General features: G+C 38.0%; 7 protein-coding genes across 7 annotated transcripts; 4 read left to right on the plus strand and 3 right to left on the minus strand.

The window, feature by feature from the left end:
• Positions 1-8,043: 8,043 nt before the first annotated feature.
• On the plus strand, positions 8,044-13,281 carry LOC143541846 (cryptochrome-1-like). Its single transcript, XM_077034555.1, has 4 exons — positions 8,044-8,607; positions 9,953-10,174; positions 10,703-11,409; positions 12,475-13,281. Exons 1-4 carry the CDS (start codon positions 8,301-8,303, stop codon positions 13,072-13,074), a joined length of 1,836 nt encoding a protein of 611 aa, XP_076890670.1. The 5' UTR covers positions 8,044-8,300; the 3' UTR covers positions 13,075-13,281.
• A 1,165-nt stretch (positions 13,282-14,446) lies between these two features.
• On the plus strand, positions 14,447-17,492 carry LOC143541820 (chromatin modification-related protein eaf6-like). Its single transcript, XM_077034538.1, has 7 exons — positions 14,447-14,537; positions 14,656-14,750; positions 16,135-16,235; positions 16,342-16,411; positions 16,981-17,008; positions 17,108-17,168; positions 17,266-17,492. The coding sequence occupies exons 1-7, from the start codon at positions 14,525-14,527 to the stop codon at positions 17,375-17,377; spliced, it is 480 nt and encodes a 159-aa protein (XP_076890653.1). The 5' UTR covers positions 14,447-14,524; the 3' UTR covers positions 17,378-17,492.
• A 2,419-nt stretch (positions 17,493-19,911) lies between these two features.
• LOC143541821 (transcription factor MYB15-like) lies at positions 19,912-22,078 on the plus strand. Its single transcript, XM_077034539.1, has 3 exons — positions 19,912-20,134; positions 20,274-20,403; positions 21,529-22,078. The coding sequence occupies exons 1-3, from the start codon at positions 20,002-20,004 to the stop codon at positions 22,076-22,078; spliced, it is 813 nt and encodes a 270-aa protein (XP_076890654.1). The 5' UTR covers positions 19,912-20,001.
• A 1,198-nt stretch (positions 22,079-23,276) lies between these two features.
• LOC143541847 (malate dehydrogenase-like) lies at positions 23,277-27,691 on the minus strand. Its single transcript, XM_077034556.1, has 7 exons — positions 27,520-27,691; positions 25,241-25,399; positions 24,973-25,148; positions 24,607-24,884; positions 24,392-24,527; positions 23,797-23,908; positions 23,277-23,707 (listed from the first exon to the last, which is right to left on the minus strand). Exons 1-7 carry the CDS (start codon positions 27,560-27,562, stop codon positions 23,613-23,615), a joined length of 999 nt encoding a protein of 332 aa, XP_076890671.1. The 5' UTR covers positions 27,563-27,691; the 3' UTR covers positions 23,277-23,612.
• Positions 27,692-29,587: 1,896 nt separating this feature from the next.
• LOC143541848 (uncharacterized) lies at positions 29,588-31,919 on the minus strand. Its single transcript, XM_077034557.1, has 7 exons — positions 31,818-31,919; positions 31,617-31,700; positions 31,316-31,476; positions 31,031-31,148; positions 30,756-30,891; positions 30,498-30,676; positions 29,588-29,858 (listed from the first exon to the last, which is right to left on the minus strand). Exons 1-7 carry the CDS (start codon positions 31,911-31,913, stop codon positions 29,619-29,621), a joined length of 1,014 nt encoding a protein of 337 aa, XP_076890672.1. The 5' UTR covers positions 31,914-31,919; the 3' UTR covers positions 29,588-29,618.
• A 6,102-nt stretch (positions 31,920-38,021) lies between these two features.
• LOC143541850 (putative E3 ubiquitin-protein ligase XBAT35) lies at positions 38,022-43,386 on the plus strand. Its single transcript, XM_077034560.1, has 10 exons — positions 38,022-38,278; positions 40,600-40,714; positions 40,826-40,906; positions 40,996-41,084; positions 41,164-41,255; positions 41,325-41,406; positions 41,490-41,589; positions 41,702-41,787; positions 42,381-43,112; positions 43,206-43,386. The coding sequence occupies exons 1-9, from the start codon at positions 38,177-38,179 to the stop codon at positions 43,074-43,076; spliced, it is 1,443 nt and encodes a 480-aa protein (XP_076890675.1). The 5' UTR covers positions 38,022-38,176; the 3' UTR covers positions 43,077-43,112; positions 43,206-43,386.
• Positions 43,387-55,126: 11,740 nt separating this feature from the next.
• LOC143541799 (uncharacterized) lies at positions 55,127-55,813 on the minus strand. Its single transcript, XM_077034527.1, has one exon. It carries the CDS (start codon positions 55,811-55,813, stop codon positions 55,127-55,129), a length of 687 nt encoding a protein of 228 aa, XP_076890642.1.
• Positions 55,814-71,607: the final 15,794 nt, after the last annotated feature.

Below are 71,607 nucleotides of genomic sequence, written 5' to 3' on the forward strand. Positions count from 1 at the left end.
AGACATTCGATTGAACTCTGTAGTGTACTCACGATGTGTCACCTCCCAGCTTTCAAGTTTAGGAACTTCATCTCCGCCCTTTCAACCTCGGCGTCAGCACAGAACTTCTTCATTACTAACTCCTTCAGATCGTCCCACCTCATCTCTTTGATCTCTTCTCGGGTCTTCCTCTGCTCCATACTCTCCCACCAATACATAGCCTCATCCTCGAATGATTGAGTAGCATAACCTACCGCTTGATCGGGACGGCACTCGCTAATGCGGATAACCTTATCCATGGCGGTTATCCACTGAAGAGTAGCGATTGCGTCTCCTAAACCAGTCAGCTTAGGCGGGTCACAACCTTTGAAGGACTTATAGTTGCAACCGCCTCGGCCCTTCTTCCTATCATCATCTTTCACAGACCTTACCTCACTTGAGTCACCCCTTTCCCTCTTGTCATCCTTCCTACCATTACCACCCGCCCCTTCAACAGTTCTTTCACGGCTTCCAGCAGACCTTCCCGGGGTAATATTTTTCACAGCAGTGGCTACAGCTTGAACAATAGCTGCTTGAATTGCAGGATCCAGTTGAACTCCTTCATTGTTTTCCGGGTTCCTTCCCGCTGCGCTTCCTTCAGCTTCAGTGTTGGAAGTGGTCTCAACCGAAGGTTGCTGGACACGACGAGGCCTGCCGCGTCGTCCAGTGCGACCTCCGGCTCCAACAATGTCTCCGGCTCCAGCCATTGTATTCTAAAAGGTAAAACACAGACATCATCATTCAAGCAACTATTTATTACAAGGATAGCAAGGCTAACAGGTAATAACAGTGGCCAGCTGTGACTAGCTGATCACATTGCTTTCCGTGTCCTATACACTTCCCTTTATGAGTCTATTTGTGCTGATTCTACTTAAGCAATTAGTCAAATCAACAATCAATTATTCCTATCCCTTTTTGTTCACATATATTTTCTTTCTCATTAACATATATCATTTAATCATACAATTTACCTTTACTGATCTTGCTTGAGCGACACATGGCATTCTTGGACTGGCATCTTCTTTCATTTCTTACTTATATCCCATACTCTTTTCGAGTCTAAGCATGTAGGATGCTTAAATCTCTCGAACTTTGCTCTGATACCAACTTGTAAGGCCCCGTTACCGGTAACCCTACTTTCGTGTTGGATTTACTCATAAACACAGTTCTAAATATCAGAGTTAATTAAAACATTTACGCGGAATATAAAACTTTCATAAAACATTACAATATTTCATAACTTGTCTCAAAACGTCCTTTGTCTTTCACATTAAAACATTAAAATTAAAACATCGTAAGTCTTCAGATGCCAGGCTCTTATTCTTCTGCCATGTGTCCCCGCTCAAGCCAGCTGTCTCATCCTACTCACCTGCGTGCATACTAAAAGTCAGCTACGCTGAGTGAGTTCTAGTTAATCACATAATCATACAATACATTCTTTACACTTCATACTTAACCTCTTAACTTTCTTTCATACACACTTAAGTGCTTTTACTTTCATTTTTACCTTCATACTTTCTTTACATACATAATCATACATTTTAAAAAGCCTTTCGCCCTATAACCTCACAGATATTATAAGGGTCTGGTCCCTAGTTTTCGAATATTAGAAGGGTTCGATTCCCTAACATCACAGATATTATAAGGGTCTGGTCCCTACCATCACAGATATTATAAGGGTCTGGTCCCTAGTTTCGAATATTAGAAGGGTTCGATTCCCTAACATCACAGATATTATAAGGGTCTGGTCCCTAACATCACAGATATTATAAGGGTCTGGTCCCTAGTTTTCGAATATTAGTAGGGTTCGATTCCCTCTTCGTTCCATACATTATACCCCGAGTATTTTTAGGGCTCGGTACCCTTTTCGTAACCATACAACCATACATCATACCTCGAGTATTATTAGGGCTCGGTACCCTTTTCGTAACCATACAACCATACATCATACCTCGAGTATTATTAGGGCTCGGTACCCCTTTTCGTAACCATACGACCATACATCATTATTTCCTTCTTTTATTATCTCTATCACGTTCATACGCATAAGCATTCATATTATACTTACCTTATACATAGCATTACAACCTGACAATACGTGCAATATCCGAAGATCGTTCACGTACCATCAAGCAATCATTCTTACATAACACATATATCACATAGGGCGTACACTTATCACTTAGGATAAATGTATTAACAACACATCAAGTATGCACACAGCCCCGAAAACATAACAAGGAATGGGGCTAAAAACTCACCTGAACACGGTTACGTTCACCGTTAATCGTAATTCCTTTCTTCAGTTGTGCACGGCTGACTGTATAACAAGTATACGTATCAATTAACTATCACTTCTCATAATGTATGTCTATCTTTATATGACCCACAACGAACGGGGGTCCGGGGGCAGCGCCCCTGGCAGCGGGGTCTAGGGGCGGCAGCCCCTAGCAGGGTCCAAGGGGCAGAGCCCCTGGCTGGGGTCGAGCTGCCATGTCAGCTTGGAAAAATTTTATTTCCATTAACTGTCTTAACACATTTTTCATTAGATTTTTAGTTTACTTCCTAATCGAACTTGGCTTTAGGCGAAGTTAAACCTTAGGCGAACTTAGCTTTAGGCGAAGTTAAACCTTAGGCGAACTTAGCTTTAGGCGAAGTTAAACCTTAGGCGAACTTAGCTTTAGGCGAAGTTGTCATCAGGCAAACTTGGCTTTAGGCGAAGTTGTCATCAGGCGAACTTGGCTTTAGGCGAAGTTGTCATCAGGCGAACTTGGCTTTAGGCGAAGTTGTCATCAGGCGAACTTGGCCTCAGGCAAAGTTGTCATCAGGCGAACTTAGCTTGCAGGCGAAGTTCATCAGGCGAACTTAGCTTGCAGGCGAAGTTCATCGCTTTGAAAGCGAAGTTGCCCAGATGCAGGCGAAGTTGCCCAGACAGCCGCTGTTCGGTTTCTTTCCAGCATTTTGAGCGATTTTAACACCCTTGCTATGGTTCAATATCACCCACTACGCTTCCCGACCATTTTCGGTCGCTTATACACTAAAAAAGCTTGGATCTTTAAACTTCAAAGATTAAGAATCATACCTTTTTGGGCTTGTTTGGATCTCGTTTACTTGCTAGTACACTAATCGCTCTCTCTCGGACCTGCCCGACTCTTCCCTTGGCTCGGCCGGCCGGCGGCGGTATGCGTGTGGTGTGTGTGTGTGTTTTGGGGTGTTAGGGAGTTTGGTGAAAATGAAGATATTTTGGGATTTTGGGGGTATTTATATCCCTGAAATCCCATTCTCATTTAACCCATCTCAATTAATCCACGTCCAAGACCCGCTCCCTACCCGATATTAATTAATTACGCGAAATCACTAAACATAACTTCCATTTATTCATCATTAAAATTTTTAGGATGTTACATAAGTACTATATCTCAACTTTGCCCCTGTTAACTTCTCACTAAAATAAGCAATTGGTCGACCCCCTTGACTGAGGACCCCGCCAATCCCAACCTTCGAGGCATCAGTATGAAGTTCAAAAACTAGTGAAAAGTTAGGCAATACCAGAATTGGTGCGGTAGTGAGTTTTTCCTTGATAACCTGAAAAGCTAACTGCTCCTTCTGTCCATACAAACGTCTTTCCCTTCATGCAATCTGTCATTGGGGCCATAATGGAACTAAAGTGTGGAATGAACCGCCTGTAAAAAGAAGCAAGTCCATGAAAACTTCGGACTTCAGTAATGGTGGTAGGAGTTGGCAGTTTTGAACAGCTGCAACTTTAGATTCATCCACCTATATCCCATCACCTGAAATAACATACCCTAAGAACAAAACTTTTGGGGTCATGAACACACATTTCTTTGTTGCTTCATAGAAATTGTCTCTGCGAAACAAGGCCAAAACCTCCTGGACATGCACGACATGCTCACTGAAAGAAGCACTATAAATAAGAATGTCATCAAAATATACCACCACAAACTTCCCAATAAAAGGCCTGAGCAACTGATTCATCACACGCATAAAAGTACTAGGCGCGTTTGATAAACCAAAAGGCATCACCAACCACTCATACAACCCTTCACGAGTCTTGAAGGCTGTTTTCCACTCATCCCCAGGTCTAAGACGAATCTGGTAATAACCACTCTTCAAATCCAACTTTGTGAAAACAGTGGCACCACTAATCTGGTCAAGTAAATCATCAAGTCGAGGAATAGGAAACCTGTACCTCACAGTAATCTTGTTAATGGCTCGACTATCAACACACATCCGCCAGGTACCATCCTTCTTTGGAGTTAACAAACAGGAACAGCACAAGGGCTCATACTTTCACGAACATGACCCTTAGAGATCAACTCCTTAACCTGTCTACGCAACTCTTCATGCTCTCTCGGGCTCATCCTGTAATGTGGCCTATTGGGCAATTGTGAACCAGGCTCCAAATCAATATGATGTTGGATGTCACGCAAAGGTGGCAGCCCATCAGGTAACTCATCAGGGAAAACATCGGAAAATTCCTCAAGTAAAGGAATCATAGCTTCAGGAATCTCAACTTCCTCGGCCACTGGCTTCCCTATCAAAACAAACACATTGTCTGCCTCCACCAACTCATCTTCAAACTGACTAATGGTCAATAGGTTACCCGACTGCTTTGTGGCTAGCTGCTTGGGCTTGCTTGGAACAAGCGTTATCTTTACCCCACCAAACATGAAGCTATAAGAATTTGACCGTCCGTCATGTTCTATACTTCGATCATACTCCCAAGGTCTACCCAGCAACAAGTGACACGCATCCATAGGAACCACATCACACACAACATCATCTTTATATGTGGTCCCAATTGAAAAAGAAACAAGGGCCTTTTTAGAGACCGTTACCTCTCCCCCCTTTTTAAGCCACTGAAGCTTGTAAGGCTTGTGGTGACTCTCTGTCTTCAAGGCCAACTTTTGGACTGCCTCTTCAGAAATCAGATTGTCACAACTCCCAGAATCGATAACAAACGTGCAAACCTTCCCCAAAATGGTACATGTGGAGTGGAAGATATTATGTTTAAGCCATCCGTCTCCATCAGCCTTTGGTGTATAGCAAGAACGCCTAACCACCAAATTCACCCCCACATCACCGGTCACAAACTCCTCCTCGTACTTAGGTTCTTCATCATACTCTGGGGCCTTTTCATATTCTTTATACTGTTCATCTTCGGATTCAACAAGCAGATGCCTCTTACCCGCTTGTTTACAGTCTACTTGCCGATGACCCGTCTCACCACATTTGAAACACTTCACCCCGCTACTACTAGCCCCCTTAGAAGTCGACCCAGTATTGTTGGGCCCCGACCTCTGTTGACTAGGCACGACACGAGGTCCTCCACTACCCGACCCCGAATTTCCTCCAGCAGGGGCTGGTGAATACGAACCGCCCACCCGACGGTTTTGTTTTTCAAAAGCCAAGGCCCTTTGGTATGCCTCGGTGACCGTTAACGGATCAAAAAGATTTACAGAGTCCATGATCTGAACCCTTAAACCTCCAATATACCGAGCAACGAGTTGTTCATCAGTTTCTTGAATATCATTACGAGAAATCAAATGATAAAACTCGGTCGTATATTCATCAACCGACTTGGATCCCTGTTTCAGATTCTACAAACGTTGATACATCAACCGTAGAAAGTTGTGAGGTAAAAAAGTGTCCCGCAAACACTTTTTCATCTTGGCCCATGTCACGATCCGTGACTTCCCGAGTCTATTTCGTGTCATCTTCAACTGTTGCCACCATGCTGACGCCCTCCCACGTAGCCTGGTAGCGATCAAAGAGACCCGCTTATTTTCAGGGACCTCTCGGAACTCAAACATCTCTTCTACAATAACCAACCAATCAATGAACCCTTCCGGATCCAAACTAGTCCCATCAAATTCTGGGATATCAGTTCGGATCCCCGCATCCCAACGCCGGTTGCCATCACCAGGTTCTTTCCTTGATCCCCTCTCGTACCCCTCTTCGGAAGACGAACCATCATAACCAAAAAATAGATTATCGAAGTCACGCCCCTCCCTGTTTTTAGGGACCTGTCTTCTACGATTCATCAAGTCAGCCATTCGATCAGTGAGTTGATCGATCACTTGATCCAATCGTTGCTCCACCCGCGCCATAAATCGTTGTTCCAACTCTCGTTCGTAAACCTCATCGAACGGCCTCTGTTGTCTCCTTGGAGCCATTTTCGAGCCAGGAATTCGGCTTTGATACCAACTGATGCAGCGGTATAAACAAAACGAAGATCGAATCACGTTGATTCAGTGAATACCCGTGATGAACTTCAAAACTCCCAAATCACACCCAAAGGTCTAGGGAAAATGAAGAGAAAAACGAAATTTATTAATATTCAAGTCTGATTGTTCATCTTACATCACCAACATATAAATAAGAGTTCTAATACGAAATGGGCCTAAAACGGGCCATGGGCCAAACACAAACCCAAAAATAAAAACATAAAAAGTGCTGAAAAAATAATAAAAGGCCCATAACTTTATTTAGGAGTCGTTTTTGGGCTTCAGACAGGGGCCAAACCGCCGTAGGTGTTTGCCACAATGTGCTCCTCGTATCAAGCTTCGATTCGATTGGTAATGGGCCTGAAACAGAGCTTCGTGGGCCAAGTTATGGCCGTTTTCGTGGGCCACCATTTGTTGCACGATCTTGGGCCTCGAGAAACATAATTGGCCCGGTCTTCAATACTTGGGCCCACGTCACTATAACAAAGAAATACACTAGAAACAAAAAAACGTAAAATAAAATCTCAGATGTGCACAAATCAAGGTTTTGGCACAAATCGGTTCGGATAGGAACATTGGGTCAAAGAAAATCAGACCCGATGTTTTATGAAACCGGTTCCTTCCCAATCCAGTTTTTGAGTGGAAGGGCTAGAGACCAATTTGAACCCGACTTTTAACCGGTTGGGGTCGATTTTGACCAAGTGCATACTGGTTTAAGGTTACAAATCGATTCCAACCCTATAGTTCAGTGAGGCTTCAAAGCGATTTCAATTAAACTGGTCTGAGAATCGGTCTTATTTCGGGTTCAAAACCGGGTATGATTCCAAACCGGGTCATTTTTTGTGTTTAATCTCAGCCCAAGGCTTCAGCTCAGTAACACAGACCAACTTAATCCTAAAAACCCAACCCAACCCAACCCAACCCAACCCAACCCAACCCAACCATTTTCTTTTCCTACCATGGGCCTAAGGCCCAACCCATTTTCCTTTTGTACAACTACTACTGGGCTACTGGCATCAACTCACGGTGGGCCCAAACTTTATACATTCAATGGAAACAAGATCAAATGTACCTACTACTCAAGATTAACTTAACATGACTTTTGTCACATGATACAATCTCATTCTAGAATACCTCCAAATATCTTTCCCATTTCTAAAAGGACAAATCTACCCATTTGCCCAAACATCTTCTTCACTCCCATGTGCCATCAATCAATGATCATCATCTTCATAATCTTCATCTTATTCTAGTACTTTCTTGAAACCAAATTCAACCCACCACCAATTCTCAAAAATTTTCAAGATTTCATGTGGGTCTTCCAAGATTTCACAAATTAACTCATTTGGATCAAAAAAAAAAATCCCAAAAACACCCATAAAGATCATCATCTAATTTCTTGAAACCAAACTCAACCCACTACCAATTCTCAAAATTTCTTCAAGATTTCATTTGGGTCTTCCAAGATTTCACATATTAATAAAAAAAAAAAATCCAAAAACACCCATAAAGATAGTTTCTTGAAACCCAATTCAACCTACTACCAATTCTCAAAATTTCTTCAAGATTTCACATATTAACCCATTTGGATCAAAAAAAGATCCAAAAAGACCCATAAAGATAGTTTCTTGAAACCCAATTCAACCAACTACCATTTCTCAAAATTTCTTCAAAATTTCATTTGGCTCTTCCAAGATTTCACATATTATTAAAAAAAAGATCCAAAAAGACCCATAAAGCTTGTTAATTTTAGTTTCTTGAAACCAAACACAAGCCACTACAAATTCTCAAATTTCTTCAAGATTTCATGTGGGTCTTCCAAGATTTCACATATTAATAAGAAAAATATCCAAAAAGACCCATAAAGCTTGTTAATTTTGGTTTCTTGAAACCCAATTCAACCCACAACAAATTCTCAAAAAAATTTCAAGATTTCATGTGGGTCTTCCAAGATTTTACATATTAATAAAAAAAAAAGATCCAAAAAGACCGATAAAGATTGTTAATTTAAGTGTTTTAAGGTGTAATTCAATCATGGGTTCAAAAACAGTTGTGTGGTTTAGGAGGGATTTAAGGATAGAGGATAATCCAGCACTGGCTGCAGCAGCAAGAGATGGGTCAGTGGTTGCTGTGTTTATTTGGTGTCCTAATGAAGAACAACAGTTTTATCCGGGTCGGGTATCCAGATGGTGGTTGAAGCAGTCTTTGATACAGTTAGGATCATCTTTGAAGTCACTTGGAGCTGATCTTGTGTTGATGAAAGCTGAGAGTACTTTTGCTGCACTTGTTGAGTGTGTTAGTGCTGTTGGTGCAACTAAAGTGGTGTTTAATCAGCTTTATGGTATGCATGTTTTTTTTATCTTTGTTGTTGGTAGTTACTGAATTTTGACTTTGTTGGTCAAACCGGGTGGCTAGAAATTAATATTTTGACAGTGGTTTATAATTATTGTCTGCGTAATGGACGAATTATAGGGGCGATTTTTATAGTGAACATCGCCCCTAGGCGATAAGGGGGGGGATGAATATTTGTCGTCGGAAGTGTTTTGAAGATTATTATTATTATTATTATATTGTGTTGTGTGTGGTATATATACATGTATATATATATTGGGCTACAATACCACCACACCCCATAACAAAAACCCACAATTTGCTGACTGGGCACCACATGGCACAAAACGGCCCATTTTGTAGCCCCTCCACTACACATAGCCTTAGGGGAAATTATCAAAATAGACAATGTTGAGTTGCTTATTTTTTTTTTCGGAATTGGACAATGGTTTTTAGCATGTAACTTTCCAGACGTCTCCTACTAGACCTATTAGGTTGCGTCACGAGGGACAGACCGGCTAAGCCGTAGCCGGTTTATTTTTGGCACTGAAATTCATAGAAAGCAAGGTCGGTTCATTTTCTGACCAACCAGTTGTTGACACGTGTCACATGTAGGATAAATATAGCCTACAAATGCTTTCAGGAGTCGGCTAAGACGAGACAAGTAAGCGTTTTTCCTTAGCCTACAAGACAAATGGCTAAGGGAAGGCATTTGTAGGCTAAGCTTAACCTTAATGTGAAATATGTCAACTTTTGTTACGTCGGAAAGTGGGTCCACTTACTTTTTTTTTAATATCAATTTCAGAGTCCAAAAAGGGCCGGCTAAGGCTTAGCCTCCGTAGCTGGCTAGTCCAGCGTTGCACAACCTAATTGGCCCAGAAGGCGAATGCCTAGAAAGTTAGACCATGTGTAGTGGAGGGGTTATTTTGGGGGGAAATATTCGACACGTGGCGTCACGTTAGGCAATTTTCATTTTAGAGTGTAGTGGTTTGTAGCCCAAAATTGCCCAATAATAATATAATATTATTATTTTTCCAAGTTGAACGACGACATGTATTTGTCGCCCCCCACAAAAAAAAAGCGCCCTAAATCACCCAAAATCGCCCCACTACACACAGCCTTATAGGCTAAATTTTTGTGTCTTTTTAAAAAAATGGTCATCATTGTTTATTTTGGTAATTTACCCTTTTTTAATGCTTATAGTTTTATAATTTTTTTTTATTGTAAGTGGTTTTGTTTCACCTAAGGTTGTATAGATCTTTGTTAATGTTGTATCCTTAAAGTACACGGTTTGACTGCAAAAGCGAAAAGGGGATTATAGTAAAATCACTCTATATGATTTGTTTTTGTTTCAGATCCTGTTTCACTTATCCGTGATCACAATATAAAACAAAGGCTTGTGGAACTCGGCATTCCGGTTCAAACATACAATGCTGATTTGTTATTCGAGCCATGGGAAGTATACAATGACGAAGGTTATGCTTTTACAACCTTTGATGCATATTGGGACAAATGTTTAAAAATGCAAAAAGATCCTACCGTGCGTCTTCCTCCAAGCCGATTAGTTAAAGCCACAGGTAATAAATATGAATATTGTAAAAAACATAATAATCTTTGAAAGAGTGAACTGTGGTTTCCGTCCATATGGTTTGTCTAAATATGCAGTTTTAGTCCAATAGTTTTAAATTTGCAATTTTCGTCCATGTGGTTTCGTTTCACTTGCAATTAAACTCGAATTCACTAATCCCGTTAAGTCTGGTCGTTCATTAGCGTGCCCTTCACGTGAGGGGCAGTTTTGTCCTTTTTTTTCCCAAATACACCCCAACCCCTCACGTGAGTGGGCTTGCGAATTAGGACGGGGGTTCATTTGCGAAGAAAAAGGACAAAACTGCCCCTCACATTAATGGGTTTAACGACCAGACTTAACCTTAACGGGTTTAGTGAATTCGGGTTTAATTGCAAGTGAAATGAATCCACGGGGACGAAAATCGCAAATTTGAAACTATTGGACTAAAACCGCTGATTTGGACAAACCAAAGGGACGAAAATCGCAGTTTACTCTCTTTGAAAACAATAGTAACCGTTAAAATGTTAAATATAAACAGGACTAATTAAAGACTGTACAATCGAAGAACTCGGTCTTGAAGACGAATCGGAAAAACCGAGTAATGCATTGTTAGGAAGAGGGTGGGCCCCAGGTTGGATAAATGCCGAAAAAGCTCTTAATACTTTTATAGAAAACCATCTTATTGATTATGCAAATAATAGACAAAAAGTGACCGAAAGCTCGACGTCAATTCTATCTCCATACATCCATTTTGGTGAAATTAGTATTCGCAAACTTTTTCACAATGCGATAATGAAGCAGATATTATGGGCACGAGAACCAAACCATCCTGGAGAAGCAAGTGTTACGTGTTTTCTTAAATCTATCGGGCTTCGAGAATATTCGCGTTATATATGTTTTAATTTCCCATTTACTCACGAAAAGTCACTTTTAAGCAGCTTGAAGCATTTCCCTTGGCAAGCTAGCCAAGCACATTTTAAGTCGTGGAGACAGGGTCGGACGGGTTATCCATTAGTTGATGCGGGAATGCGAGAACTTTGGGCGACCGGATGGCTTCATAATAAGATTAGAGTGATAACCGCGAGTTTTTTGGTCAAGTGTTTATTGTTGCCGTGGCAGTGGGGGATGAAGTATTTTTGGGATACGTTGTTGGATGCGGATCTTGAAAGTGATATTCTTGGTTGGCAATATATATCTGGGAGCTTGCCGGATGGGCATGAGCTTCATCGCCTTGATAGCCCCGAGGTACGCTATAAAAGTTGCTTTTTCAATTGTTTTCTTGTCTTTTCAAATTGTTTTTAGATTTGAAAAATTACGCAAAAATCTTGTTATGCGGAGAATATATATATATATATATATATAGGATCAGGATCATTTCAGTCTTTCAGAACTTTTAAATGTTTTAAGAACTCGTGACAACCAATCATATTATTTATTTTATATATATAGGATTGGAATCATGTGAGAACTATTTTGAAATTGAGAACTTTGAGAACCATTTTAGACCATAAAAAACAAAAAAAAAATCATAAAACAAAAAAAACGCAAAAATAAAAAAAGAAAAAAAACCAAAATTCTTATTTATCATCCCGGTTTCATAAAAAAAAGGTCTCGGTTTAGCTAAATTATACATATATGTATAATATGTACATACATGTCTTTTTTATACACATGTGTACAATTTAATGTAAATGATAAGGTACATATGTGTACATTACGTAACTAGAGATTAAATGAAATCATACACATGTGTATAATACGAAGTTTTTATTTTTATTTTTATTTTTTTATTATGAAACTGGAATGAAATACAAGAATTTTGGTTTTTTTACTTTTAAAAAATTTTTGTTTTATAACTTTTTTAGAGGTTTTTTTAGTGGTCCAAAATGGTTCTCTAAGTTCTCAGTTTTAAAATGGTTCTCTTAGGCTCCTTACCCTATATATATATATATATATATATTGGATCAGGATCATTTTAGAACTTCTAAATAAGTTAAGAACTCTTAGTAACCAATCATATTATTTATTTATTTATTTATTATATATATTTAATATTATTTGAAGGTGGTTTTGTCATTTATTTATTATATTATATGTAATTATGCATTACATATATGCAACCACAAGTTTAGATATGTGTAATAACCAGTTTACATATATGTAACCATAAAGTTACATAAAATAAATGACAAAAAAACCATCAAATAATGATAAATATATAAAATGATTGGTTGATCTTGCATAAAATTTTTATATATTCATGCTGTAGTGTAAAAATAACTAAAAGTATTAAAATTCTTGACGAATTAGGTTCAAGGCTTCAAATTTGACCCCGAGGGTGAGTACGTTCGACAATGGCTACCCGAGCTATCACGGGTGCCAACAGGATGGATTCATCATCCATGGAACGCCCCAGTTTCCGTTCTCCAAGCCGCAGGAGTCGAGTTAGGAATAAACTATCCAAAACCCATAATCGACATTGAAATCGCCAGAGACCGGTTAACGAGTGCCATACTCCAAATGAACGAAAAAGAATCCGCTTCAAAACAAGACAACAACTGCGAAGGCACAAATGAAGTTGTGGTCGATAACTGCCAGCCCGAAAACCTACCGGTCCCTAAAGTTTTTCTTAGAAAAGAAAAGAAACCGTGCCCGTCGTCGTCGTCTAACGATCAAAAGGTGCCTTCGATGCATGTAGACGTGTCGGTACGTGTACCAAATAATAATAATAATGATGGGAAAAGATTAAAGGGTATAGAAGGTGTAGAAGGACAAGAACCGGACGAGTATAACTTGCATGATTGCAAGACGGGAAGCGCATACATGGAAACCGACGATGATTTGTGTTCGACGGCTGTGTCATCGTCGGCTAGTAAGAAACGGAAACAGGCTGCAGTTATGTTTAAGTAAACCTGTTGTTTGTTATATGTAATGTATATTTGTTTTGTTTTTGGTAGTTATGCTTGGATTTTGAAACAGAGATGTTAACTATTTATATATTAAATAATTTAATGCTTGTTGTAGAACTATTAGATGAAGGTGAATCTGTACTATAAACTATTAATGCACTATTGTACTTCGTGCGCATCGATGATACATAAAATGGTTACGTAATTACGTCGTCTCTGTTTACCTCTTCTTAATAATGTCTACATGTATATTTTATTTGAAATGACACGCATAAAATGGTTATGTAACTACATAAAGTATTGGATTATTTAAATTTGGGGTGTAAACGAGATGATTCGAGCCTGATCCCGGCTTGTTCAACTCAGAAGAGTTTGAGTTAGGCTTGTATGGGGGTCTATTTTATAAAGCTCAAGTTCGAATCATGAGTAGTTTTTATATCTCGTGATTTACTCGGTTACTTTTTACTAATTGGTTCATTGAATTATTTATGTATTATAATTACTTTCATAAACCATAAATGATTATAATGCATGTATATAATATAACATATATTATTTAGTTCTTTGTCATAACTTCTTATATATGACAGATAATTATTATGTGAATATACACTTATAATTTTTTAAAATAAACATTACATAATAATAGACTCGTTTAGAATCACAAACATAATATCATGAATGTAAACAAGCTATACAACCAAACTTTGGGCTTGGGCTCCTTTATACTCAACTTTATTCGAATTTATAAAAGTATGTATGTGTGTGTTTGGGGGATGTTTTTCTCATGAACCAGAAAAACATCCAACCTCCGTTCTATACCCCATTTGAAGGTGAAGAACCCACCCCATGTACCGTCTTCCTCACACAAACAATCAACACCCTCTCTCTTCTCTTCTTTTAACGAATAAAAACACACGCAACAGGTACTTTTGTGAGACACCTTACCCGTGACCCCCCCCCCCCACACCTAACAAGTCAAATTTAAATAACTCGCATCCTTGCCTTTTTTACACCTTATAACCCAACCGTAATTCGAAATTCTTAAAACTGATAACATGAGACACTTAAAACTATGGCTGGAAATTCGTGTCTTAGCAAGTTAGAAACAATGCGCTTAACACAAGTTGAATACGACTCGTTAAACTGCTTCATATGTTATGACAATAAGACAGTTTTAAGTTTCATGTACCAACAAAGAAAAATGACGAAGTCTAGCCTACTAATTTCAACATATTTAAAAAAATAAAAAAAAATTACATATCGCATTTTTTTTAATTATCAGATCTTATCATGTCTTCAACAGGTACCAAATTGCCGACACTGTTAAAACTAATTGCAAAAGTATAAACTTGAGGGGTATATTCTACAACACTTCAATAACGTATAAAATCAAATAAAAGCTTTAAAAATAAAATTACCCCCAATTTGAAACCCTAATTCTCCAATTGATGGACTCCCAAGGTAAATCTGATTATAAATTTTGAACCTATTGATTCAATTCAAACTGTTTTCTTATTAAATTGATTAAATTTTACGTGTGAATAATAATAATAATAATAATAATAATGTTGAATTTTAGGGCAGAAAAGTACGAGCAATCCGAAGGCGGTGCTTTCGTCTCTTATGAGTAAGAGACAGAAGCTTCAGGAAGAGCTTCGGAATATCGAAAAACAGGTTAGGCTTGAGCTCGGCTCGTTTAGAGTTGTGTTACTTAAACTTGAGCTCGGCTTGTTTATTATTGGTTAATTGTTTTATTATTTGTATATGATTTTAATTATTTGCATGTATTAAATTAACGTGCTAAACGTGCAGTGTAATTATATATATACAAGTAGTGTAATTACGCCAAGGATAAAACAGTGCATACAAAACAACTACTTTACATCATTACACTATTTGTGTGTGTATGTATATATATATATATGTAATTACACTATTTGATAGCGGTGTGTGGTTCGATGGGGTTTCGGACTAAAACCAAACCGAAAACCAAAACTTCGGTTTTTGGATTTTTTTTTAAACTGCTTTGTTCTGGTTTTTTCGGTTTTTGTTTTGGTTTTGGTTTTGGTTTTGGTTTCGGTTCAGTTTTGGTTTTTGCCAATTGAGCTTGAAAATTTAGGCCGAAAAAAGGTTGGCAAAAAAGAATGAATTTAGGTATAAATAATTTTGTTAATTGTTAACTAATAAACTGTTATACATTTAAGTTACATATTTATTAAATATTTAAATTCTTATATATTACTTAAATTAAAATATTAAAAATAAACATTTTTTGGAATTCGGTTCGGTTTTTTCGATTTTTATTACATGCAAAACCAAAACCAAACTGTTGGTTCAGTTTTTAATAAAACATACAACCAAGCCGTCAACTTTTGTTTCGGTTCGGTTTTTCCGGTTTGGATTTTTCGGTTTTTTCGGTTTCGGGTCTGTTTTTGATTCACATGTTTGTAAATTATAGTTTTTTTATATGATAATATATTATTTGATTATTTTTAGAAAAGCAGGTTTGGTATATTGCATTGTGTTATTGGCATGCTTAAAACATATAATTTGAGTTTGTATTAGTCACAAAGATTAGAATTGAAGAAACGATATTAGCTTGATTATGCATTGTGGATTGTGACTGATAGATATGGCTGTAACGAACTGAATGTTTGGCGGAATGGTCGTTTATGTTTGTTCATTTAACAAATGAACGAACATGAACAAGGAATTTCGTTCGATTAACTAAATCAAATAAAACATTGGTGGTGTTCATTTGTGTTCATGAACCATTCACAAACAAGTTCATTTCGTTAATGAACGAACATGAACAGAATATTTTGTTCGGTTAAGTGTTCGTGAAATGTTCGCTTGTTTGATAAAAACTTAACAAATAAACATGAGCAAGGCCTTGTTTGGTTCGGGTCAGTTCCCTACTGATAGATATTTAATTATTTTCTTTCACAAATCACGCAATCTTCCTTGACGCAGATGCTTAATAAGCCTTCAATTTGTTAATATTTGCTATTTGTTTTGTTTTTTGAGCAAGTTTTTTATGTTGGTATGATTAAGATAGGTTTATGAATTAGAGACTAGTTACTTACAAGAATCAAGCAATTTTGGAAACGTGTGGAAAGGTTACGAAGGGTTTCTTTCTTCATCGAAGAACACCACAAAGTATGTTTCTTGGTCACTTTTCTCGTTCTCTTTATAAATCTTGTTAATATTTTTTTTAATTCATGTCAATTTATTTTGCAACATCGATTCTTGTATGGTATTGCAGCCTGAAAAGGTCAAGAAAGTTTCAGCATGAAGACAGGCTTTTTTCTTTATCATCAGTCACCTCACCAGCGGTATGTATGATATGTTCACTTTTGATCAATATTTTCTTCTGCGAAAATTACTAAAGTAGACCGTGTTGACCACTAAATTTCCGAAAGAGACATTCAGTTTTAGCCAAGTTTCTGATCATTCCCACTTTAGTCTAATCAGATAGTGCCAAGTCAGATCAGGCGGCTATTCGGCTAAGTCTTAGCCGGCATTTTTTTGCACTGAATCTTATAATAAGTACGATGGGACACACATTCTGACCAACCAGGAGTTGATACGTGTCACAAGTAGGCTAAATTAGCCGTCTGTGTCACATTATCTTGTAGGCTGTAAAAGGACACGTCGGCTTAGTCGTCTAGTCCGACATGGCGCAACCTGATTTGTTTAGAAGGGGAATGCCAAGAAAGTTGTAGGCTAAAATTTTGTGCCTATTTTTGAAAATAAAAATGTCAACATTGTTTATTTCGGTAAATTTCCATTTTATTCCCTTCGTTTTGTTGTTACGACATATATGAAAAGTTTTCGTTTTTTCTGTTGTAAGTATAAACTTATCATTTGAACATTGAATAATCATTTAATTATATATCTTTAGACGGAAGAGCTTAATGCTGGACGTGAAGGTGAACATCTCTAACAAGATTTCTTATTTTCTTCCGAACGAATTTACTTTTCAGTTTAAACATCTTCTCACATTCTTTTAAATTATGTGTTTTGATTAGAGGGAAGATCGGATATAGGCCCGGGCCGACCTAAAGGTGGAGGTTTAACCATTAATGGACAGTAAGTATACAATAACAATAATACTTTATAAAATACATGTTTTCATTTCTGTTTCTGTATGCAAGTTAATAAAATACGACTTGTTTGTTTCGTTTAGGGGAAAACCGAAGAAAGGAAGAACTGGTCCGAGAGACGGACGGAAAATCAGGCTGTCGAATGACATGGATCTCGATGATGACGACGATCATGATATGGGCGGCATGAGATAGGTGAGTGATGGTAGTGTTGTAATCAGTCTGTTGTAAGGAGTAGTAATAAATTTGTATGATCATCTGTTTAATTTTGTATTTTGCATTTAGCAAGCAAAATTGGTCATTTTGTGTACTTTGGTGCATTGATTCAGATTATGTTTTTTCTTTACATTTAAAACGGCAAAAGATAAAAATTTCGCTCGAAAGCGAAGACCAAAAGGCTTCCCGAATCCAATATTATAGAAGCGTCGAGCCTTGAGCTATATGAGCAATCCTGGAGCCTGTAATTTGTTTTCTTAATATCATTTTTAAACCATTAATTAGAAGGCTTGTGTTGAGAATCAACACACAGTCAATCTTTTTTGCTTTCGATGCATTTGGGTCTCTTGTCTCCGATGTTGCTATGTTTCTTAAAGGAGTTAAGCATGTCGTGCATGGTAGCTTATCGACGCAGAAGAGCTATAACTTTGTTTTTAGTAGGAGCAGATTTGTTATTTAAAAAGGGGTGATGGTGTAGCTTGTTGTCCGCTTAGCTACCTATCTGTTGTAATTAGATCCTTTTATGTTATTAATTCAAGATATTGAATTAATTTCATTTATGGTGGAGTTTTTGTAGTTGAATTATGTAGACTTAAATATACTTTAAAGAAAATATTTTATTTTTACCTTAGATTAAGTTGACCAAAATATAATTAAGCTTATGCAATATGACTTTTCTTGCATAAAAAAAAATATAAATATTCAACTTATCTTTTGTAAGTCACAATTTCTTGCACTAATAAAATGTGAATAATTACTTGCACTAATAAAATGTGTTTACAGTCCACTCGGTAAATGTTTGACTTGTAATAGTTAGTTTTCGGTTGAATACTTGAATGATTGACTCGTTAAATATTTATTTATTTTTGACTTAACGGCATGGTTGGTTCCTAGTTCCTGTGGTTTTCAGTTTTTACACGTTTGATCCTCAAGTTCACGTTGATCTTGGTGATTGGAAGATGTTCACAAATGGGCCTGACGGTTACGTTTTCATAACACGGATGGTCCTCGGTAGCTAACGTCGTTAAATTTTTCAGTTAAGTTCAAATAAAATTACTAAGCTACCCTTCCTATTAAAATTCAATAAAATAAGTATTAAAAGAAATAACTTTATATATTTCTTTTAGTACTTATTATATTGAGTTTTTATAATTGGGGTAGTTTTGTAATTTTATTTGTACTTAACTGGAAAAGTTAACGATGTTAGTCACCAAGGACCATCCATGTTATGAAAACGTAACCATCAGGCCCATTTGTGAATATTTTTCCAATCACCAGGATCATATGTAATTCGTGAACCTACATGGCCAACCATATAATTAAGTCTTTATCTTTTTTTGCTTTTTTATATGTAACTAATATGTTAACTATTTATTGAACTTACTAGTAATAATAATAATAATAATAATAATAATAATAATAATAATATACCAGTGTACTACATCACAGTTCTCAAACTTTGAACATAAGAAACACAAAAATACCATTAAGTCAAATGCCTTTTGATAACTTATATATGAAATACATGGATTTAAAAATAATTAGTATTAGTAATAACAAAAGACCCTAGCCAGATATTCTATTAACTCAAAGCAGTACTACTACTAGTTTTTTTTTTCTTTTTTTATTATTATTTTTCTAATTTTACCGACTTGACACTTGTGTGAGAATATTATTAAAAATTTGCAATGATATTTCCTGGAAGCTAGATGCCGAAAGCATTCTAATTTAAATTCATTTTGGTCTTAGTCTATAAAGTAAGTCTATTTGATATTTTATTTAAATTCAGATCCACCAAAATTTATCATGAAACTACTTTTTTTTATTTCTTACAAAAGTAAATGTACTTGAAATTTGTTAATTTTTAAAAATAGCAATTTATATTTTTTTAGAGACGACATAAAAATATAAATACAAAAAACTAACATGAAGAAGCCTTCCAAATAATAAAACTGGACCAACATATAATTTAGGAATAAACCCACATGTTAAATAGTTGGTTGACCAATTTATGTTACCAATTATGACTTGTTTTGGACTTCAAAAGCAGCAATAATGATAATAATAATTTATATATTATATCATATATAAATATAATATGCTACTAATTTTGGCCAAAATGTGAACCAAACCCATTTAAAAATTATGACGTGGGATTGCTAAAAATCTTAGCATCGAAAGGTAGGGAAATAAAATTATGGCTCTGTCACCGTTTATATGTATAACACTTTTTTAAAACATTAGTGAAAAAAAACTCATGAAAAAAGTACATCAAATCTAACTTCATATTTTCATTATTATATAAAAATTATTTTCACAAATGATATTTTTATACCTTCAAGAATCAAATCAATGTATTATAAATTGATTTAGATCCTTACAAGATTAAAAAATGATTAATTAACCAAATAGAAGTTAACTCACATGAGAGGTAGTAAGATGTCCAAATCCAAACATACTAAAGACAAACCTAAATGATGCTTGTATTCTTTTCAATATTATAGTTCTAAAATATAATAAAAAATTATATTGAGGATATAAAAAGGCACCTTTGGTCCAAAACTTGAGTCTTGTGGCTTGACATCTCTTTTTATAATAAGAGAATGGGGAGAGCACCATGTTGTAAAAAGATAGGTTTGAAGAAAGGATCATGGAGTGAAGAAGAGGATCAAATCTTGGTTTCATACATACAACAACATGGTCATCCTAATTGGCGTGCTCTACCTAAACACGCTGGTAAATATATATTCATCTTTCAAGAAGTGTTGAAACTAGAACGTATTATTAATCGGGGTTAATATAAAGTTCTCATTTCTATTGACTACTACTAGAGGTCTAACTCGTATTTTTTGTGACCTTTGTGATTGTTCTTTAGGTTTGTTAAGATGTGGAAAAAGTTGCAGGCTTCGATGGATCAATTATTTACGACCAGATATTAAACGAGGAAGCTTCACCAAAGAGGAAGAGGACACCATCATTCATCTACATGAAATGCTTGGAAATAGGTACCATAAGATCAATTTATCATATCCATGATCACTAATTTATGTAGTTACATATCATATTCTATTTTAAAATAAATTAGTTTCAAATAGTAAAACATATATATTACAATTTTACCTTTTTATACAAAACTAATTTTACATTTTACAATTTCCACCATGTAGTCGAAATGAAATGTTCTTAAAAATCACTTAAAACGTTTTTATCTAATTTCACTATCCATATTATTATTATGTAGTCAATTAAATATATGAATAATATATATCTCTTGATATTTAGTTCTGCATTAATTTCTTTACAAGAATTAACAAATATAGTATTTTATAAATCTATATCCTCTCCATTTTTTTTTTCTAAAAGAATACATTTTAGTTCTTGGTCCATCATTGTAGAGAACAAACATAATCCGGATTAACAAAACTAACCGTAAAAGATCCTAATAAAAAACGTGTATAATTGTCTATATACGAGACCTTAAAGGTTACAAGACATAAAGCTCTAGTTTTAACCGGTTTTCTTATACACCATCGCCTACAAACTAAAAGCTATGATCAACAAGTTATTTTTTCATCTTTTGGTATTGTTAGATTTTATATTACTCGAAAAACATGTTTCTTTACGACAAAGTTTACATGAACTTGTTAAAAGCCGTCGGCCCAACAGCACGCATACGAGTTCGTGTTAATTAATTACACTTAAAACACAAGTTAAGTTAGAATTTAATATTAAGAAAGAATTTTATTAAAGTCATGGCTGCTAACCAAAAGTATTCAAAATTTGTTGAATTCAAATAAAAATGTTTTACGTAAGTTTATATTATATAATTTGGTCTAATATATACTTTTTGGGGGCCCATATAATATTCCAATTTACCACGAATCTAAACCCAGTTTTAAGGCTTCATTAATTAATTAACTTAATAATTAATAATTACACATGTATACTTAATAACTTAATAACTAATCCTAAATCTCATATTGTCCCCCCAAGTGATGAGCATTCAAGTACTATTAATTAACAAGACAAAATATGTGGGCATGTGAAAAAAAAATTAACACAATTTCCTAGGCGGACAGAATAAAATTATTCACAATTGTATTGAAAAGTTACCGTGTTTGATTTTTCAGATGGTCTGTAATCGCAGCGAAATTACCTGGCCGAACCGACAACGAAATAAAGAATGTTTGGCATACTAATTTAAAGAAAAGAACTGAATGCCACCAATCAACCATCAATGTCTCCAAGAAACGTCACCAGAAACCAGAGTGTGATTCAACGGCTCCATGTCTTGAAGAATCAGACGTTTCTCAGTATCGGCATAAATCGCTTGACAATAAACAAACTGTCTCGAGTATTCAGTCATCGTCTAGTGAGTCTTCATCAATCACATACTCGATGACCAACTTAGTTAGTGAAGCTGAGCATGAGGAATTTAACCAAGAGATGTTTCTTGATGATAGTTTTTGGTTAGAAACGTTATCGGGTGAGGGAGACAACATCATGGAGTCTACATCGTTGACGAGCTCATCAAGTGTTGAGCTTCCGACAACTTCACTCGCGTGCTTTAAAAACATAGATACTAGAAATCCAATTATCGGTTGTAACACGAATGACATGGGCATATGGTACGACCTTTTCACACATGTTGACACATTACCAGAGTTACCTGAATTTTAAGTACATGTACAATAGTACCCTTGCTGGCCAAGACAAAATGATTAGAATAAGAGTTGTGTCTTGTCTTATATAAGATTGTTAAAAAAATATTAATTTATTTATTATGAACAAGAAGTCCAATGTGACGCTTAATGGAATGTGATTTAAGACTCTTTTGTTTAACGACAAGTTAATATACTCCTAATCCTAAATCACATCATATTGTTGTTAAACGTGTCACCAAACCAGATTAAAGACTCCTAGAATCTTGAAGAATATTTAATATAATAATTAGTTTATTATTATAAAATAAGTTAGTCTTATTTTATTTAATCCTATATGTTTTGGATTCAAATTTTGTATTTGAGTTAGTATAAGATTAGAAACTGTGGGTTTATATGTTGGTTCAATGTGTTAGTTATTATTAAGTTTTTCTCGTTTTTCGTTTTCTTAATAAAAGAGTCGTAAAGAGTTCTACAAATCTCGTGTTCGTATTCTTAATTCGCTTGCTTCAAGTTCAACAATTGCCCCATAAATAAACAATAGTATTTGAACGCTCATCACTTGGGAGAGACATTATTTTATGTACCACCTTACCCATAGGGTGAACACTGATTAGGACTTATCATACGTTACGAAACGTTGTAAATAAAAATTTGATCACTAAATATTCTAATACCATTTACAATACCATCAAGCTGCGAAGATCAACGATTAGGCAAATTATTTATTTACAAAGAAATCTGATTCAAATTTTAAAACGAGCCAAATTTGAGCGACCAAGCCAAGATTCACAGTACATAAGATATTTTGCTTTTATCTTAACAAATAGTTTATTAATGCATATACTCAGATTATCTTAACAAATAGTTTATTAATGCATATACTCAGACTCGGATGATCTATGTCGTTTGTTCAAATTTCACATTTCGTTGTCCCTAGGAAACGAGACATGAAGCTTAAGCAAATCACAAAACTATCCGAGTAATTTGTCGGGTCAGTAAACTTTTTTTTAGATTGATTTGGACGGTCTCATACTCACATTATTCACTTTCCTTATAACATAAATATCAATAACTTATGGATTTAACTTATTTAAAGCTGGTACAAAGAATAAAGATTATTCTTAAAGGACCACTTTGTTGGTTGGTTGTATGCACAAGAAGCCAAACATCATAAGTAAAGCTTTATGGTCTGCAGACCGCATGGATCGACTAAGTTTGATTCAATATTCGACTTAAGAATGAAAATCGTGTTGGCACCATAGTTCATTCTGTGATTGTGGTACCCATTGTGAAACTAAACCAACCCATGTTTATCCAATCAAACCGACGAATATAATTGGAGTATGGTCAAAATGGCAACTCTGCCTATGACAATAAGCGTTCAAAAATTCAAAGTCCTCTGTAAAAACAGAGTCACAAGACCTAACACAAACAGCTCACCATTGTCAATCTCGTAAGAAAACCAACAATGGTGTTATTTTCGGGAATCAGTAGCTGCACGAAAACTCACACAAATAGTATCACAACACCGCTATGTGACTAGAGGTAATTTACGAGAGACAAGAGTATGCAAGAGCCTTCTCCTCAGTTAGCTCTTCGGCAGTCAAGTCTAGCTTCTTCCTCGAGAACTCATCAATTGAAAGACCTTCACACACAAAATAATTCAAGACTTATAACATGTTTGTTTGTTTTATATGACTCATATATGTTATTACTCTAATAAAAATTTCGTACCTTGAACGATAGTCCATTCTCCATTTTTGCAAGTGACCGGGAACGAGTAAATAAGCCCGGCTGGAACGTTGTAGGACCCATCAGAGTACACACCCATTGAAACCCAAGTTCCCTGTTATTTGCATCATAAGGGCAAAAAGGTCAAACAAAGCATATAAATAATGTATATATAATTTCATATATATCATTAATAAACTTGAATTTTATATACACCCAACTTTAATAAATTTTTACTTAATGACCGTTTTACCCATTTCCATTATATTTGTTTAAACCTTGTTTTTTATTTAGATTTTGATCGACATAAGCAAGCAAACCGAATCTTCGTCTCTCTTTTATTTTCTCGGCGGCAGATGATCGAACAATCGAATTTGTATGTTAGAATCAGATAATTGAACTCGGACGTATGTATACCATATTGCCATAAAAGAAAGCGAGAAAGTTAAATATCATATTTTGAGAAAACCATTGTTTTATGGGTAATAATAAATAAATAAAATTAAGTTAAACGGGTTAAAAAAAATATAATATTTTAGTTTTGGTGTATGTGAAATTGGCCCATAAATAAAACAAAGCAGGCGTTAACTCAACTAACCTCAGGAGTTCCACAGACCCAGTCACGAATGTGGTCACAAGCAGAACTTGCAGCAGAGAGTGCACTGGAAAGCTTCCTAGCCTTGATGATAGCAGCACCACGTTGTTGAACGGTGGTGATGAATCCAGATTTCAACCTAAAAGAAACAAATAACTAAATACATAAGTAAACAAAGAATTTAAGATAAAACAAAACCGAACAAAATACTTTCATACCATTCATCATCATTAACGAGCTCTGGGACACGCTTCTCCCCAGCTGGTGTGGTAACAGTCGCGTGAGTGACATCAGGGTACTGAGTTGATGAGTGGTTACCCCAGATGATGACATTTTTCACATCAGAAACTTGAACGTTAAGTTTCTCTGAGATTTGTCCGAGAGCCCTGTTATGGTCTAGCCTTGTTAAACAAGTGATGTTCTTCTCTGGGATGGACGGTGCAAACTCCTTCAAGATTAGAGCGTTGGTGTTTGCTGGATTAGCAACAACCAAAACCTGCGGGCAGATGTAAGTCAAATTAATTAGAATCATAATCACAAAATAACACAATAGTTACAGAAAACATCATAAAAGTAATATTTACCTTGCAGTTAGCAGCAGCATGCTTCTCAAGAGCGGAAGCTTGGGACTTGTAAATGGATACATTCTTTGACATGACATCCTTTCTTTCCATTCCTTCTTTCCTGGGGAAACCACCAACCATGACGGCCACATTCACACCCTTGCATGCCTCAACAGCATCGGTAGTGGCAACAACTCCTGATATATAGATTACAGTAGATTCAGTAAATGAAAGATGACTCGCAACATTAGCAACAATAAATGAATAAATGTTTTAACTAAATTAAGACCTTTAAGGAGAGGAAATGCGGCATCAACCAACTCCATTTTAACTCCATTTAAAGCCTCTGCGGCTGGTGGAATGTCGAGCATGTGCAAAATAACGGGTTGGTCAGCACCCAACATGATCCCTCTAGCAATCATGGGTACAAGGGCATATCCGATTTGCCCTGTTACAAAAACAGAGTTCAATCAGTAAGTTGTTAAAATCTCACTGTAAACCTAATGAACAACAACATTTATATGCAGCCGCATATCTATGATATTTCAAACAAGCGTATCTGTATAAGCAAACCTATTCACATCATCTACATGATACACGGTGATTTTAATCACCCAAACATATACTTAAAAATTGTCAAACTGACACTAGCTAGCTACGCTAGTTGATCAAGATGGAATGTTAAGAATATTTTGCATCGTGTGTCACATGTCTTCCATTGATATTTAATTTAGCACAACACAGTCACAAAGAGCCATAGCACAAGCTCAGATTAATTGGCAGACTAATATCACTAAACAAGTTATCCAAATCTTATCTAACCAAAATAAATCAAACTCAACACTCATATAACAAAAACCGACTGATTTTTACAAGAATTTAGTGGTCATACAGGTTATAAGCTACACCAAAAAAAAACATAAGAGTGCATCACAGTTCACATATTTGTGTTAAAATTTAGAACATCAATAGGATGATTAAACAAAGTGAAAAATATCCACTAAAAGCCAAATTCACCTTGATCAAAATATCCAAAAGAAAAAACCACAGAGACTGTACATATATAGTCAATGGCTCATCGATTTGAATCACTAATTACACATGAATGTATCAGATCTAACTCAGCTCAACTCAATATCAAAATAGATTACACACTTACAAATAACAAATTATATAAGATACAAATAGACATGATCAGATCAGATATATTCGATCGGTAACAAGAAAAAACTCGAAACAAATCCGAACAACATTAGATCCCTCTAAAACCCTAGGCCACCTAAATCAAAATCTTCCAAAACAAAAGCCACCACACAAACTATACAGATTCCATCCACAATCGACTCATCAAACTAATCATGCATATATAGTTCAGAACTAGCTTAACTCAAACTCAAAACACTTCACAAAGTCATACGGCAGCGTACTTCAACACTAATTAATAACAAATTAGATAGGATCATAAGATACAAGTAAAACAGATCCGATCTCGAATATATTCGATCAGTAACAAGAGAATACTCAAACCTAATCTAAACAACTAGGAATGCAAACAAGTCGAGCTGCTCACGAGCTATTCAAGATCTGCTCGTAAAAAAGCTCGATCGAGCCGAGCTTGAACGAGCCTGAGCCGGCTCGTGAGCCTAAACGAGCCTGTCATTTATATATTTTCCATAAATATATATATTAATATATACATATATATTATTAATAATCATTAATTAATATATATAACTTTATGAAAAAAAAAATAACTAATAACATATATTATTTTATATATAAAGTTATAATGAATAAAAAACTATATATATTATTTTTTATATATTTATAATTATTTTTTTATATTTCATCATTATAAAAAAATAATTATAAATATATAAAAAACTAATTAATAAATATTAAACGAGCCGAGCGAAACGAGCCGAGCTAGAGCCTGGTCAAGCTCGGGCTCGGCTCGGCTCGTTTGCACCCCTAAAACAGCACTTGATCCTCCAAATACTGTAAAATCAAACGCACGATTAAAACCTAAAACTAAAACCACTACTAAACCCTAGTTCTGACATAGATCGAAAACAAAAGCCACAAAACTACACAAATTCAGTCCACGTCTCCACGAATCGAGTCAAATTAAACATAAATAGTTCAGATCTCGCTTAATTCGAAGTCAAAAACAGTTCACAAAAAGTCATACACCTTTTATATATGCATACTTCAACACTTGTTAATAAATAATAGCATTCAAGTAACAACATAATACTCGAAACAAATCCGAATAGACACAGTATTAAAACCACTACTAAAACCCTAAGCATCCAAATCAAAATCCACAAAACTATACAAATTCCGTCAACGATCAAGTCAAACTAAGCATATATACTTCAGATCTAGCTTAACTCCAAGTCAAAACAGTTAACAGTTAACAATTAACATATTAATTAATAAGTTACAACTAAAACCGATCCGATTAAATGAAATGAAATAAATAAATCAGTAAGAGATCCGTAAGTAATCGATAGATATGAATGATTTGAGTTATATATATATAATAATTAATTATTATTATTATACCTGCAGCACCGGTAACAAGAACTCGAACTGGATCCTTGGCCATTGGTTATGATGATCTGAACGAGAAGAATTGGATTTGAAATTAGCGATGAAAACGATGCTAGGGCAAGAGTAGAGTAAAGGTGTGATTTGAGCGGATATTTATGGTGATGAAGATGAGGTTATTATATGTGCTACGACGTCGTTTAGGGATAATAATGAAATCTTCTGTGTTTTTATCTGTTTGACGATATTTGGGCCACGTCAGGCTGGGCTATGGACCATACACCTGGCGCACTTGTGGACTTGTGGGCTTCACTTTGTAGTTTCTACGCTAACACCAAACTAACTGGTCCTTCATTATTTGGTGGTAAACGAGCCGGGTTGCTGGCGAGCTGCTCGAGATTGGATTGATAAAAGGCTCAAAATGAGTTAGCTCAAGCCAAGGCGATCTTAAGCTTCAATTTTTCTGTATACTAGCTGAGCTCGAGTATACAGTATTAGAAGTTTCAAATTTTATATTGCGTTTAAAATTCTCATATCAAGTTTCTTGCTCGTGAGTTTTATCTAGCTCGAACTCGAGCCTTGTATAGGAAGACATTTAGATAAGCTTGTGTGAGTAGCTCTTTAACAAGTCGAGCTTTATCGAGTTCGAGCTCAAGCCTTGTGTTTTTTATTAAATTTTAACTCTATACATTAATTTCACACTGTACACCTGAGCCTCGGCTCGTTTAAGAAACTGCACACAAGCTCCGCCCAAGCCTAGACTCATTTAAGGTTTTTCATCAACTTAACTCAAGCCTAGCTGATCTTGAGCTTCAGTTTTATTGTATGCTAGCCAAGCTCGAGCTTTTGAAAAGCCTAATGAGCCAAGCTCTAGTATACAATATTAGATGCTTCTGTCTCATAGTTGTGCGTAAAATTGTGTCTCATATCAGGCTTCATACTCGTTGGATATCATATATATTCATTAGCTTGTTAAATATTACTAGTTATAGCTTTCATTTTTGTTAAATAATTTCAGTGTTTGGATGGTAGATTAGATCCAAGTAAGCAGATGTATGTGTTGCGGATAATCAGATTCATGTCACCTAATATCATACACGCGGTGGCGTAGCTTAGTTGGGGCCGGGGCCTCCGTTTTTTCGTTCGGTGGTGTAAACTTATCTTTTTCCGGCCGAAACTTTTTATACATAGTGTAAATTAACCTGTTCTCGACCGAAATTTTTGGCATGGCCCCCTCCGTTTTTTCTCTCGGTGGTGTAAATTTATCTTTTTAGGCCGAAAGTTTTTATACATAATGTACATTTACCCGTTTTCGACCGAAATTTTGATCCCGCCCCCCTCTGTTTTTGGCTCGGTAGTGTAAATTTATCATTTTTCGGCCACAAACTTTTATACATGGTGTAAATTTACCCGTTTACGACCGAAATTTTGAGCCCGGCCCCTCCGTTATTCGCTCGGTAGTGTAAATTTATCCTTTTTGGGCCTAAATTTTTTTTACAAAATGTAAATTTACCAGTTTCCGACCGAAATTTTGAGCCCCCACCCCCACCCCCACCATCTTCTAGTTTATGAATTCTTTTATACATATTGAGTCCGGCCTTCTAGATGTATATGTCCAAATTTCGCCACAACATACACGTCTTATACCAATGAAAATTGTTTAAATCTTTGGAATGTCTGTATACCTTAGGGACTCAGTTCATAACTTCAAAAGACCAAAAATATAATATACTCTAAATTAATTCAATATAATAAATTATTTCATGATAAATAAAGAAAAAGAAAGTCAACTTGTAGACTATTATGGCATGATGTTGAAACTTGAAAAGGACCCATCAATTATTTTTGTTTTTTTCAAAAGCATGAAAAATTGAGTCATCAAAATTATTCCAAGAAGGCATGCTTCATTGCTTCATATAGTCTTTTAGTAATAAATATAGATATATTTAATTCATTTTTATAAGTTAAAACAACAAATATAAATAACTGTTTTGACCTTTAACTTTTGACTCTAGGGTCAAAATGGCAAACAAAATTATTTATGAACATATAGTACAATAAAATCTTAACAATTAATCAAACAAGGTGAAAGAAAAAACAAAGGACCTCAGTATTTAAAGTATAGTTGGATCTTTGTATCTCTTGAAGATAGTTTCGATATCCGCCATCACATCGGGTGGTAAGGGCCTCTCGGTTGTCAAGAATGCATCAATATCCTCTTTCAGTTGTTCCAAAGACGTTGCACCAATGATCGTGCTCGTCATAAATGGTCGGTCCCTCACAAATCCAAGTGCCAGCTCAACCGGACTCAAACCATGTTTCTTTGCCATCTCAATGTATTCTGCAGTCGCTTCCTGGCATATGAATGAATATATATAGCGCGTGTCAAAAATGAATCTTCTCAAATCATAGATTATAAAACGGGTCAATTTGGTTCTTCTCAAATCATACAAGTCAAAATGAGTTACTCTTATAAAACATGCTATCTTAAAACGTATCCAAATGGGGCCGGGCCTACAGTCCAACACCAACCACGACCATTGTCTGTCACAACCACCTACTAGTGATCGCGGACACCGCTGACACCTGTTGCTGCTAGCAACCACAAAAGAAATAGCTGTGAACCCATTTTGATAGTTTTTTTTAAACTACTCGTTCAAACTCAAGCCCTTTTTGGTCAAAACTCGTTTTGAGTTACTCGCAGACCAGGCCTGGCGAGACCCGACCTGCCCTTTCTACTGGGCTCAGTTTTGTTGGTTAGTGATTAACCGATAATAATGAGCAAGAAGATAACTTTGACATGATATTTGGGAATCCAAGACAGCATACAGAAACTAATTGACAAAATTATAGTTTATAGTTTATTGATGCAACACAAATATGAGATTTGAACACAAGGTCTCCTCGACTATCCATTTGGATTTTTACTAAATAAATAAATAAATAGCAGCTGAATGAAAACAAGATAAATTGATTAAGGTGATGAAATATACCTTAGAAATGGATTTGTTGTATCTTTCCATGTGTCCAGGGAATAACTGAAGCCTGCCCTTTTTAGCAGATTCAGACTCTGGATCCAAATACTTTCCGCTTAATGCTCCACCAGCAAGTGGAGAATAACTAAGTAAGCCCACATTGCAGTTCTTTGGGTGGCATACTTCAACAAGATCAGCTGCAAAAGTTGAAAGAACACATCAAACATGATCAAAAGTTCAAAACGTGATGCATCTTATAGAACGGTTAGAACTTACCCTCAAACTTGCATCTAACTAGCAGACTGTAACTGTTTTGAATACTGACAATTTTTGGAAGTCCTTCGGTTTTTGCAGCATGAACGAATTCCATAACTCCATATGAAGTTTCGTTTGAAACACCAATGTAGCGTACCTAATCATGATAAAGGGTTGTTAATACAACCACAATTTGAAACACTACAAAACATTTGATGTCAATTTTAGGATCCGAAGATGTCTTAATAGATGTTTGCACAAATATAAAATATCCAAACTCACAAAATATATATTACCTTTCCTTCTTCAATAAGTTCTTGAAAGGCCCTGAGCTGTTCAACAAATGGCACACTTTCCCTCCATTTTAAAGGATCATAAGAGAACTCCCCAAACAAAGCCACATAGCGGTCTGGCCTGGAAAAAAATAGTAAAAAAGATGTTAATAACATATAATTTCAGACTTTATTATCATGTATTTGAACAATTTTTGGGTTGTAAATGTCTTGACAACACACTACATATGATCCAGATGGCACCATTTTTATATGAGAAATATTCAAATTTAAGGATATGAAACTCACCAATGAATTTGTAGCAGATCAATATAATCAGTATTCAGACGTTTTAAGCTTTTCTCCACACTTTCTTTAATGTTGGCAGCATCAACCCTCACAACTTCAGCATTGTCTCTTAGGTAAGAAGATCTCTCTGAATAACCGGCCACTTTAGGGGCCAATATAATCTGCAAGTAATGTCAACCATGAAAGTTTTGTAATGAATGCAAATAAATGGATATTAATACCTTCTCACTACTAACACTTCCAATTTGAATATATATATACTATCACTTAATTGGGACAATTTTATAAAGGGGAAAAGTACCTGGTCACGAGGTCGAGATTTCATCCAGTTTGCAATATATTTATCTGTTAATCCTTGTGTCTCCTTCTTCACTGGAACTGGATACTAAACGGAGAAAAAGAACCAAAAGTTGTTCAATATAAAAGAGATTATTGTTTGTTAAAGATGAAAATCCATACAAAAGAAAAGGATTGTGAAGTAATGAGAATGATTATTTCTTACTATTTCTGCAGTGTCTAAAGTATTAATGCCATGTTCAACTGCATAGGAAAGCAGTTCATGAGCCTCCTTCTCTGTGTTCTGTTCTCCAAATGTCATCTGTAATTTAGCATGGAATACCAATTATTAGAAGAACCTTATAATTATACTTCAGAAATTGAAACATGCAAGAAGCAACCATTTTAAAGGATAAGAACATCGAAGTGAACAAAATATGTTGGATTACCAAACTATTAAATATATACAGGTTTTGGATTACATATTTCATGGATAACTTTATGATGTAATAGATCCATTTCAGGTCAAACTATTTTGCGAATAAACGAAATCCGCAATCGGTTAAGACAGAAAATGTTCCCAGAGAACTTGATGTTAGTTTCTGTAATAATTCGTATCAATTCAAATTGTTGCAAACATCTTTTTGATTATGAGGCTAAAGGGAAATCTAAGTTGCTAAAACTTTGTAGTTCATATAGACATACGCCTAACTCGTATATTATATGATATTTGAGCATTGTAGATTTGTAGCTAACATTATATTGCATATAATGATGACAGTGTAGCCACATGTAATGATCGCCAATAAAGACTATTGGCTTCACAAACTTTCTATCTCCAACATGCCACCATAGATTTAAAAGAGAAAAATACCAAAAAAGGCAAGTGGACTAAACTATTTATAATATAGGCATAGGCTCCAGAGTTGCCCATGTATAAGTGTATCGCCTTAAGGTGCTTAAGAATTTCGAGGTTGTATAGGCAGTGTGCTTAGGTGCCAGTCTGCCAAAGCTGCCTAGTAGGGATGAGCAGATTCGGCACCGGTACCGATTTGGTATGTACGGGTTGGTACCGATAACCGGTATTTCTCGAATTTTGCATGAAATACATGTACCAAAACTTTGTGATTTTCGGAACGGTACCGATCTCATCCCTATTGCCTAGTGGTGCCTAAAGGTACCGATTTTCGGAACGGTATGTACGGGTTAGAATTACCAGACGATTCACTGACCAAAAGAGAGTGTCTAGCTAAGACACCTATACGAACTGCTAATGCTCCAGTTAATAAATGTTCCGGAAGGACAAACACAAATTGATAATAATTCTAATGCATGCTTGTAGCGTGGTAGATTGATCGGTTCCAAAGTTAAAATTTCCTCGAAAATTGGAGCAAGTAATAAAGATGGTCAAGTCGAGGTGCAGTTAAAGGTCTCTTGAAAGAGATTAGACATGATGGTTCTTGAAGAACTTTAGGTACCTGAAAACAAAGAGCTCTCAATAAATTATATTGTATCATGTCTACAAAGATATATGGAATCGAAATAAAGTCGACGCCGTTATAATTTTATATATATATATATATGTATAATTAGCGCTTGAAATGATGATGATGAGGATCAAGATTATAAATCTGCCTATGAAAAATGATTGGCCAAAGTGGAAAGACGCAAACAAGGCAAAGTTGAATTCTCTAAATAACGGAAAGTTTGTTGGACCAACAGTCCGTACAACTAAAGTTGTAAAATGTGTTAGATACAAACGGGTATTGTATATGAGTTATGAAAATTCATTAAGTTATTGAAAATACCCATTATTAAATATGAGGAGACGCATTCTCCAATGGTGGAAGCAAGACTTTCTGATATCTAAATAGCCTGGTAATACAAAGAGAGAATTGATATGCATCTAATAAATATTGTGATTCATTTGATACTGAAAGTTTATAAGAAAGTCTTCAAAGGATTTGAATTATCAAATCATGTAAATTAAATTCTCGAGAACACTATGACTCATGTTGTATACAGATTCATATTTGAATATGTTACGATTATTGTATATGTTGAACATAAATGTAACCTAAAGAGTTTCATAAGGTAGTTGAATACCTGAACGGTTAACTAATACATCTTAATGATGGAATTCTTGTGCATTAATAAGCATACACATAGAAGAGAATCTATATGATGAGTACAATATCTCAATAAACAGAGAAATGGTACAATATGGATTTTTGATATGTGATACAAAATTGATGTGTTAAATGAGCAAGTTTATGCAGCAAAAATCCTATAAAAGTGAATACGCATGCATGATTTGTCAAGTTGTAAAGAAGTTCATGATAGATTGGAAAATGCATAGAGTTATGCTTATTGCGTATGGACTAATATAGTCGGATTGAGCATGATATAATCAATAATTATTTTGATAAGGAGGGAGATAAGTTGGATGTCATTAGTCATACTTTTATCAAAATTTTACTCTTAAAGGTTCATATAATCACAGTTTACAGTGATGATGCACACATCATCGAGAGAAACTGCAGAACTTTTAGTAGGAGAATTTTGAAATACCTTGACACGATGTGATTATTGCTCGACATGCCGTTTGAGTATACGTGTAATTATATGTTTATCAATCTATCAAAGTACAACTGAAAATGTTGAGACAATTTATCAAAGACAAGATTCATTCTTTGAGTACGTTAAAGGATGTTCAACAATGCACTCTATATCATTTCCTATGGCTATCACAATATGAAATATTATAGGTTCAAAGTATCATAATTAAATGCATATGCACATTAATATTTATTGCTAACTATACAAGATTTCTATATCTTTTATTTATATTTATCAGCATGTGTATAGCTAGGAGACATCAGAATGGGTTAAAATATATATTTCAGGTATGAAATATATGTACTTATATTTTCCTAACTTATCAAAACAAGTTTGGCTAGTATTGTCGATGCAGAAAAACACAACAGGGTTATCAATTCAGTGGTATATGTTTACGAGATGATGCAATAGAAGTTTTCAAATGAAGATCATGAAACGTTATTCAACCTAAGGATTCACAAGTCAATGGCTGGAGATGCAAATGATCGAGTACAAAGTTTTGGACAACTTTCACAGAAGATCAATATTTACCATTTAAACGGATATATAAATCAGGGGGAGATCATACGCGTTGCACTCTTTTTCCCTTAGCTATGGTTTTGTCCCACTGGGTTTTCCTAGCAAGGTTTTAATGAGGCAACATCTTCAAGTGTATTATATTGATAACGAAGGGGGAGTGTTATAAATATATAATATTGTGGTTATCAATACCTAATATAGATTAGGCTTTTTCTCCAAGTTATATTCTCCTATATATATACATCTCATTGTGATATACACCTTATTAATGAAATCTCTCATTTTTCTCCCTACATCTCTTTCTCACATGTTTGGCTATTAGACTTGTTTCACAACAAATACAATGTAAAACTGAGCCACTAATTCAAGTACAAGACACTATCATTACCGTCCGGACAATTAAGCATCCAACTCGTAATCACAACAACCCAACTGCAAGAGAGGAGACCAATTGTGTTATATTCCCCACACCAAGTGAAGCCTGGATGCATAAAATAGATATAACATCACGGAAATTTCGTGCCAAAAATGTCAAGATTCCAAAGTCAAAGGACCAATTCTGTCAATTTCCAAACACTAGCGTCAAAAAAATGAAAATTCTGTTCTCCTGACCCATCGCGATCCGCTATGGATCAGAAGGGAACCCATCGCGTAACGCGATGGGTTATCTGACAGCAAAACGCGTGGCTAGCCACGTGGCACACCGTTTGCCACGTGGCCACACGTGGCACACCGGTCGCCACGTGGTGACATGTGGCAGGTCTACCATATGAGTGACCAAGCCTACGTCGCGATACGCGACGGGCTACGCCAAGGGCCGTCGCGTACCGCTACGGGCTCCAAGATTTGCCTATAAATAGAAGGCCACGGGTTCTCTCACCCTCACACCAAAAACACACATACAACTCTCACTCTAACATCTCTCTAAACCTCGATAAACGTGCCCACGATCCACCTCGATAAACGTGTTCTTAATTCCTCGTTTTCAGTGCCATACCTCGATAACTGTGCCACATCCCGACGACGTACCAAAGTGGAAAGCATTGTAATCTCGACATCCCGATGATCATCTCGAAGTACGTGCCGTGAAGTGTTGGTGTCTCGTAAAGCGTGCCAAGGCGTGGAGAAGTTTCGTTTGAAAGAAGGTGACCAAGGAAGGAATTGAAAAAGAGTAACAGACATTGAAGTGCTGCTCGAGTGTAGGGTTTGATAAGCCGATAAAGGTAGGCATAATGCCCGAATAAAATAATAATAAAATATTATAAAGGTTTAATACCCTAAGTCGAGGTTATACTTGATACCTCGAGAATAAAAGAAATATATAACAAAGAAAAGTAAATGTATAAGATATATATGTGTGAATATATAGTTCTTTGTCATAAATATTATTTAAGTAATAATAAGTATTCTTAAATAATAAAGAAAGGATATACGTTTATTAAAAAAGAAGAAACGTAGGATTTTATGAATAAGATATCTATAGGTTATCTTACAAAGAAAGATATTTTAAACTAAAGGTTTAAAAAGAAAAGAAAAGAAATTACTTTATAAACTAAAGGTTTTAAAGTAAATCGAGGTGGCGATTATAAAATTAAGACTAAAGGTATTAAGCCGGATTGTATATCCGACTAACAAAAAGTTATACTCGTACTATAGGTGCGAGATAGCAAGGGAAAGACCCACAGACGGTGTTTGAAGCCGATCCCAACTGAAAAGGTGAATACGCCCCACTTTTACAAACTTGTTTTCAAACGAGTCAACTTGTTATGTGAAAAACTTTACATGAGACTAAGTGTCTCTAAAAACATTATGAATAAGAGTAAAAACCTAGCCCTCTGGCTGTAGTATACGTTTATCTGGATCCTTACATATGTGGTAAAATGCGGTGGGCACATCGCACCACGCTTGGTCACGACCTCCAGCCACGATGGGCCGGACCTAAGTACTTTCGAGTGAGACTGACCATGTGTATATTTATGGTACCTAAGTATGTCGAAACGCTGCGTTGTTTTTCCGAGGTGACCTAGTGTAAAGACTCGAGTTTATAATGATATTGTTTTAACTTAATTATTCCTAAGCCAAGATGGGCCGAGACTTACGTGGTCTCGAGGGGTGATTAAGTAAAAGAAAATATTTTAGCGTCAGCATATTCACTAGCATTCGTTGCTGACGTATTTTCTAATATTTTGCAGGTAACCAAGAATAAGGCTTGAGGAACGAAGGGCTCGAGAATCCGATGGCTCAGATGTTTTTGTTTAAATATTAAATATGATGGTTTTGTAAACTTATAAAAAGTAAACCTAAACGAGACTTTTGTCTCGTCTTTTGTAATGTAAATATTTATAATCTAAATCCACATATTTTTATAAGACTTCAGCATTAACTCGCAACTCTGATTTATTTACAAATGTGGTACCAACTGTTGGTCGCACTCCTAGGCCTAAGATGGGGGTGTGACAATAGATTCAATATATGAAGGAGGTTGACGAAAAATCTCATCTAAATTGACTCTTTGTCCAACATAACTAGACACAACCAATGAAAATAAAAATAAGAAATTTTCTTGTATATGGCTTCGATCCTAAACTCGAATACTCGTTCCATATGTGTCGGGTTTCCATACCTAATAAAAAAATTTAGAAGTAAGGATGTCATTTTACCAGTGTTGCAAAAATCTCGACTAAACGTCGATTAATCATCGATTAATCGTTGTGTAGTGGTTTCATCGGCTTTGGCCGACAAATGACCATTACCGGTCGTCTATGACGACGACGAAGGCGTCTATATTATTTGGAGGCACGACGTTGCCTCTTATCTCTCTCTACTCGTTGGTGGTTGTTGCCGATTCACCCTAGTTGACTATGGAGGTGTACTTTTTGTGTGTTGTTGCCGGGTTCCATTTAGGAACTCTAGGCGACAGCTCAAGACGGTGGCGACCCACCCTACTAATTTTAAACGGTCAATAATCAAATCCGGCCAAAATCACGATTAATTGGACTTAGTTGGCTTTTTCAAGCCAAATTAAACAGTATCCAATAAGTTCTCAGCTAAAAGATTCCAGCTATGTATATAACTGTATATATTAAAATGAAAATTACATATACATATATAAAACTTAAAATTATATTGGGTTTCTATTACTCAATAAAATAACAAAAGATACAGCTGACTTCAAATTATTATGACTGACGTACACAGTTAGGCGGAAGAAGCATACCCTTAACCACGAAGATAACGCCTCTCATGTAATAAGAAGAAGAAGAAGAACAACAACAACAATAATAATAATAATATCAATAATATTTTCCCCCCAAATAATAATATCAATTCCAATACACCAAATGCACTTTCCATAACAAACATCCATCCAAAATTATTCAATCCTCTCGTCTGCGGATCGCTATATATCAATTAACACTTTACATAAACCCTAATTTCATCAATAAAATGGGTGCACAGCAATCCAAAGACGAGCTATTGTATCAACAAGTCACTTACGGCAACTCTCAAGGCATCATTAAGCTTCGTTCTGAAGGTGCTGGCCTTGAGGTATAATAATAATAATAATATTAATAATAGTTGATTCAGTTTTATATAATTTGAGTTTGTTAGTTGATTTCGTTAGACCTAATTAGTTACGTATCTAGTTATTTAGATATTTATAAGAATTGTGTAATTTTACTTTCTTTTCATAGCGTTAGGTTTCCTTGAGCTAGTACTATTCATAATCATTGTCATTTATTTTATAATAATAATAATAATAATAATAATAATAATAATAATAATAATAATAATAATAATAATAATAGTTGATTCAATTTTATTCAATTCGAGTTTCCTAGTTAATATTTCGTTAGACCTAATTTGTTACGTATCTAATTATTTATTTATAAGAACTGTGTGTGTGTATATATATGTATATAAAAACTAATTCAAGCCAACCGAACCGAGCATACCTCTGCTCGTGCTTGGGTCGTTTACAAAAACGCTAGGAAACTCACTCAACGCTTGATTGAAAAATACTCGTTCGATTTCGGCTTGGTTTGTAAACGAGACGATCGGCTCGGTTTGGTTTGCAAAGGAACCTAGCACGTGCAAGTCTTCACTCGGCTTGTGAACAGCCCAAATTGGGCTGTTCACTAGCCGGACCGAAGCAAGGACTTGCTCGTGCTTGGCTCCTTTACATACCGAACTGAGCCAATTGTCTCCTTAACAAACTGAGCCAAAATCGAACGAGCATTTTTTAATCAACCGTTGAGTGAGTTTCTTAGTGTTTTGTAAACGAGCCAAGCATGAGTAAAGGTATGCTCGGTTCGGTTGGCTTGAATTAGTTTTTATATACGTATATATAGACACTGTTTTAAAATTTCTGTTTCGTTTGCTAGCTTCAAGTTCTAAGAAAGTTTGTTTTCATGTACATTGTTTCTAATAACTTCACATTTGTTTCTTATAGAAATTTTCGAGTTTTGTAGATAATTTTTTTGACCTAATTTGTTATGTATTTAATTATTTATAAGAATTGTTTGTTTACAGTTTTCGTAGCATTAGGTTTTTCGTTTTGTTGTTAAAATTAGGACGGCTTGAACCGCTTGACACTTGACGGAAAATACTTGTTCGATTTCGTCTTGGTTTGTAAACTAGACGATCGTCTTGGTTTGGTTTGCAAAGGAGCCCAGCACGAACAAGCCTTCACTCGGTTCGATTGGGCTGTTCACTAGCCGAACCGAAGCGAGCAAGGACTTGCTCATGCTTGGCTCCTTTACGAACCGAACTGATCCGATCGGCTCATTTACAAACTGAGCCAAAATCGAACGAGTATTTTTCAATCAAGCATCGAGCGAGTTTTCTAGCGTTTTGTAAACGTGCTAAAACGAGCAGTGGTACACTCGGTTTGTAAAGCATGAGCAAACTTCTTTCTTATAGATATTTGCAAGCTTCTATGAGTTTGTCTAAAAGCTACTAATTTGTTGTTATCAGGTACAATATACATTTAACTTCAAACTGGTTTCTTTTAGAAATGTTTAAACTGGAAAAGGAGTTAAGTGATGCTCCGAAACTGGCTTGATTGAAAAATGCTTGGTCCATTTCGGCTCGGTTTGTAAACGAGCCTAGCACGAGCAAAGGTACACTAGTTTCATGCTTGGCTCGTTTACAAACTGAAACGTTCTGTTCGGCTCATTTACAAACCAATCCAAAATCAAACGAGCATTTTTCGATCAAGCGAAGTTTTGACTTTTGAGCATGGCTTATCTTTTTTTTTTTTTTTTTGCTTTAATAATTTCTAGAGGAAGCAATTTTAAAGTTGGATATAATGCTCTTGAAAACAAATTAGTAGCTTTTAGACAAGCGTCTAGTTGTTTGAAAAAAGTTGAAGTTGGATATAATGTACATGAAAACAAACTTCTAGTAGCCTGAAAGCTTAAAGCGATCACATGAAGCTATAAAAGTGACGGATAGAGCAATTTTAAAAGGTTTTACAAGATTGTATATGTGACATGTGTGTACATATATATAGTTATATTTGTAACAGAAGTAAATTAAAAAGTAATTCGAGTCAATCGAACCAAAACAAGCATACCTTTGCTCGTGCTTCGATCGTTTACAAACTGAACATAGCCGATCGGCTTGTTTACAAACGGAGCCGAAATTGAAAAAGCATTTTTTGATCAGTTGTTGAGTGTCGCGCAGTTTGGACAGCCCTAGTTAAAATTGGCGTTTTAATTTGTTCCAAATCCAGTTTTGAAGGTCAGCTAAGTTGTTTAAAAAAGCAATTAGCATATAAGCAGTTTCAATAGGCAACCTAAACAGTAAACACCATTGATGGTGTGATTATGTTTTTAACCATGTGCAAACTGTGGTTTCTGGTGTAGTGGATGGATAATGAAGGAAAGACTCCATTGATATTGGCCTCTATGAATCCACAGCTATATGATGTTGCTAAAACATTGATAGAATTGGGTGCCAATGTAAACGCCTATCGTCCAGGTAGACGCTTTGCGTCATTTAGAGTCTGTTAATAATATGTATGTTATACAGTATGTATTTGAATTGTTATGGGTGTTTTCTTAATTCGCTTTTGGTGACTAACTTATTCAGGTCGTCATGCTGGATCGCCTCTGCATCATGCAGCAAAAAGAGGCCTAGAGTCGATGGTTAAGCTACTGCTTTCACATGGTGGTATGTTATCTTCAGTCAAAGTCAACAGGGCATTGATGATACTGATTACTTAATCGCTTACACTATATTTCTTTTGTTTCGATTATCAGCTAATGCGTTGGTGATGAATGATGACTGTCAAACTGCACTAGATGTTGCAAGAGTCAAGGGATTTACCAATGTTGTCCGTGCACTTGAGGTACAGACGAGTTCATTTTACACATGATTTTGATCATTACATTATGTCTTATGTTTGGTATGTGATGCAATTATTGTAGAACCATTTGTGCTTATTCTCTGGTTGGCTGCAAGAGCTTTACGGGCCAGGATTTCTTGAACTGCTTGCTCCTCAACTACTTTCTAGAAAAGTGTAAGCATTGCATATTTCTTGTGTTAATGGAACATTATCAGATCAGTTATTTAACTGCCTTACTTGCAGTTGGGTAGTTGTTCTACCATGTGGAGCTCGTAAACTTACAAAGCCTTTCAAGTTGGAACTTGCTATATATTCCAGCATACAGGTAGGTTTGTTTGCAACTACCAATTATGTGGTTTCAGTTATACTTACTGTCTCATATGTTTTTTTCTTTTTATTAATAAGTAGGATGCTAAACCTCGCACATTGGTTGCACTGTGGAAGGCTAACATGGATGAACCGAACTTTAACCAACCTGATCCTACAGTTGTCATTACTTGTTCCAACAGTAATTTTTTGACACATTTAAATTTGATATACTTGCATGTGTGACCAGTGATGTATAATTTGTACTGGTTTATGTTTCTTGCACTTAGACCTTTTTTATCTTTTAACTACAGAGTCACGCATCAAACTTGCACCAATTAACGAAAGCGAGAAGCAACAATTGCAACAGTTTTGCAATGCTTGCAAAGGAATTCCTCAGGTATAATAATCTACTTGATTCATTGCTTACCTTTATTGTTTTTTTAATGCGCAAATCGTTCTTATCGTATGAGGTATGAAATGTGCGAAGCGAAGGGAAAAAATGCAGTGGCATTTTCGTAAATAGCATAATTACGCTACAACATTTTTCAACCAGTGTAATATTTATGACACTAGCTGCAAACTAAAGCGTAATTATTACTCCCTTCATCCCATTAAAAGTGTCCATATTTCCCTTTTTATTTGTCCCATTACAAATGTTCACTTTCAAAATTTATTAGCCAATTTCCAAGTTTACCCTTAAACACACACAACTAGCATTAATAAACAATATTGATGGACCCAATTTCCAAGGGCATTATTGTCATTTGGTAAACAAAAAAAAGTAATCATTCAATCTACCTTAAACTTTGTGTTTTTCAAACCATGACACTTATAGAGGGACGGAGGGAGTATTACGCTAGTTGTATATGTGTTGTGAAAACGCCACTTCGTCTTTACCTCCCCTTACTTTGCGCGCGTGCACGTAACACATACATATATATTTTGACACACACAATGCTTAAATCTACATGCATATTTTATACATGTCAGGTTATGCACTCCGCGTTTCCATTCAACAATCAGTCCTCTGATGTTAGACCACCTATCCAAACAGCACCAGAGGACCCTGGCTTAGCTCTGGCTATTGCTGCATCCCTACAATCTAGTTCAGCAGCAGTGCCCACGGCTCCAAATTCAGCAGCGGGGCCCACAGCTCCTAGTCCAGCAGTGGTGCCCACGGCTCCAAGCACCTACCATGCCTCTAGCTCAACTGCCTCTCCTAGTTCAACCGACCCCGCCACTTATAAAAGTGACCCTAAAAAACAAAAGCAATGCGAAATCCAGGATGAAGGAACAAGTAGCACCACCATCAGTTATCATCCCAGTTCAGATACCAACACTTACACTCAAATTGTCCCAACCACACCTATTAACGCTGACGCACCACCGACAGTCCCATCAGCACCGCCGTTGCCCGACATAGTGGATGATGGTCCCATTCGCTACCCATCAATTGATTCCACACCTATCGGTCTACCTGAGGAGGAGAAAAACAATAATGATCCTTCATCGTCATCATCATCTTCGTGTGTTATATGTCTGGATGCACCGGTCGAGGGAGCTTGCGTCCCATGTGGTCACATGGCGGGATGCATGATGTGTTTGAATGAAATCAAAACCAAAGATTGGGGTTGCCCTGTTTGTAGAACCAAGATTGAACAAATTATACGGATTTATGCCGTGTAAGGTCGTGAAGCTGGATCATATTATATTTACTGAACTGTAAGTTCTCATTTTGATTTAAACGTAATCAGCGTATCGTTGTTTAGTATGGGTGAACTGTTAAAACCATAGTTTTATCTTTTGGTTGTGCAGTGTGTATATGTTTTTAAGAGCTGGTGAAAATAATCTGTGGCTATTGTGGAAGGAGTGGAAAATTTTGAAGCTGATTGTATCAATATTTCTACGACTCCAAATGATACGAATATGCGGTAAATTGAATTGAATTGTTAAAATGAAGTAAATATTGTAAAATGGCATGTTGAATGGATTCTGTGTTGTAAGTTGTTATTTAAAACTGTGGTATTTATGTGTTTGAAGTTGTACTACATGCAGAGGGATGTAGTTTCCAATTGGTTTTCGTTTTATTCGCTGCAGGTTTGAGTTTTTTGCTTTGCAGTTGTGTCGTTATTTGTCGCCACCTTTATTTTGTGTATCGTTGTGTACAATTTTCATTGTTTTAGTTCGGATTAAAGTTGGCCCAATTTGGTATCAAGACCCCACTGCTCATGGTTCTAGACCCGACCTACCAGATCCGCGGGTATGGACTGGGTTTTGGGTCTCTACCCAGAACCGACCTGGACCCGCGGGAACCGAAACAAGATATACCCGGTCAAAACCCGACCCGACCCGAAACCCATAAAAAAAACCTGGAAAACCCGGTCAAATACCCGACTATACCCGGAACCGGTTTCTACCCGACCCGGTTTTGACTTTTGTTAGACCATACTCGGAACCGATTCCTGAAAAATGCCAGAGGTGCACAAATCGGGTTCACCTTGAAAACCCGAACCGGTTCGGAACCGGTTTTTTTCACACCGGGTAGAAAATGAAACCGGTTCCAGTCAGGAACCGGTTCGGTTCCCGACCCGAACCGATGCCCAGAAATGCAAACTTTTAGGAACCGGGTAGGTTGGAACCGGAACCGGTTTTTACGTAAAAACCGGTTCCACCGGTTTTTTTTGAAATTTAAACATTATAGCCGTTAGGAACCGGTTCCAACGGCTATATAGCCGTTTTAGACCGTTGGAACCGGTTTTTTAACTATAAATAGGTTATCTTCTTTCTATAAATAGCAAGGTTTGTTTGTGTACTTGTTAAACCACTCCCAAAACTATAAAACACACTCCAAACCACAATTAACCTTAAACCGACAACAAATGGCAACCAATGATGACGTTGTTATGGTGATCGAAACAACAAGATGCCCCGATGTTTGGGTTCATTACGATTTGTGTCTCATGACCGACTCACATGAGTTGGCACGTTGCAAATATTGCTCGAAGTTTCTTAAAGCAGCGTCCAACTCGACATTACGAAAACATACGAATAAGTATTGTCGAGAGAAAAGAAGAATGGAAGCTAAAAAAACGGAAGTGGGAGAGTCGTCCGGCTCTACAACTCAAAAATAAGTATTCCCGGGTTAAAACGACGGACTTTGTTTTTTATGTTTTAGTTGTTATGTTTAGTATCGTTTATGTTTTAATAATGTTTGTAATAGTTATTTTTTAGATGAATAAAATGTTCGTCGTTATTAAAAAAGTAACAAACAATTAATCATGAGTAACAAAAGTAATTATAATAAAACAAATCAAAACTAAATATTAGTTGAACAAGTTACAAATAAGTTTACCAAAACAAATAATTACAACTCTTCTTCGTCTTCATTCTCGTCTTCACCCTCGTCTTCGTTATCGGAAGAAACCCCGTCCTCCGCCTCCTCATCATGAATATGACGCTCTATTGGTATTTCGTCTTCAAAGTTCGCCTTGTGTTGTACACGATCCACCGCATCCAAATGGTCCTTTAGGCAAATGCAAACCTCTAGAGACTCGGGAGTTAGTTTTGTTCTTCGCATAGATAACACCCTCCCACTAAGAGAAAAAACCGATTCGGAAGAAACCGTTGAGGCTTGTACGGCAAGCAAATCACGAGCCATGGCGGATAGAATGGGAAATTCGTTTTGTTTACCTTTCCACCAAGCCAACAAATCAATATTGCGAATTTCGTCGACCGTTGCGCCCTCAACATAGTTTGCTCCACTATATCGACCAAGTTCGCTACTTGGTGTGTTTCCTCTTTGCCTCTTAGATGCCGATTCACGAATCCCATTCATCAAGTTTATAAGTGGGTCATTGCACGGCCTACCAGTTGTTGTTTTTTTCACAAAAGACGATCTCGTGCTTGGACCATACATTTGAAAATAATGGTCATAAAGGTCTTGAAGGTTTTTGTTGAACTTGTCCTTCGCTTCCGTCGACAACTTCGGGTCAATCTCGTGCATACCTAAGTTGTCGAATATTTCCTCAATCGTTGTTTCAACCCCATTAACATTCCAATAGGGGTTTAATGCGGCGGCACAAGTGAAGACCGGCGGTATGATTTCAAAATATTTTATGAACTTTTCTTTCATCACCGCAACAATATTTTCGAAGAGTTTGTTCTTCTCCGCAAAGCTTTTAAAAACACAAGACATATAGTACAATTCTTGCAAAACCCAACAACTAGTAGGGTAATAGACTCCCGATAATTTTGTTGTTGACTTTTTGAACACATCAAGATACTCCAACAAATAACCGACTTGGACCCAAACACTTTCCGGAAACATATCGGCCTCGCGTTCTTCAACAAGATTGTTATGAAAAGCTTGTAAAGTTTGGCGTTGGGCAAAAGCACACTTTAACATATGACAAGTTGAGTTCCAACGGGTTGGAACGTCCCAATTCGGCCCCAAATACTTTCTTTCAACCGACTTGCAATAGTTCTTATATTCAAGATGTCTTCTTTTACCACTTTTGAAGACATCTTGTAACATAAGTCTAAAGTATTTTAAATCATCACAAATGTGTTCATTGTCAAGACCTATTTGGACAACCAAGTTGATGATATGTGCAACACATCGGACATGAAAAAAATCCCCGAAACAAGGTGGTGAATATTTAATGATAAATTTTTCAGCCGCCTTAGTATTGTTTGAAGCGTTGTCAAACGAAATCGAAAATATTTTATTTCTCAAGTTGTAAGTCGTTATAACTTCATCAAGTAATTCAAACAATTTTTCGGCGGTATGTGGGAACGGGAAGTTTTCAAAAGCGATGGTGCGTTTCATCAATTGCCATGTCACCGGATCAACCCAATGAGCGGTGACACATATGTATGATTCGGGCAACCCGTGTGGTGCCGACCAAATGTAACATCCCGAAATTTCAAAGGTAATATTAATTATATTACTTATTAATAGATGGGAAGTTTACTCGGGTTATCAGGAAATAAATAAAAGAATAGGAGTTGGTATGGGTCGGGCTAGTGTCGTGTAATGGAAGTGGGTTATGGACTTGGGTTAATTGAGATAGGTTAAATGAGAATGGGATTTCAGGGATATAAATACCCCCAAAATCCCAAAATATCTCATTTTCTCACCAAACTCCCTAACACACACTCCTTACACCCTCGAAACACACACATTCTAACCGATCTAGATTCGAAGCCGAGACCCGAGATTTGTTGATAGATCTGAGTTGGTAAGGTAAGAACAAATCCACCAAAGCTATTATTACTGAAAATGGTTAGGATTGGATGGGTTAACCGGACCCGAAACCCAACTGCCCAAATCGGACCCCTAAAACGTCGATTTTAGGCCGATTTGATGGTTGGGGTTTGTAGGCGCCGATCATACGATTCCGTGGGTACCAAAATCGAGTTATTTGGCTAAGAAACGAAGGAGTTATGGGCAAACAGATCTGCAGCGCGATAACTTCGCCTGCAAGATTAAGTTCGCCTGATGAACTTCGCCTTCAAGCGTAACTTCGCCTTCAAGCGTAACTTCGCCTAAGGTACAACTTCGCCTGAAGCCAACTTCGCCTAAGGTACAACTTCGCCTGAAGCCAAGTTCGCCTAAGGTATAACTTCGCCTGAAGCCAAGTTCGCCTAAGGTATAACTTCGCCTGAAGCCAAGTTCGCCTAAGGTATAACTTCGCCTGAAGCCAAGTTCGCCTAAGGTTTAACTTCGCCTGAAGCCAAGTTCGCCTAAGGTATAACTTCGCCTGAAGCCAAGTTCGCCTAAGGTACAACTTCGCCTGAAGCCAAGTTCGCCTAAGGTATAACTTCGCCTGAAGCCAAGTTCGCCTAAGGTTTAACTTCGCCTGAAGTGAAGTTCGTTTAGAAAATAAATTAAAAACCTAATGGAAAATGTGTTAAGGCAGTTATCGAAAATAAAATTTTTCCAAGCTGACCTGGCAGCTTAACCCCAGCCAGGGGCTCTGCCCCTTGGACCCCGCTAGGGGCTGCCGCCCCTAGAACCCCGCTACCAGGGGCGCTGCCCCCGGACCCCCGTTCGTTGTGGGTCATATAAAGATAGAAACGCAACATAAGTAGTAGTAGCTAATTGATACGTGTAAATATTATACAGTTAGCCGTGCACAGCTCAAGAGGGGAATAACTATTAACGGAGAGCGTAACAGTATTCAGGTGAGTTTCTAGCCCCATTCCTTGTTATGTTTTCGGGGCTGTGTGCATACTCGATGTGTTGTTAATACATTTATCCTAAGTGATAAGTGTATGCCATATGTGATATATGTGATGGATATGAATGATTGTTTGCCGGTACGCCAACGATCTTCGGATATTGCGCGTACTGTCAGGTTAAAAATAAAGGTACGAATATTATACATCGAAGATGTATGAACATTACAAATGAATACTTGTCGGGGCGTGAACGATCTTCGGATATTGCACGTATCGACAAGAGGTATGGTTGTTAAATGAATGATGTAAAGAACGCCTAGGGTGTTCTTATGCTATGATGTAATTATTATATATGTGAAGTAGGTGTATACAGGTACACGAATGGTATGTGAGTTCTACGTTCGACATAGTAAGTTAGGATGGCAAATCCCTCTAGCTTTTGTCGGACATAGACTCGGCTGGTGATGGCGTAGTTAAGGACTGCGGGCCTTATACGTAAAGTAGATGATAGATGTAAACGTAGTTAAGGACTGCGGGCCTTATACGTAAAGTAGATGATAGATGTAAACGTAGATAGGGACGGTGGGCCTTATACGTGTTACAGATAATAGACGACAACGTAGTTAAGGACTGCGGACCTTATACGTATTATAGATAGGCATCAGCATAGGAAAGGACTGTGGACCTTATACGTGCTGTAGTTGTATTGTGGTAGCATAGGGGAGGACTGCGGACCTCGTACGTGCTATGGTTTAGGTTGCAACATAGGGGAGGACTGTGGACCTTGTACGTGTTGTGGATGTAGGATGGTATAGGGAAGGACTGCGGACCTTGCACGTACCATAAAGGGTGAACATAGGTAAGGACTGCGGACCTTTGTACGTGTTCACGACCTTGAGTACAGGTATAGACGGTGAACTATGAACGTACTCTCGGTAAACTGAGGTTAGTGATTGTAGATATGTATGTATGTATGGTAGCTAGTATGCAAGTAGAACAGAAGGGTAACTAGTGAAGTATGGATATGTATCTACGGATATGTATGTATGTGTATGTATTGTATGGCGTTCGATTAACTAGAACTCACTCAGCGTAGCTGACTTTTAGTATGCACGCAGGTGAGCTGATTACAGAGTTAGCATGAGGATGACACACGGCATGGATTGAACGGCTGGCATCTGAAGAAAGAAGTAAAGATGTTTTAAATATAAAGTTTTGTGTTATGGTATCAAAGAAAAGGTTTAACGTTTTGTAACAAATGATTGATGTTTTATATTCCGCGAAAAGTTTTAATAAACTCTGATTTGAAGAACTGTGTTTATGAGTAAATCCGACGCTAAAGTAGGGCTACCGGGTTCGGGGCCTTACACCAAACATCGGTAGTTAAACTAATCATGGCTTCTAAAGAATGAAAAGACTCGATTAACTCTTTTTTAGCACACTCCCACAACCTGATACAATGACGTCTTAAGGTAGTACGACTTACATGTGTGTATCTCGGTTGTAGAGTTTCGCGAATCAACGACGTCAACTCCGGGTCATCAAAGTGGTTAAACGGCAAACCTCGTTGAATAACGAACTTTGCCATTCTATCTTGAACTTGAGTCGTGTTGTAACGAAATAGTGTACCATCTTTACCCAAGTCAAATTGATCGGTCGCGCCAATCCCTTTCAACGCCTTGCAATATGGCTTCTCGATGTGCTTTCTCAAAGTAGAGTTGGAATCGTGCTTTAATATTGAACCACATAGTTTGCAACGAGCCTTTTGATAACCTTCGTCATCCACAATCAAATCCCAATTCTTCCATACGTCTTGGTTGCGGTTATGGTTGACTACCGTAACAACCATTGGGTCCTCCGTAACAGGAACGGGGGCAACAAAAACACTCTTCTTAGCCTTGTTGTTAGTTTTTTTGATGGGTGCCATAATAATATTTAGTTGGATGGTCGGGTAAAGGAACGGGTTTGCTAAAGGAGTAGTATTGTAGTTTGTTTTTGAGTTTGGTGGTGAAACAAGTAATGGAAACAACTTATATATAGGTTTGGCCCAAAAACCGGTTCCAACGGCTATATTACCGTTGGAACCGGTTCCAACGGATCTATTGTCTTAAAAACCGGTTCCAACGGCTATATTACCGTTGGAACCGGTTCCAACGGCTAATTGGTGTCTAAAAAAACCGGTTCCAACGGCTATATTACCGTTGGAACCGGTTCCAACGGCTAGTTTGACTTTTATTTGACCCTTCAAAAAAACCCGTCGGAACCGGTTATTCCGGGTACGAACCAAACCGGTTCCAATTAAGAACCGGGTAGGAACCGGTTTGGAACAGGTACTGACATATAAATATTAGAACCGGGTACGATTTTCGGGTACAAAAATACCCAAACCGGGTATTGTTCCAACTGGGTTGGAACTGGAACCGGTTCCGGTTCGGTTCCACCGGTTAGGTTCCGAAACCGGTTTTTTTGTGCACGTCTACCTCTAACTACTCACAAGACCTACAACATCTTAGACACCCAACACTTATTATCAAGTTGTCCCTATTCTTGATGATCCGGTTCACCGTCAATCTGGGAGGGGTTATTCGTCTTCCTAGTCTTCGGCACAAGAAAATGATTTTTCACACCCTTATCTTGTGTTGAAATAATAATGATTCTTTATCTTTATACTGTTCGTCAAACCTTCCTAGTTTTATTTTCGATTTTTTAGAGACGTATCAGAATGTTTTTTAGAGTTATTACATTTATTTATTATTATTATTATATTATCTTATAATAATGAATAATTACGTATACTATAAATATAAAAGTGGTAGACAAACAAAGGAGGGAAAATTTGATTGAGTAAATCGTTATTCAATGAACTGATAAAAAAGTCTTATAATTATTAAGAACTCAACGGGACATTCTCCCTCAAATCAGACAAACAAAGAAGGGAATCCATTGAGTTGTTACGGTTTCATGTATACAACTCAATTCATCCAGTAACAATGACTATGACAAAAAAGGACGAGGCGTTCTGGTATGCAGGAACTAGTAGCACCTATACATCAGATACCAACAATCGTAATCAAAATGTCCCAACCGTATCCATGGTGCGTCGGTTGAGGGACTTTGCGTCCAATGTGGTTACATGGCCAGATGCATGTTGTGTTTAAGTGAAATCAAAGCCAAAGCTATCAATAATCTTTGGTTGGTATGGAAAGAGTGAAAAAATTTTAAGCTGATTATTAATATTCATATAACTGTAAATGTTATGAATATATGTGTGATAGAATTGAATTGTTTGGAGCATAATTAGGCAGGTGGATATGATTTCTATATTATTACATAAATTGGGTATATATGCACCCATGTTGTGAACATATGCCAAGATGGTCTTTGAAGCTGTGCTACTAATTTTTTTTTAACAACTAATTTTTTTCACCGTTTTGAAGTTGTGCTACATGCTTAGAGAGATGTAATTTCTTATATATTTTATGTTGATCAGTTCTTCATGTATGTAATAGAAAACATGGATATTATGATAAACCTACAACTAAAACATACCTGTCATAGCAGAGAGAGAGGCCGATGAGAATGATCCAGACGACATGACAGTCAACTTGGTCGGGTTCCCCTTTAGGATGTATATTAGTGATGGGGATTAGGGTTCTTGAGAAACCGAATAATAGAGGGAGAGAGAGGCTCACGATTTCTGATGTGAGGGTTTAGGGTTAAGTTATGTGTTGTTAATTAGTCTCTCCATATTTATATACATCCAAGGGGAAACCCTTGATTAGCAAGAAAAGGTAATTTGGTCCATCAACAATTACCTATCTAATATAATAATAAGGTATAATTTAATTAATTTTGATCTATTATAATATAAATGATCATGTAGGCCATACATAAATATACATATCCATATATTTATTCTTACATTCTCTCACTTGGCCAAATAATCATTTATTATGAGCATTAGATTAGTCTGCAGATTTTAACACTCATTTTAGCTTTAAACTTAAATGGAGCAGAGAAATACAGTCATGGAATTGAACATCAGCTCAAGACCCCCATTAATCATACTGCAGTCCTTGTTTAAAACCTAAGTAGTTATGATCAAAATTATATAAGTAAGCCCTTCAAGTATTTGATTTGTATAATAATTTGTCTATATGTCATTACGCATGCAGAACATATTAAGAGACATACAAAATCAAAACTGAGGAAATGTTATTAAATAAAATGTAAATAAGTACAATATGCAATTAAATAAGGTCTTCAGTAAATCCCATATTAGCAACATGTTCTTCAAAAATTTTAGGTGGGAGACCTTTAGTCATCGGATCCGCTAGCATATTATGTGTACTAATATACTCAATACAAAGCTTATTTTCCTCAACTCGTTCACGCACGAACAAATACTTTGTATCAAGATATAAACCAGCTCCAATCGAACTGTTATTGTTCGAGAAATTAACGGCAGCTGAATTATCACAATAAAGCTTTAATGGTCTAGAAATAGAATTGACTAATTTGAGCCCAGAAATCAGATTTTTAAGCAACATTCCACAGCAGGTAGCATTATAAACAGCTATATATTCTGCCATCATGGTGGAAGTAGTCGTTAACTGTTGCTTATGACTCCTTCATGAGATGGGCCCGCCTGCTAACATAAAGATATACCCCGAAGTGGACTTCTTGTCATCTTTGCATTTAGCAAAGTCAGAATCAGAATAACCTACCACTTCTAAATTGTCACTTCTTCTATAAGTCAGTTTGTAGTCTTTCGTCCTTTGAAGATATCGAAGCACCTTCTTAGCTGCTTTCCAGTGTTCAAGGCCAGGATTAGTCTGATAACGGCCTAACATTCCAGAAATATAAGCAATATCTGGGCAGAGTACAAACTTGTGCATACATAAGGCTCCCGACTACTGATGCATAAGGTATCAATCTCATTTGCTCCTTTTCAACCTCTGTTTTCGGACATTGGAATGCCCCGAAAATGTCTCCTTTAACTACAGGAGCTGCAGTTGGGTTACAATGTTGCATGTTGTAACGAGTAAGGACACGGTCAATGTAGGCCCTTTGAGATAATCCTAAGATTCCTCTGTGTCTGTTTCGGTGAATTTTGATGCCAATAACATAAGAAGCATCTCTGAGATCCTTCATGTCGAAGTTATGCGAGAGTAATTGCTTCGACTCATGCAACATGTCTAAACTATTACTTGCCAATAGAATATCATCTATGTAAAGGACAAGTATAGTAAACTTACTCCCACTCATTTTGAGGTAGGTGCATTGATCCACTTGATTCTTTGCAAAACCTTGTTTCTTCATGACTTTATCAAACTTTAGGTACCATTGACGTGATGCTTGTTTCAACCCATATATTGACTTCTTGAGCTTACAGACTAGATGTTCTTGACCTTCAGGTTTAAAACCTTCAGGTTGCTTCATGTACACCTCTTCGTCTAAAGTGCCGTTAAGGAAAGCAGTTTTCACGTCCATCTGATGCAGCTCTAAATCAAAGTGAGCTACTAGGGCCATAACGATCCTTAATGAATCTTTTCGAGAGACAGGTGAAAAAGTCTCTTGGTAGTCAATTCGCTATTTCTGAGTGTAGCCCTTTGCAACCAATCTCACTTTATAGCGTTCAATGTTCCCATTTGGATCAAGTTTTGTTATGAACACCCATTTACATCATACGGGTTTGACACCGTTGGGCAATTCTACCAAATCCCAAACGTCATTTTTCCTCATGGAATCAAGCTCATCAATCACCGCTTTATTCAATTCAGAAGACTGATCACTGCTCATGGCTTCATTATAAGAGATGGGATTATTAAGCTTTCCGGCGTCAGCTTCAGTCAGGTAGGTGACATAATCATCAAAGTTAGTAGGTCATCTAGACCTAGATGACCTCCTGGGTTGATTAGCGGGTTCAGCATTGTCTTGGTTTTGAGTGTTTGATGTGCCTTCATTTTTTTCTGTGATAACGGGTTCTGAGTGTGGAGAAGGTGGCGCAGAAGGTTCAATTGCATGGGGTACAAGAGGAATAGCCGGAGTTACAATAATCGACGAGTCCCCCCCCCCCCCCCCCCCCGCATCTTGTATTTCTTGAAATTCTTCATAAGGGTAGTACTGCTCCCACTGATCTTGTAATCCTCCAGGAACACGGCACGCTTGGTTTCTACGATACGAGTGACATGGGAAGGACAATAGAAACGATAACCCTTTGAATTTTCAGGATACCCGATAAAGAAGCAGGTAACAGTTTTAGGGTCAAGTTTCTTTAGGAAAGGGTTATAAAGTTTTGGTTCAGCAATACAGCCCCATACTTTCATATAATTAAACTCGGTTTCCTTCATGTCCAAAGTTCATAAGGAGTTTTAGGGACAGACTTAGAAGGAACTCTATTGAATATATGAACGGCTGCTTTTAAGGCTTCAGTCCAGAGAAATAGAGGTAAATTAGTGTTGGCTAACATACTGCGTACCATATACATAAGGGTTCGATTTCTCCATTCAGCGACACCATTTTGCTGAGGAATACTTGGCATGGTATATTGGTTCACGATCCCATGGCCCTTACAAACTCATAAAATGGACCAGGGGCCTGACCCACATCAGTATGTCTTCCATAATATTCACCTCCTCTGTCTGATCTGACAACTTTTATTTGACGATCTAATTGTTTTTCAACTTCAGTTTTATATTCTTTAAAAGTTGTTACAGATTCAGATTTTTCTTTAATAAGATACAAGTACATATATCGGGAATAATCATCAATGAAAGTGATAAATGAAGTATGTCCAGTTATGCCAGCAATGGGGTAAGGACCACTAATATCAGTATGAATGAGTTCTAATAAATTAGAGCTCCTAGTGGCGCCTTTCTTATTTGCTGATGTCATTTTGCCTTTAAGACATTTGACACATGTTCCAAAATCGGTGAAATCGAGATGTGGTAAGACTTCATTCCTCACGAGGCGGGAAAACCGGTCTCGTGAGATGTGGCCTAAACGTTGATGCCACAACATAGAAAAAGTCTCTAAGTCTCATTTCTCTTTAATCTTTGTGAGTGATTCATTAATATTATATGACAACAAAGATTTAGAAAAATTATCATCTAGTTCTAATCTATAAAGACCACAATCCAAAAAGCCATAACCAAACACTTGAGAATTTAAAAAAAATAGTAAGTTTGCCACGACCATGAGAAACATCAAAACCGTCAATGTCTAACTTTGGTCCTGATACAAGATTCCGAGTAATCTCAGGAATATATAAGGTATCATAAAGTTTAATACATAAACCAGTTTTCATTATTAATTGTAAAGTTCCCACAGCCTTGACTTCAAGTTCTTTATCATTCCCCAGTCTTAGTGTTTTTTGGTTTCTTTCCAGCTTCCGGATTGAAAGGAATCCCTGAGTAGAATTGGTTACATGAACCATAAAACTAGAATCAAACCACCATGTATTAGCAGGAACAGTTAAATTATAGGACTCAAATCATAAAGAGATCATTACCTTTCTTAGCCAGCCACTCCTTAAAGTCTGAACAGTCCTTCTACTTATGAATGTACTTCTTACAGAACTTGCAGAAAGGCTTTCCAGTGGAGTTCTGAGAGCTGGTTGAGGCACCTGTATTATTTTTCTGAACTTTAGCAAACTCCTTTCTTGGATTAGTGTTCTTCCTCTTCTTGGAACTGGTGGCAAAGTAAGCAACTTCAGTTTTGTCCATCTTCATACGCTCTTCTTCTTGCACGCACATAGCGATCAGCTCACTCATAGTCCATTTGTCCTTCTGGGTGTTGTAATTGATCTTGAAAGCTTCATAGGCAGCTGGAAGAGAGGTCATGATGAAGTGCACCAGAAAACCGTCACTGATCTCCATGTCTAATCCCTTCAGCTTATGGGCCATGTCGTTCATCATCATATTGTGCCCACGAATGCCACTCCTTCCATCGTACTTAGTAGTCACCAGTTTGAGAATAAGAGTACTAGCATGCGCCTTAGACGTTCCCTTGAATTGTTTCTCCACGGAAGCCAGATAGGTTTTAGCATTGTCAGAGTCTGGAATGGATCCTCTTATGGGCATGCTAATGGAGTTTTTCATAAGCATTAGAGACATGCGGTTGCATCTCTTCCATTTTTCGAAAAGTAAGTGCTCGGCAGGAGTGCTATTATTGCTTAGTTCTGGAGGTTGATCCTCGTTTAGAGCAAAGTCGAAATCCAGGAAGACAAGATTAAGCATAAGAGAGTCATTCCAGGCAGCAAAGTTATCTCTAGTTAATGATGTGATTCCACCATTCGGAGCTGTTATTGGAATTTATATGAGAATGTTAAGATACTAAACTAGAAGGAACTTAGAGTGAACTAGGGGCAATTTAAACTAATGCAGGCATAAATAAGAACCATTTAAATTATGATGCTGTGATAATAAATATCTATTATTAACATAAAAATAATAGATTAATGTAATTAATAAAATTCTACTTAAATAAAAGATAAATCACCTTTGGGCATAATTAAATTTTACTTAAGTATATGTGCAAAATAATTGTAACACATCACCTTTGGGCAGAAATAAAACAACCATTTTAATTATGCACGAGTTAGTTTTGCTTTGATATAGATGTATCCCATCACCTTTGGGCAGGAGTGATACATTTAAATCATGTTTAAGCTAAACTAACATAGCTTGTATTTAGACTTGAATGATATGTTAGATGTATCGCATCACCTTTGGGCAGAAGTGTACATCATCATTCATTCATGTTAAGCTTTTTATATGTTTTGTAAAAGTGATTAATATGAATTTTAAGTATTTACAAAACATTGGTTTAGTTAATAGCAAATAAACAATTAGCGCGGATCGAACTTAGTGTTCTCCGAAAACTGTTAAGGGTACTGTTCACAAAAAAAAATTTAGTCTCGGGATATTAGTTTTCTGGTTTGATGCGTTTACGGGTTTTAGTGTTTTCGGAAACTTAGTGTTCTCCGAAAACTGTTTTAGCCATAAACACATACACCCATAAGTTTATGAACAGCTAATAATGATTAAACTGAATTCTTTAGGGATTGTTTGTTTATCCAAGATTTGATTATTTTCAAAGTAGTTCCTTTATCAAGTTTACAAAATTCGAAATATCTTGGTCTAAATTTCAATCAAAATTTAGTAAAACATTATAACAATCCAGATATTGAACCAGATTATACCAGTTTTTCGAAAACTGTTATGAACATGAATAATCATCAATTTATCAGGTTTCGAAAAAAACAGTTAGTTTATATCAGATGCGATTTTTAAAACCGAAAAATTGTTAGGGTTTCTCAGTTTTCGGATTTTAATCAAAACCGTAAATAAATAATAGGAATTAATAAAATCGAAATTGTTAGGGTTTATCAGTTTTCGGATTTTAATCAAACAGTAAATAAATAATACGAATTAATAAAATCGAAAACTGTTAGGGTTTATCAGGTTTTAGTCCATGTCTTTCCGGTTTAGATCCTAAGTTAATGAAAGACATGAAGAACTGATTAATCAATATCGCTCTGATACCACATGTTGATCAGTTCTTCATGTATGTAATAGAAAACATGGATATTATGATAAACCTAAAACTAAAACATACATGTCACAGCAGAGAGAGAGAGACCACGGCTGATGAGAATGATCCAGACAACATGACAGTCAGCTTGGTTGGGTTCCCCTTTAGGATGTATATTAGTGATGAGGATTAGGGTTCTTGAGAAACCGAATAATAGAGGGAGAGAGAGGCTCACGATTTCTGATGTGAGGGTTTAGGGTTAAGTTATGTGATGTTAATTAGTCTCTCCATATTTATATACATCCAAGGGGAAACCCTTGATTAGCAAGAAAGGGTAATTTGGTCCATCAACAATTACCTAGCTAATATAATAATAAGGTATAATTTAATTAACTTTGATCTATTATAATATAAATGATCATGTAGGTCATACATAAATATACATATCCATATATTTATTTTTACATTTTAAAGAAAAAACATGGCATTCTTATGTTACTAAAAGATTAATAAAAATATCATATATTCTTTTAAAATACGAATGATTATGATATAAATATCGGTAGAAAAAAAGGACAAAGTTACACGATGCTACGTAAATATCATAGATCTAATTTTACTATCTTGTAGCGGCGCACAACTTGTTACAATGTATAAAATTGTTACTATTCTATGCATTTTATGTTGATAACTTGAAATTAAACCAAACCCGGAACACTGATTAAATAATGAAAGTTAAATTTGTACATTATTCAAAAATTAAAATCTAATTCATGATCCTAAAGTAGTATAAATTGTATTGTAATCTTTTAAATATTGACAAAAGAGTTAAGGTCATTGCATGGGTTTAATTAACTGTTTTTAGTGAGAATATGTGAATTTGTGTGAAAGGTAAACTGATAAAGTACAAATGTAGAAAAAAATGAAGTGACATGATTGATGAATCAGAGAAGTGTCATGTCATGTGAAATTGAAATTAAAATTCTTTCCTGTGTGTTTGAACATATTTGTACAATCTCCAACTATCTTTTTTTCTTTTCTTGGAGACATGACCACTCTCTGCTGTAAACACCAATCACCACACTCTTCACCCATCTTTCCAACTCGTCATTCAATACAAATTACCCATACAAGCAATGTAATTTTTTTTTTTAAAATCCCAAAATGTCACCTTTTAAATTCTTCTTTGTCTCTTCCAAACTCGTTGTCGTTGTTATGTTAGAAATTCGAGACAACATGTTTCTAAACTCGTCGCCTTCCTGCCATGTTATCTCAATACCTGTCGCCACCCATCACGTTAGCTAAAAAAAAATATAAATTTTACCTTATATTTACTAAAAACAGGGATCCTTAATGGACATAATAAAATATTTGAATATATTTATTTTATTGGATTTTAAGTTCTTGTATATCGGATCTTGGATAATAATAAAATTCAGAAAACTTATGTATACCATCAAAATCATTTTATCTGTATCTTGTTTAGATATAATTTTTTAAATAATATGAATTATTTGATTTAATTTTAAACTAACATATGGGGGAGACGACGGGTTTAAAAACAAGATGTCTCAAACTTCTAATATAACAGGAACAACGAGTTAATAAGATGTTAAAGAGGAAATTTGAACTTTAGAAAAACATATTTTAAATTTTTCTTAAAAAAATGAGACATTTTAGGAATTTTCCCCTTTAAAAACGTCATCTTTTAAAATAAAAATAAGTACGCATGCATTAAAGAAAAGTATAATTAAGGTGTACGGTTGTATGAATTCAAACAGTGGCTATACCAAAAGTATTATTAGGTTCTATTATCTATCAACTATAGCTAAGGCTATGCGTAGTGAAGGGGTTACAAATTTAGACGTTTTGCGCCGTGTGGCGCCCAGTCAGCAAGGGGTGAGAATTTGTTTTTGAGGTGTAATAGTGTAGGGGTTACAATAGTAATATAATAATAATATATATGTATATGTATATATAACACACACACATACTAATATAATAATAATATAATCAAAGTTAAGCAAGGCGACGTGCAGAACTCGCCCAACCCACAAATCGCCCACAATTCGTCCAGGGGAGCGGCGTTCGCGCCCCAAATCGCCCATTTCTTTCGCCCACTACATATAGCCTAACAGATTCAACTAATATCTTTTATTTTTTATTAATAAAGGTTGTTATTGCTCTTCTATGAAAGTTTTAATTTATTTACATGTATGTAATTTTAACAATTGTTCACATATTTAGCCTTGTTTATATCTATTTCACAGACTATGTTTTGATCATAACTATAACTATAACTTTTTTTTTGCTATGTAAATTGTTTTGTTTTATGCAACAAGCATCAATATATGTAAGTATGCATTTTGCAAGTCTAACTAAGTTGATCTAATTATGTAAATGTACAATGCTCTTATTTTGATTCAAAGTCTTTAAAGAAAAAGATCTAGACTCAATTTTCTAGAATTTATTTGATATAAAGAAGAAACAATAGATATGAGTGAATGGAATGCCATTGATTAAAAATAATTATCGAATTTTTATTTACTTAAAGTTTTGTCCATTGATTAAAGATAGACTTAATAAACTATAATTATTAGTTATTATGGTTTTTCAAGTTGTGAGGAGAGGGGGGGGGGGTTGAGAGTCAATGTAAAAGTTATTGAGAAACTATCTAGATCAGTCGGCCGTCGTGAGATAGTAAAGCCACTGACGTTAAATCCACATAGACACCGACATGGCATCGCTTTTGCAGCGTTGGCGGCGTTGTGGGGCGGTAAACACTGCGTTGAGACGGTATCGGGTGGCATTAACTAAATGGTTAAACCGAGAAAGCAGATGGTTAAAGATTACAAGTCGGTTTTAAGATTAAGAGAGAATGTTGAAAGACAATCTTAAAACTAGTTAAAAAAATAGTTGAAGTTAAGTGCAACTTTAGTTTGATAAATTATTATTTTAATGTTTAAAGTTATCTATTAGTAGATATAATGTTAGTACTTAGTATTAGATTATAAATGAGAGAAGCATTTGGTATGATTAGCATAGTTTTTATAATATAACAAGAGATTAGAGTCATTGTATACAGTTAGGTTTTCGTTTTTAATAATATTGAAATAGTCATGGTGGGTTACCATAAAAATATTGGTCTTGTTCGTGTTGCTTGATCCAACGAAGTCCAGCATTATGTTGAGTGGCGGCAACGTGTTAACGAAGGAAGAGGAAATGAGGAGGGGGGGTATATGGACATGGCGGCGGCTTCCGACGTCGAGGGGTATAATGCCGGTCGTTACCCCGTTCTTTACCGCCCCCAACTATGGACCTAACTATACAACCAATAATTTAGTTTGCTTCCTACAAAACCTTCTTTTAATATTGAAGAGGTATGCACCCGCCTTAACATCGAGCGGGGCGGGTCAACCCACAAGATATAGACAAGATGCTTGAAATCAGGATGTCATGAAGACACAAAGCCAAAACCTATGCGCGTGGCGCATATCACATATGCTCACGCATATCACATATGTTCACGCATCACATATGCTCACGCGTATCACATCACATATGCTCACGCGTATCACATACGCTCACGCATCATATATGCTCACGCATATCACATCTGCGCGTGGCGCATCTGCGTGTGGCGCGTATCACATACGCTCACGCATCATATATGCTCACGCATATCACATCTGCGCGTGGCACATCTGCGTGTGGCGCGTATCACATGTGCTCACGCATCATATGCTCACGCATATCGCATCTGCGCGTGGCGCATATCACATATGCTCACGCATATTACATATGCTTGCGCATATCACATATGCGCATGAAACATCTGCGCGTGAGAATAAAGAGAAGACCTTGCGCATCCCCAGGATAGGCGCATATCACACATGCACATAGTCAACCACGTCCTTATCCAAATCAGGATAAGGACAACCATGATTGTGCTCATCAGACAACCTTCCAGAAGGTATCCTTTAAGGAATAAAGAATATGCTGATGTTGACAGCTGCCAATGAAGGGTGGACAACTCAGCAAAACCCATGTGCTACCACGTGATTGCACATGGGTCAGGTGAAATACCTTGGTCAGAGAATAATCAATGAAAAAGCACCAGGTGTCCTAAGGACACGTGGCTTGAAGCAATAGGAGGCCAAAAAGACCCTAATTGGGTCTGAGCCCAATCATTGGAAACCCTAACACTATAAATACCACACCACCTCCACAAGGGGAGGTAAGCAAGAAAATATATTCTAAGTCCTTACTTACTTTCAGATTATTATTATCTTCTCCTACAATATCTTATTCTCACACCGGAGGGTTACCCCAAAGAGGACCCCTCTGTCCCTTTCTGAGGGGTAAGTTCACGGTGCTGCTCGTTTTGTAGGTGGAAGAACTCATACTCCGGAAAACCATCGGTGATATAGCACACTCATACCCGAGGAAAGTTGATCGTCTACTAGTGAGTCGATCCACGTTTCTTCATTGGCGCCATCCGTGGGACAACGGCAACAAAACCACTATCTCATCAGTTCTCTCTGAAAATCTTCACCATGGTTTCTGGTGTTCGAAACAGCGATCAAGTTCTGGAGGATAATGAGCTTGAGGATGTTAATGAGGGACAGCAGTTTCTGAGGGCGCCGCGTGATACTGCGCGCACCACCAGTAACCATCCCTTCATCACAACACCTCATAGCCAGACTGAAACTCCTCCAGACGATCTCACGTTCCAAAATCTGACTGGTGCAAAACAAAAAGGACCAATGGATCCGGAAGTTGAAACCAATGACCCTAAAGAATGGCTCATAAACGAACAACGGCGTTTAATGGACAAATACAATGAGCTGGTCAAATACAAAAAGTTAGCCGACTTAACACAAAGGCTCGCATTTGATAAACAAACCATTCAGGGAACAACAAAAAGGGGCGCGCGCCGGAAGATGGTCACTCTGTTCACACCGAACACGCTGATGTTAGTGATGAGGAAGAGGTGCACAGCATGAGGAAGACGCGAGATACTCATGTAGGAGGTTCACAGCCTCGCGCGCACATGAACATAGCGCCTGGAGCCAAAGTTGATATGGATCTGTACACACCGTACAACCCACAAGCGAGAGGGCAAGTGGACGTAACCACACCATATAGACCAGCCATCTTGGTGAAGCATTCAAAATTCACTGAGCGCGTTGCGAAGGCTCCCATTCAACACAAAACCAAGATGCCAAGTGGTCTAGGCAAGTACGATGGTACAACAGATCCAGATGATTTCTTACAAGGTTTTTACAACACTGGAAACCTAGAAAGCTGGACGATGCCAACATGGTGTCACATGTTTGCTCGCTGCCTCACGGGCGCAGCGCGTGTCTGGTTCGAAAGCTTGCCGACAGGACAAATCGATGGGTTCGAAGAGCTATTGGAGAAGTTCCAGGCTCACTTTGTACAGCAGCGCAGACACACGCGCGACCCCGATGACATCATGCACTGCGTGCGCAGGAATGATGAAACAATTGAAGACTACATAACTCGTTTCAATCAGGAATCTCTTGCAATTGGAGGTATCACTGAACAACTCTTGCGCGTGGCCTTTATACAAGGTGCGCGCAGTGATCAACTCCGCAGAGCTCTCGTGAGCAGAGATGGCATGCCAACCACTTGGGCTAAGCTTATGGAAGCATCGCGAGTCTTCGTGCGAAATGAAAAACAATGAAAGGAGGGGCAAACAAAACTCCGTATGGTCCAGGTTGCAACAAACCAGTTATTCTCCCGCAGAAAAGCAAGCGCAACCAAGTTCACCCCAGCCCCAAAAAGACATTCGTAATCGCGGAGAAGGTGACAAGAGGGAAGGCGGCAGAGAGCCTAACAGACCTCTACCAAGAATATGGACTCCCCTCACCAAAACGCCTTCGCAAGTGTTAAGCACAGAGAATGTCCAGTTTAAAAGCCCCAAGCCATTACTCCATAAGGGACCACCAAACAGTGGCAAGTATTGTGAGTTTCACAAGTCCACAGGGCACAACACCGATGCATGCCACCATTTGAAGGATGCGATTGAAAGAGATGTGAAATCAGGCAAGTTGGCTCACCTGGTGAAAAACCCAAGACCAGAGAATGAACAACCAGATGGAGCCTCAGCCAGTAAAAAATTCAAAAGAATCTGTGTAGCTGAAGGAGGAAGGCAAGGGCAAAGATCGAGGAAGAGAAGCGCGCAAGTCCAAGGGGATTGGCGCGAGCAACAAGTAATCTTCCCAAGAATCAGAGGAGGCTCGTCTATCAGCAGTCCTCTAGTCATCACTGCACACATCGCTCATTATGAGGTGTCAAAAGTCCTGGTGGACACCGGCAGTGAATCAGACATCATGTATGAGCAATGTTTCAGGAAGTTGGATCCAGCAGACCAAGCAAAGCTCGAAATTGTGAATGCACCAATCTCAGGTGTCTCAAACGAAATTATTCACCCCCTAGGTCAGATACAATTCGAACTAACTATGGGGGATGAGAAACACAAGCGATCTGAAATTGTCAACTTCTTGGTCTTGCCCACCATTTCATGCCATAATATGATCTTGGGTAGAGGAACGATTGCCCAATTCAACGCCATACCGTCACATGCGCACGGCGCGTTGGGGTTCCCAACACCAACAGGAGTAACGTTTGTATACCGAGATCATTTGTGCGCAGTAACAAGTACACCGCGAGAAGGGAGAGTGAAGCTTCCAATGGCAAACAACGCGCCAGAGGAATGGATTCTCAACCCAAAATTCCCAGAACAAACAATCACAATTGGAGCTACGATATCAGATGACACAAGGGTGAGAATGAAAAGATTGCTCACAACGTATATATCGGTCTTCGCGTGGCAACATTCTGATATGACTGGGGATCCGCGAGACCTGGCGCAGCATTCTCTCAACACATTCAAGTCTGTAGAGCCAATTGCTCAAAAGAAAAGAGTCATGGGGGATGAGAAGGCGAAGGCCATGAATGAGCAAGTAGAAGATCTACTGCGCGCAAATATCATCCGCCCAATACGATACCAAACATGGGTAGCCAATCCTGTGATGGTAAAGAAGAGCAATGGGTCGTGGAGAATGTGCATTGATTTCAAGGATCTCAACAAAGCGTGTCCAAAAGATTGTTACCCCCTCCCAAACATTGACGCGAAGGTGGACTCTGTGGCGCCATTTAAGCTCAAATGTTTCCTGGATGCCTATAAGGGCTATCACCAAATTCAAATGGCACCACAAGATGAGGACAAGACTGCCTTCAGAACTGACAATGGTGTTTTCTGTTACACAAAAATGCCCTTTGGTTTGAAGAATGCAGGAGCCACTTACCAAAGACTCATGGATGCGGTTTTCAACGAGCAAATTGGAAGAAACTTAGAAGTCTACGTGGATGATTTGGTGATTAAAAGCAGGGAGGAAAAAAAAATGCTCAAAGACATCGAAGAAACCCTTTGGCGCCTAAAGGAAGTAAACATGAAGCTCAACCCGAGCAAATGCACATTCGGCGTAGAAGAAGGGAAATTTCTCGGTGTAATGGTCACCAAGGATGGTTTCAAGGTGAACCCAGAGAATGTGGAGGCTATCCTTGACATGCTCTCACCATCCACCATGAAGGAAGTTCAAAAGTTGAATGGTAGATTGGTATCAATTAACAGGTTCCTAGCAAACCATGCAAGCAAATCTACCCCATTCGTTAACACAATGAGAAATTGCTTAAAGAAAAGCCAATTCAAGTGGACGCCTGAGGCCGAGCAAGCTTTCAGTGAGATAAAAGAATGTCTGATAAATCTGCCTGCGCTCACAGCTCCACTTCCTGGTGAAACTTTAACGTTGTACCTGTCAGCAGGAGAGCGCGCATTTGGCGCAGTATTACTGGTGGATCGCAAAGGAATCCAAACACCAATTTATTATGTAAGTCGGGTGTTGACAGATCCTGAGACGCGCTACACCATCATAGAAAAGTTAGTTTTATCACTAACGCATGCGTCGCGCAAGCTTCATAGATATTTCAATGGTCATCCCATTGAAGTCCTGACTGATTACAACATCCAGCAAGTCTTGCGACGTCCCGCGCTCTCAGGAAGGCTGACAAAATGGGCGCTGGAATTAGGGGAGTACACGATCACCTACAAACCTCGTCCAGCAATCAAGGGACAAGTCTTAGCTGATTTCATTGCAGAAATCCCTGAAGGAAAAGTCGAAGAGGCTTAGCGCGAAGTAGACCCTCCGCAAGCCAATAATGAAGAAAATGTTTGGAGATTATTCACTAATGGAGCTTCAAACAACGAAGGGTCCGGCGCAGGCCTCAAACTGGTGGATCCAGAAAGTCATGAGTATACTTACGCAATCAGGTTGGATTTCAAGAGCACCAACAATGAAGCTGAGTATGAAGCCCTACTGGCTGGTCTGCGCATCGCGCACAAGTTCGGAGTTAAAAAGCTAGAGGCTCATGTCGATTCATACTTGGTAGCAGCACAGGTCAATGGCCTTTATGATGCCAAGAAGAACACTATGCCTCTGTATTTAGAGCAGGCGAAGAAACTCACCGAGCAATTTGACTTCTTCAGAATCATACATATTCCGCGCAGTGAAAACAAGTCTGCCGACGCGCTGAGCAAGATGGCATCAACCAGCTTCGATCACTTTGGCAAAAATGTCAGGGTGGAAGTAATGAGCAACCCGTCGGTGGGAGCGAAGTCTGTCCTTGTAATTCATACAACACCTTCATCATGGATAACTCCATTAATGGAATTCTTGAAGGAGGGAAAGGTACCGGACGATCGCGCACAGGCGAGGAAGATAAGACACAAGTCGCAGAACTACGAACTGCTTGATGGTACGTTATATCGACGCTCTTATCTTGGACCGCTCATGAAATGCCTGGATGCCGAGGAAGCAAGCTATGTGATCAGAGAGATACACGAAGGAATCTGTGGAATACATGTTGGCCCGCGCATGGTGGTTGCCAAGGCAATGAACGCAGGTTACTATTGGCCAGGCATGTACTTGGACGCGTTAAAAGAGATCCAAAAATGCAAAGCATGTCAGAGCTATGCGCCAAACACCATGCGGCCAAAGAACAACTTGATTCCAGTGACCTCCGCATGGCCTTTCCACAAATGGGCAATCGATATTGTGGGTCCCTTACCACAAGCGCAAGGGCGAGTAAAGTTTTTGGTAGTGGCAGTAGACTATTTCACAAAATGGGTTGAAGCCAAGCCACTAGCAAAAATCACAGCCGAGGCAATGAAGCAATTTATTTGGAGCCACATCATATGTCGTTTTGGCCTGCCAATGGAAATTGTGAGCGACAATGGCAAACAATTCACTGACAGGAAAATATCCAGTTGGCACAAGGAATTGCGCATCAACCAAGTCTTCACTTCAGTATACCACCCTCAAGGGAATGGCCAAGTGGAGCGCGCGAACCAAAGCTTGCTGAATGGGCTGAAGAAAAGGTTGGAGGGAGAATCCCATGCATGGGTTGAGGAGTTACCTAATGTCCTGTGGGCGCACAGGACATTAAGCAAAACCAGCAATGGCGAGTCCCCGTTCAGCCTAACCTATGGAACGGAGGCCATGATTCCAGCAGAGATGGATGCCCATCCTATAGGGTGCTCATGATGAGTAAAAAAGACAACGAGCAAGAAAGGAGGTTGGATCTCAACTTACTTGAAGGGTGCATAGAGGCGGCTATCATCAGTGAAGCCAAATACAAGAAAAAACTAGAAAAATATTACAATCAGCGAGTGAAAGAATGCAACTTCAAGAAGAATGATTTTTTCCTTCGGAACAATGAAGCTAGTCGCGCAATACCCCCGGGAAAGATGTCTCCCAACTGGGAGGGACCTTATCAAGTCTCGGAAGAATTGGGAAAAGGCGCATACGCTTTAAAAGATTTGAATGGAAAGAAGATCCCGCGCACATGGAACGCAGCACAGCTTAGAAAATGTTTCATGTAAAAGTTGTCAAGTTTGTAATCAAGGCCCTTTAAGCCATTATGAAAAATGATGCGCGCTATTTTCTCTTAATGTGTGTTCTATTACCTTTTGCATACATGTTTCACACTTCCCTTTATTAATTTTGAGCAATATGACAACATTGTATTGACATCAAACTAAAAATAAAACGAAGTAAAACATACATGCGCGAGCTTCAAGCTCAAACGCGTTAACGAGTTTTAACTCTAAAGCGTCAGGGCCTTAGCCCAATAATATGAGCCTTAGCTCAGGGCCTTAGCCCAATAATATGAGCCTTAGCTCAAATAACTCACAACATCCATCCTACATGCTGCGCAGCTAAACCATAAAAATACCTAAGCACAGCTAAGGCAAAGCACATGCCAAAACATAGTTGTTAAGGTCTCAGGTCGAGGTCGCGCATGGGATTATAATGGATATCAGAGTAACACATACTGACACGTAAAGGCTAAAAAACTCATTCATAATTCCCTATAATAAATGCGCGATAACGTCGCGCAAAAGAGGAATAATGAAACGCCAAGGCACGTGTCAGCATATTCAGAATATTGCAAAATAACTTGAAATATGACAAGGATTAAGTAAAATAATTTCCTTACAACCTTGTTCAAGTTTCAATGTGCAAGCATATCTTATATTCAACAAGCACAAACATGCAATATAAAGAGATGAATTGGGAATGCGCAAGATGCGAATAAGGGAAAAAAATTTCATTCCAAAACATAGAAGTTTACAAATTTACAAAATGATGAGATAAAAACTACAAAAAAAAAAAAACATGAAGGGCTCTTCAAGTCTCTATATCAACATCAGCCTCTTCATCGCCCTCATCATTACCTCCTCCCTCAGCATCTGGCGCAGCCCGCTCCTCGTCATCTCCAAACTTACCATAATCAAGCTGTTCGTCTTGAATGGAGTCGTCTTCTATCACGATAGTGTCAGGAGTAGGTCCTTTGGCCACGTCAGAGCCGCTAGCAGAGGCAGCATTGCCCGCGCCATCATCGCTGCCACCAGTCCCTTCACACTCGTCAAGTAATTTCTTTAGCGCGCCGAGATCGGGCTGGTCAGCAAGCGCGGCTATCTGCAAGTCACAAGGAAAAGTATGAGTACAAAAGACTAGGAAAATAAGTCAAGGTAAACTCATTAAGGTTAAAATACCTGCTCAAGGATGGGAATTGGAGTATTCAAGTACTTCTCCCCCACCTCGGCCATATCAGCGCAGACAACGTCGAGCTGATAAGGGTAGTCGGATGGATTCTTCTTCAGCATGCCATATTCATAGCCATCCTTAAACCCTTCAGCTCGACCCACCAAGCGCGATGCATCATTGCAATCCATCACAAGGGTCTGAAACTCGTCTGAGTATTTCATCGCATAAGCGTAACGAGTCACACCCTGTGAAACTAGCCATTGACGATCCTGCGCGAGAGAAGAAACAGACGTCTCAAGAGCAGGAATCTGAGAGTTTAACAACTCAACAGTTTCCTTGGTTTGTTTTAGCTCTTCTCTGTCAGACGCTGCTGCCGCCAAGGCTTCATTCTTCTCTGCTCGCGCAGCATCGAGCTTTTCTCTCTCAGACGCTGCCGCCGCCAAGGCTTCATCCTTTTCTGCTCGCGCAGCTTCGAGCTCTTTCTTCAGGCGCGCAACCTCACTCGCTAATAAAGATTTGTCAGTGTTAGCCTACACAAGAGTTTGATCACGCGCCTCTGCCTCCAGCTCCAAGTCACGCGCTCGGCGCGCGTACCTGGCCGCATCCGCTTCTGCCGCCTGCAGCTTCTCCCGCGCAGCCTGCAGCTCATGCCCGCGCTTCACAAAGGCAGCGTTGGCACTTGCTCGGTTCTCGCTAAGTTCTGCTTGGAGTTTCTCAGCTCTCTCTCGAGCGTCAGAAAGATTCCAAGCAGAAATCTTAGCCTCTTGCTTGGCCTCCGCAAGGGCATCACGCACTTTTATATAATCATTGCGAAGCTCTTGGGAGGCAGCAAAGAACGCAGACCCAACAAAAAGGTGGTCGTTGAGCAAGTCCACGCGAGCGCGGTCCTCCTGAAACCTCCTTTCAGCCGGAGGCACAGAGTGAGCCCAGAAGTCTTCACACACGCCCATGGATTGAAATGAGCTATCTTCAGTAATATTCCAGCTCGGGCGGTATATGTGATCGGCTTCCTGCAAACACAAAGCAGCGCAAAAGAAACGTTTTAGTTATCTAGACACTAATTTGGAAGTCCGCACAGCGGAGAAAAACAAACCTATACCTGCGGAGAGCCGGCAGAAAAGTCAGCGCCAGCCCCACGAAGAAGAAGGTTGCGCCACGAAATCTCGTGGCGCTACAGGGCTTGCGCGGCCACCATCGGAATCTTCAAAATTGACCTCCTCAGCATCCTCTGTAACGGGTCTTTTCTCCTGCGACTTGGAAAAATCAAAAACAGTCTCACGAGGAGGGCTGCGCGCAGGAGGAGGTGAGGGAGCTCTTGACGCCGTTAGATCAGCGCGTAAAATAGTCTCCTGCTCCCTAGTAATCCCAATGAGAGGAGATTCAGTGTTTGCTGGAACAGGAGCAGAACTAACGGCGCCGGCGCCAGCAGTGCCACCAGCAACTTGTGTGCCAGCTATAATTCCTATGAAAAAACCAAAGAGAAATGATTCATGACTTGATCTAAAAGAAAAAAAGTCAGAAAATCAAAGCGCAATAAATACCTTGGCGCACCGCCGTCCGCGAATTGAGCATCGCCATGAAGTCCATTTTCCCTCTTTTCGAGGGTAAAACAGGGGACTTCAAAACAACCTTCGGCGCAGCCTCGGTACCTTGCTGCGCCTGAGGTTGAGCCACCAAAGTCGCCGGCTCTACAAACATTTGAGTGAGCAAAGCTTAATTAATAACTCTCGGAATCACGCTCATAAAACCACAAAATATAAACAAAAGTATACCTGTTGGAGAAGATGAAACAGCAGGCGCGGCGCCGCTTCCCTTGTCCGCCGCGCGAAGAGATGAGGTGGCAGCACCATACCTCGTGTGGACGTGAGGCCTGCCCACACCTCGAGGCAAAGAAGAGAGGAAAACTTGGAGGTAAATCCCTGGGTTTTCTCAAGTCCCTTCGCTTGGGTAGGAGGATCCTGGACAACAGGGGCATCATTTTTCTTCTGTTTTTTACTGGCCCCTGCGCCAGTTTTGCCTTTAGCTTTGCGCTTGAGTTGTGGCGCCTCAGCTTCTTCCTCCACCTCCTCTTCCGCAAGCTCCAACTCATAATTCTCGAGCGCATCTACAATACGTGCAACAGAAATGTTAACCAAATTTGGTATTCTAAAGGCCTAAGCATAAGTACAAAGGCTTACTAGGCGCATCGCTGTCAAAGCAAAATTCCAAATCAACAGGGATGAACATATCATCGAAGCGATCGGGGAAAGCAACTTCCCCAGCGCTCACCGCGACAGAGCCACCCTCCATATGCTCGTCATAGGCGGCGTGGACGTATTCCTTGCTTACTGCATAAAACAAGACAAATGATATCAACAAAACGAATTATATTCGCGCAAAAATAATGCAGTGAGCTAATAACTCACCTAAGCCATCAACTTGGATGACAGGCTCAGTCGCGCTGTCGGTCCACCTCTTGCTCATACCAACCCCCACCAGCGCCTCCTCGCAAATATTCTTGGCGGGGGATGGTTCAGCAGTTAACTTGTTAACCCATGCGCCCGTTGGGTTCTTATGAACATTCTCATCCGCGGGCGCAGAAGTGATCGCGCGCATGGTCATGCGAATGGGAATCACACCAGCCTTAATATAAAAAAATTTTTCAGACCAGTCATGAAGGCTTTTGAAGGAAACAGTGCAGCACTTAACCTTCTGACTGCGCGGTATGAATGAGAACCAAGAATCTTGGATTTTTGGCTTGTAAAAATATTGAAAGCGCCAAGGGGTGGGCTCCTCGCGCTGAGCTTTTCACATGAACTCAAAATGAGTCATGCGCACTAGTCCACAAGGATGGACTTGGGATATGTGAATCCCATAAAACTGAAGGAGCGCACCCATAAACCTTGTCATCGGGAGACGAATGTTACAGTGAGTGAAAAAGTGAGAGTATAAAGAGATATAGCCGGTGGGCGGATCTGCCGCCGTTTGCCCGGTCGCCGGGAGCAGACAGCTGTACTCAGGGAGAAAACCCTGAGAGGCGACGAGATTGTCGAAGTCAGACTGTTTCAATTTACAGGGAATCTCATCCCATCTCTTCACTGTTTTGTTCTTCCCCACCTCCTCCGACGAGGCCTCGGCAGCCCGTTTACCCTTGCCGGTCTTCTTCAAAGTGGACATAACTAATGATTTTACACGGCGTTTGCTGGAGGAAATTGTGGTGTCTGGGTTATCAGACATACAATGGTGAATCAAACAGCGGTTACTTTAAGCACGGAAATCTGGAAGCAAAAGACAGGCTCTTAATCGGAATGAAAATTGAAGGAGAAAGAGCTCTGAAATAACAATGAAGATGGAGAAAAACCACTCAAAAGGCTTGCTTT

Source organism: Bidens hawaiensis, unplaced genomic scaffold (assembly GCF_021521415.1).
Source record: "Bidens hawaiensis isolate Kalapana, Puna unplaced genomic scaffold, B.hawaiensis_p1.1 tig00012650_1, whole genome shotgun sequence".
Lineage (NCBI taxonomy): Eukaryota > Viridiplantae > Streptophyta > Magnoliopsida > Asterales > Asteraceae > Bidens > Bidens hawaiensis.

Bases quoted from the DNA above. Each gene is read 5' to 3' on its own strand.
- LOC143541846 (XM_077034555.1), top strand. From the start codon at position 8,301: ATGGGTTCAAAAACAGTTGTGTGGTTTAGGAGGGATTTAAGGATAGAG. The intron at 8,608-9,952 runs GTATGCATGTTT...TTTTTGTTTCAG, and splicing joins GGTGTTTAATCAGCTTTATG to ATCCTGTTTCACTTATCCGT. The intron at 10,175-10,702 runs GTAATAAATATG...AAATATAAACAG, and splicing joins CCGATTAGTTAAAGCCACAG to GACTAATTAAAGACTGTACA.
- LOC143541820 (XM_077034538.1), top strand. The intron at 14,751-16,134 runs GTTAGGCTTGAG...TGATTAAGATAG, and splicing joins TTCGGAATATCGAAAAACAG to GTTTATGAATTAGAGACTAG. The intron at 16,236-16,341 runs GTATGTTTCTTG...ATGGTATTGCAG, and splicing joins TCATCGAAGAACACCACAAA to CCTGAAAAGGTCAAGAAAGT.
- LOC143541821 (XM_077034539.1), top strand. From the start codon at position 20,002: ATGGGGAGAGCACCATGTTGTAAAAAGATAGGTTTGAAGAAAGGATCA. The intron at 20,135-20,273 runs GTAAATATATAT...ATTGTTCTTTAG, and splicing joins TGCTCTACCTAAACACGCTG to GTTTGTTAAGATGTGGAAAA. The intron at 20,404-21,528 runs GTACCATAAGAT...TTGATTTTTCAG, and splicing joins CATGAAATGCTTGGAAATAG to ATGGTCTGTAATCGCAGCGA.
- LOC143541847 (XM_077034556.1), bottom strand. From the start codon at position 27,562: ATGGCCAAGGATCCAGTTCGAGTTCTTGTTACCGGTGCTGCAG. The intron at 25,400-27,519 runs GTATAATAATAA...TTTTTGTAACAG, and splicing joins TCTTGTTACCGGTGCTGCAG to GGCAAATCGGATATGCCCTT. The intron at 25,149-25,240 runs GTCTTAATTTAG...TCTATATATCAG, and splicing joins CGCATTTCCTCTCCTTAAAG to GAGTTGTTGCCACTACCGAT.
- LOC143541848 (XM_077034557.1), bottom strand. From the start codon at position 31,913: ATGACATTTGGAGAACAGAACACAGAGAAGGAGGCTCATGAACTGCTT. The intron at 31,477-31,616 runs GTACTTTTCCCC...CATTACTTGCAG, and splicing joins AATCTCGACCTCGTGACCAG to ATTATATTGGCCCCTAAAGT. The intron at 30,677-30,755 runs GTAAGTTCTAAC...CAACTTTTGCAG, and splicing joins AGTTAGATGCAAGTTTGAGG to CTGATCTTGTTGAAGTATGC.
- LOC143541850 (XM_077034560.1), top strand. From the start codon at position 38,177: ATGGGTGCACAGCAATCCAAAGACGAGCTATTGTATCAACAAGTCACT. The intron at 40,715-40,825 runs GTAGACGCTTTG...TAACTTATTCAG, and splicing joins TGTAAACGCCTATCGTCCAG to GTCGTCATGCTGGATCGCCT. The intron at 41,407-41,489 runs GTAGGTTTGTTT...ATTAATAAGTAG, and splicing joins CTATATATTCCAGCATACAG to GATGCTAAACCTCGCACATT.
- LOC143541799 (XM_077034527.1), bottom strand. From the start codon at position 55,813: ATGCTTAATCTTGTCTTCCTGGATTTCGACTTTGCTCTAAACGAGGAT.